This window comes from Pristiophorus japonicus, chromosome 4, assembly GCF_044704955.1.
Source record: "Pristiophorus japonicus isolate sPriJap1 chromosome 4, sPriJap1.hap1, whole genome shotgun sequence".
Lineage (NCBI taxonomy): Eukaryota > Metazoa > Chordata > Chondrichthyes > Pristiophoridae > Pristiophorus > Pristiophorus japonicus.
The window spans coordinates 282,204,994-282,277,082 of NC_091980.1; the positions used below are offsets into that span (position 1 = coordinate 282,204,994).

Sequence of the window (72,089 nt, forward strand, 5' to 3'; positions counted from 1 at the left end):
ATGGACCGATCTTCCTCTGCCACGTGGTGGTTAGCAGGTTTTGCAGAGCTTGCAGCTCATTTGCAAGCTCATTGGAGGTGCCCCATTGTTCCACAGCTCTTGCAAACATACCCTTTGAAACGGCATGAATAGGCTGAATTGAAGCCTCCACAACGCCAACAAGGTGTGAATTGTCTTGCATTCATCATTTGTTGGGGACTCTGAGTCATCTGGGTCACCTGAGGCCTGCTGGCAATTGCAGTCTCGTGGTTTCTGCCCTGTACATTTCTGCTCGCAAACACAGTTCCAGTTAATTTATTAACATTGCTCGCACTTGTGTGCTGAGATATTTGTTTGGTGTTATCACTGGTGGATATAAACACCTGTGCTATCGCAATAGCCTTACTGAGAGTCGGTGTCTCGACAGTCAAAAGTTTTCGTAGGATGGTCTCGTGGCCAATGCCCAGTACAAAAAAGTCCTTGAGCATTTTCTCCAGGTAGCCATCAAACTCACATTGTCCTGCAAGTCGCCTTAGCTCGGCGACATAGCTCGCCACTTCCTGACCTTCAGATCGCTGGCACGTATAGAACCGATACCTCGCCATCAGCGCGCTCTCCCTCGGGTTAAGATGCTGCCGAACGAGTGTACACAGCTCCTCATATGACTTATCTGTGGGTTTCACTGGAGCCAGAAGATTCTTCATGAGGCTGTAAGTTGGTGCCCCGCAGACTGTGAGGAGGGCCGCTCTCCTTTTTGCAGCGCTTCCTTCTCCGTCCAGCTCGCTGGCTACAAAGTAACGGTCTCGCCATTCGACATAGGCTCCCCAGTCCACCCCCTCCAAGAACGTCTCCAGGATGCCCACAGTTTGTTGCATCTTTGCGTTGGATTCATATACCCGTCACCAGTTATTGTGTTCCTAACACAAATGAGGCTGCACACATGGAGGTTAAAGTAACAGTGACCTCAGTCTTTAATAAGACACTCCAGAGTGAGGAACAGGCCTTCGGGCCCGGCTTATATACAGTGTTCCCAAGAGATGCTGGGATCCCTTGGGACTTCAGGGGATGCGCTCTCTGGTGGTGGAACATGGGAGTGCATGCTTTACAGATACACAACAGATAACTTTGCATTTCTCCATATTATATTCGATCTGCCATGCTCTTGTCCACTCTGTTGTGTTCATACTCTATTTGTTGTTACACAATCCCTCAGTCGACAGGCATTAGTACCCTGCAGGAGCTATTCACACACTGCTGTAAACATGCAGGTTCATGCTGGTTTTGGGAGTCCATTTTGGGAGTTGCTACAAAGGACACAGTTAATTTACATTTCTCCTGTTTCAGTTAGTCTGTTATTTACATACACAACACATTCACTCATGCTGTCTATATCCCTTTGCATCCTCTTTGTGTGCTCCTCGCAATATGCTTTAATGAGTGTTTATTTCATTTTCTGGCTGAGACATGTAGGGCCACCCTTCTCTGTTTGCGAAATCTTGCTTTTCTGCCATATTTTAAGTATGGAGGCAAGCTTCCAATTTGTTTGTTCAATCTATGTCATGTACCAAAGTTATTGTTGTTGAGCAATGTTCAGCAATTAAATTAGAATTGCTGCTGGATATTGAGTTACTTAGATGAGGTGCCATGACACGACTATATGTATTCTATAGACCACCAACGAGTGGGAAGGATCTAGAGGAGCAAATTTGCAGGGAAGTACAAAAATTATAGAGTAGTGATAATGGAAGACTTCAACTATCCTAATATAGAATGGGATAGTAATAGTGTAAAGGGCAAAAAAGGGGAAGAATTTCTGAAATGTGTTTCTGAGGACTTTCTTGATCAGTACATTTCTAGCCCAACTGAGAAGGAGGCATTGCTGGATCTGGTTCTGGGGAATGAGGTGGGTCAAGTGTCAGTAGGGGAACATTTAGGGAATGGTGATCATAGTATCATAAGCTTTAGATTAACCATGGAAAAGGACAGGGAGCAATCTGGAGTAAAAATACTTAATTGGTGGAAGCCCAATATTAATGGGTTGAGAATGGTTCTGGCCTGGGTAAATTTGAATCGAAGATTGGCAAGCAAAACTATAATCGAACAATAGACTGCCTTTAAAGAGGAGATGGTTCAGGTGCAGTCAAGGTACATTCCCACAAGGGGGCAAGGTAGGGCAACCAAAGTCAGAGCTCCCTGGATGATGAAAGAGATAGCAAGTAAGATGAAGCAGAAAAAGGGGGCGCAAGACAGATTGTCAGGTTGAGAATACAAGTGAGAACCAGGCTGAATATAGAAAGTTCAGAGGGGAAGTGAAAAAGAAAATAAGAGGGGCAAGGAGAGAATATGGGAATAGATTAGCAGCTGACATAAAAGGGAATCAAAAAGTCTTCTATAGGCATGTAAATAGTAAACGGGTATTCATAAGAGGGGTGCAACCGAATAGAGACAATAATGAAGACCTATGTTTTTAGGCAGAGTGCATGGCTGAGGTACTAAATGACTACCTTGCACCTGTCTTTACCAAGGAAGATGCTGCCAAAGTCATAGTGAAAGAGAAAGCACATAAGAATATAAAAAATAGGAGCAGGAGTAAGCCATATGGCCCTTCAAGACCGCTCCACAGTTGAGATACTGGATGGGATAAAAATTGATAAAGAGGAGGTACTAGAATGGCTGGCTGTACTTAAAGTAGATAAGTACCAGGAATGATTGCATGATGGTTATGTTACTGGACTAATAACCCAGAGGCCTGGACTAATAATCTGGAGATATAAATTCAAATCCCACAATCGCAGCTGTGAAATTTAAATTCAGTTAATTAAATACATCTGGAATAAAAAGCTAGTATCAGTAATGATGACTGCAAAACACAGAACTGCCCCCCAGTCATCAAGATCCATGGCGCGGCCTTGGACAACGTGGACCACTTTCCATACCTCGGGAGCCTATTATCAGCAAGGGAGACATCGACGACGAAGTTCAACACCGCCTCCGGTGCGACAGCGCAGCCTTCGGCCACCTGAGGAAGAGAGTGTTCGAAGATCAGGTCCTCAAATCTGATACCAAGCTTATGGTCTACGGAGCTGTAGTGATTGTCGCCATCCTGTATGACTCAGAGACGTGGACCATATACAGTAGACACTTCAAATCACTGGAGAAATATCATCAACGATGTCTCCCAAGATCCTTCAAATCCCCTGGGAAGACAGATGCACCAATGTTAATGTTCTCGATCAGGCAACATCCCCAGCATCAAAGCACTCACCACACTCCAACAGCTCCATTGGGTGGGCCACATTGTTCACATGCCTGACACAAGACTCTCAAGTCAAGCGCTTTACTCGGAACTCCTACCCAGCAAGTGAGCCCCAACTGGGCAGAGGAAATGTTTCAAGGGCACCCTCAAAGCCTCCTTGATAAAATGCAACATCCCCACTGGCACTTGGGAGTCCCTGGCCAAAGACCGGCCAAAGTGAAGGAAGAGTATCCGGGAGGGCGTTAAGCAACTCGAGTCTCATCGCCGAGAGCATTCAGAAAGCAAGCGCAGGCAGCGGAAGGAGTATGCGGCAAACCAGACTCCCCACCCACCCTTTCCTTCAACGACTGTCTGTCCCACCTATGACAGAGACTGTAATTCCCATATTGGACTGTTCAGTCATCTAAGAATTCGAGGGACTGCCTATGACGATGAAAACTACTGGATTGTCATTAAAGCCTATCTGGTTCACTAATGCCCTTTAGGGAAGGAAATCCCTACCCATCTTTAGCCGGTCTGGCCTATATCTGACTCTCAACCCACAGCCATATGGTTCACTCTTACCCACCCTCTTAAATGGCCTAGCAAGCCACTCAGTTGTAACAAACTGCTACAAGAAACACAATTAAGAATAAAGCCAACAGATTACCCGGCATTGACCTCAGCACCAGCATCGGACATGACAACAGCACACCCAGGCCAGTCGACGCTGCAAAGTCCTCGTCACCAACATCTGGGGACTTGTGCCAAAATTGGGAGAGCTGTCCCACAGACCAGTCGAGCAACAGCCTGACTTAGTCATACTCACAGAATCATAGCTTTCAGCCTATATCCAAGAATCCTCCATCACCATCCCTGGCTATGTCCTGTCCACTGGTAGGACAGGCTCAACAGGGGTGGTGGCACAGTGGTATACAGTCGGGAGCCCTGGGAGACCTCAACATTGACCCCGGACCCCATAAAGTCTCATGGCTTCAGGTCAAGCATGGGCAAGGAAACCTCTTGCTGATTACCACCTACTGCCCTCCTTCAGCTGATGAATCAGTACTTCTCCATGTTAGACACAACTTGGAAGAAGCACTGAAGGTAGCAAGGGCACAGAATATACTCTGGGTGGGGACTTCAATGTCCATCACCAAGAGTGGCTTGGAAGTGCAAAAGAGCTCTCTAGTGGACTAATCCACCTAGTGCACTACTGATGTAATAAAAATAAAAACCATGTGATATGCACAGTTGTTATTCAGCAGCCATGTTAGTGCAAGTGTGCGAATTAGCTATGTCTCAAGATACCACATGTAGCACCACTACTGACGGAGCTGGCCGAATCCTGAAGAACATAGCTGTCAGACTGAGTCTGCAGCAGGTGGAGAGAACCAACATGAGAAAGAAACCGACCTGACCTTGTCCTCACTAATCTATCTGTGGCAGCTGCATCGGTCCATGGCACCATTGGTAACAATGACCACCGCACAGTCCTTGTGGAGACGAAGTCATGTCTTTACACTGATGACACCCTCCATCGTGCTGTGTGGCACTACCATCATGCTAAATGGAACAGATTCAGAATAGATTTAGCATCTCAAGGCTAGGCATCCATGAGGCGCTGTAGGCTATCAGCAGCAGCAGAATTGTATTCCACCACAATCTGTAATCTCAAGGCCCGGCATTTCCCTCACTGTACCATTAACATCAAGCCAGGTGAGGAACCCTGGTTCAATGAGGACTGTAGAAGAGCAAGCCAGGAGTAGCACCAGGTGCAGTTAAAAATGAGGTGCCAACCTGGGGAAGCTGCACCAGTACTACATGCATGCTAAACAATGGAAGCAGCATGCTTTTTGTAATAGAACTCCCCCTAGTGGACTACTGCACCACATAGTGGACTACTTGTGCACTGCAACTACTGATGTAAATAATAAAGGATCATGTGGCAAAGTTACATGATGACAGGTTTCTGTGTTAAGAGCCATCTTGTAGTGTGTGTTTGTTAGTGATGTCATAAGAATATGTCACACTGCAGAACTAAGTGATCCCACAACCAACAGATCAGATCAAATCTCTGCATTCCTGCCACATCTAGTCAAGAATGGTAGTGGACCATTAAACAACTTACTCGAGATGGAGGCTCCATGAATATCCCTGTCCTCAATGATTGTGGAGCCCAGCACATAAGTGCAAAAGACAAGGCTGAAGCCTTTGCATCCATCTTCAGCCAGAAGTGCAAAGTGAATAAATGTCTCGACCTCCTCCTGAGGTTTCCACCATCACAGATGCAGTCTTCAGACAATTCGATTCACTCCATGTGACAAACAATGGCTGAGTGCACTGGATACAGCAAAGGCTATGGGACGTGACAACATCCAAGCTGTAGTGCTGAAGACTTGTTCTCCAGAACTAGCCGCACCTCTCGCCAAGCTATTCCAATACAGCTACAACACTGGCATCTACCCAACAATGAGGAAAAGTGCCCAGGTATGTCCTGTCCACAAAAAACAGGCAAATTACTGCCATATCAGTCTACTCCCAATCATCAGCAAAGTGATAGAAGGTGTTGTCAACAGTGCTATCAAGCGGCAGTTACTCATCAATAACTTGCTCACCAATGCTCAGTATGGGTTCCTGCAGGACCACTCAGCTCCAGACCTCATGTTAGCCTTGGTCAAAACATGGACAAAAGAGCTGAATTCTAGAGGTGAGAGTGAATGCCCTTGACATCAAGGCAGCATTTGACCAAGTGTGGATTCAATGACCTTCCCTTCATCATAAGGTCAGAAGTGGGGATGTTTGTTGTTGATTGCACAGTGGTCAGTTCCATTTACAACTCCTCAGATAATGGAGCAATCCATGCCCACTTGCGGCAAGACCTGGACGACATTCAGGCTTGAGCTTGTAGTGTATGGAGAAAGAGTCAGACTGAACACTGTGAGCTCAAAGTAATGTGCCACATTAGTCTTTTATTGCAGGTCTTCAGAGTGCCTCTCCAACATGTGAAGCCTTCTTAAATACCTGTGCTCCCAAGGGATTGTGAGATCCCTTGGGACTCTGGGGAATGAGTCCTCTGGTGGCTATACAGAGTATATATAAGTCCAGATACAAAACGACATTCCCCCCTAAAGTCAATAGTGTAACTATTTACAATTGAGTCGATCTGGGGCCCTTCTTGCCCTGGTTGATCATCTCGTTGTGAAGGCTGGTGTTATTGAGTCATTTGTTGGGCCCTTGCTGGGCTGCTGTGCAGCTGGCCTTGCTGGGCTGCCTGGTGTGTTGGGCCCTGCAGGGCTGCTGTGGATGATGAGTTCTGTTTCGTGGTCAACCGTGGTGTCGGTTGCCACAGGTGTGTGTGTTGGGGGATCAAAAAAGGTAGGGTCCAAGGTGGGTTGCTCAGGGTAGTCTGTAAATCTGAGTTTGATTTGGTCCAAGTGTTTCCGCTGAATGAATCCATTTGAAGTTTGACCCGAAACATCCTGCTCCCCTCTTTGGCCACGACAGTGCCGGGAAGCCACATGGTACCTTGCCCATAATTTAATACAAATACAGGATCATTGACTTCAATCTCGCGTGACACATTTGCGCTATTATGGTATGCAGTTTGTTGAAGCCGCCTGCTCTCTACCTGTTCATGTAAATCAGGGTCAACTAACGAGAGCTTTGTCTTAAGTGCTCTTTTCATGAGCAGTTCAGCAGGTGGGATCCTAGTGAGTGAGTGTGGTCTCGTGCGGTAGCTAAGCAAGACTCGGGATAGGCGAGTCTGCAGTGAGCCTTCAGTTACCCTCTTCAAGCCTTGCTTGATGGTTTGCACTGCTCTCTCTGTCTGACCATTGGACACTGGTTTGAATGGGGCAGATGTGACATGTTTGATCCCGTTACGGGTCATAAATTCTTTGAACTAAACACTGGTAAAACATGACCCGTTGTCGCTCACCAGGACATCGGGTAAGCCATGTGTGGCAAACATGGCCCGCAGGCTTTCAGTAGTGACAGCGGACGTGCTAGCCGACACTATCTCACATTCAATCCACTTGGCATACACGTCTACAACCACAAGAAACATTTTACCCAAGAATGGGCCTGCATAGTCAATGTGTACTCTGGACCACGGTTTGGAGGGCCAAGACCATAAACTTAGCGGCACCTCCCTGGGTACATTGCTTAACTGCGAGCATGTATTACATCTGTGAACGCAGGACTCTAAGTCCGCATCGATGCCGGGCCACCACACATGGGATCTGGCTATCGCTTTCATCATTACGATGCCTGGGTGGGTACTGTGGAGGTCATTGCCCTTCTTGGGGACCACTACTCGATTGCCTCACAGAAGGCAGTCTGCCTGTATGGACATTTCATCTTTGCGCCACTTGAACGGCTTTATCTCTTCCTGCATTTGCACTGGGACACTGGGCCAGCTCCCGTGAAGCACACAACTTTTGACTGGAGATAATAAGGCATCCTGGCTTGTCCAGGTTTTGATCTGCCGGGCAGTGACGGGTGATTGCTTACTCACAAATGCTTCCATAACCATGGCTAGATCTGCGGGCTGCGTCATTTCCACTCCCATGGTGGGCAATGGCAGCCTACTGAGAGCAACGGCGCAATTTTCTGTGCCTGGCCTGTGGCGGATAGCGTAATTGTAGGCGGACAACATGAGCACCCATCTCTGGATGCGGACCGATGCGTTGATATTTATCCCCTTGCTCTCAGAAAACAGGAATATAAGTGGTTTATGGTCAGTTTCCAATTCAAATTTTAGCCCAAACAGGTATTGATGCATTTTCTTTACCCCATAGACACATGTTAACGCTTCTTTTTCAATCATGCTGTAGGCTCTCTCAGCCTTAGACAGACTCCTGGATGCATAAGCAACTGGTTGCAGTGTCCCAAAATCATTGGCTTGTTGCAATACACACCTGACACCATATACAAACATAGAAACATAGAAAATAGGTGCAGGAGTAGGCCATTCGGCCCTTCGAGCCTGCACCGCCTTGCAATGAGTTCATGGCTGAACATGCAACTTCAGTACCCCATTCCTGCTTTCTCGCCATACCCCTTGACCCCGCTAGTAGTAAGGACTACATCTAACTCCTTTTTGAATATATTTAGTGAATTGGCCTCAACAACTTTCTGTGGTAGACAATTCCACAGGTTCACCACTCTCTGGGTGAAGAAGTTTCTCCTCATCTCGGTCCTAAATGGCTTACCCCTTATCCTTAGACTGTGACCCCTGGTTCTGGTCTTCCCCAACATTGAGAACATTCTTCCTGCATCTAACCCCGTCAGAATTTTAAACGTTTCTATGAGATCCCCTCTCATTCTTCTGAACTCCAGTGAATACAAGCCCAGTTGATCCAGTCTTTCTTGATAGCTCAGTCCCGCCATCCCGGGAATCAGTCTGGTGAACCTTCGCTGCACTCCCTCAATAGCAAGAATGTCCTTCCTCAAGTTAGGAGACCAAAACTGCACACAATACTCCAGTTGTGGCCTCACCAGGGCCCTGTACAACTGTAGTAACACCTCCCTGCACCTGTACTCAAATCCCCTCGCTATGAAGGCCAACATGCCATTTGCTTTCTTCACCACCTGCTGTACCTGCATGCCAACCTTCAATGACTGATGTACCATGACACCCAGGTCTCGTTGCACCTCCCCTTTTCCTAATCTGTCACCATTCAGATAATAGTCTGTCTCTCTGTTTTTACCACCAAAGTGGATAACCTCACATTTATCCCTATTATACTTCATCTGCCATGCATTTGTCCACTCACCTAACCTATCCAAGTCATCTGCAGCCTCATAGCATCCTCCTCGCAGCTCACACTGCCACCCAACTTAGTGTCATCCGCAAATTTGGAGATACTACATTTAATCCCCTTGTCTAAATCATTAATGTACAATGTAAACAGCTGGGGCCCCAGCAGAGAACCTTGCGGTACCCCAGTAGTCACTGCCTGCCATTCTGAAAAGTGCCCATTTACTCCTACTCTTTGCTTCCTATCTGTCAACCAGTTCTCAATCCACGTCAGCACACAACCCCCAATCCTATGTGCTGGTTTTGATGCAGGTGAGGGCCTTTGATGATTCCTCCAGTTCCTGCGTCATGTAGGCTGAGGTCAGATCCAGCTTCATGAACGTATTTCCTCCCGTCAGCTTTGCAATTAGGTCGTCGGCTTTTGGAAGTGGGTATTAGCCCTGCAGGGAGAAACGATTGATAGTTACTTTGTATTCGCCACAGATTCTGACGGTGCCGTCTCCCTTGAGGACTGGGACAATAGGACGGGCCCGCTGGCTGAACTCGATAGGTGAGATGATGCCCTCTCTTTTTAGCCGGTCGAGCTTGATTTCTACCCTTCCTCTCATCATGTACAGTACTGCTCTTACCTTGTGAAGGGATGGGTCGCGCCCCCGGAATTAGGTGGATCTGCACTTTTGCTCCTTGGAATTTCCCGATGCCTGGTTTGAACAGTGAAGGAAATTTGTTTAAGACCTGTGCACACGAAGTGTTGTCAGCGGGCGAGAGCGCCCAGATGTCATCCCAGTTCAAGCGTATCTTTCCCAGCCAGCTCCTGTCGAGCAGCGTGGGACCATCGCCCGGTACTACCCACAGTGGTAGCTTGTGCACCGCTCCAACGTAGGTGACCTTTACAGTAGCACTGCCAATTACAGGAATCAGTTCTTTTGTGTAAGTTCTTAGTTTCATGTGAATTGGAGTTAAGACTGGCCTTGAGGCCTTGTTGCACCATAACCTTTCGAAAGTATTTTTGCCCATGATGGACTGGCGCGCGCCCGTGTCCAGCTCCATTGACACCGGGAGTCCATTTAGTTTAACCTTCAGCATTATCGGGGGACAATTCGTGGTGAATGTGTGCACCCTATGTACCTCTGCCTCCTTTAACAAAGGTTCTGTTTCGTCGTGATCCTCCGTGGATCTGTCCTCCTCTGCAATGTGGTGGTTTTCAGGTTTAGCAGGCCTAGCAGCTCACCTGCACACTCGTTGGAGGTGTACCATTGTTCCACAGCCCTTGCAAATGTATCCTTTGAAATTGCATGAATGGAAACGATGATCACCCCCGCAGCGCCAACAAGGTGTTAATGGCCTTGCATTCATCACCCTTGATCGTGGACTCTGAGACATCTGCAGACGTGTAGCTGCAGGTATGTGTGACCTGCCCTGTCCGTTATGATTTAAAAACAACATCACTTTGTTCACAATACTTGTAGCAGCACTTGTGTGCTGAGAGATTTGCTTCGTATTGTCACTGGTGGCAATGAAAGCCTGGGCTATCGCTATGGCCTTACTCAAGGTTGGGGTCTCTATAGTCAAAAGTTTGCAAAATATGGTTTTGTGGCCAATGCCAAGTACGAAAATGTCTCTGAGCATGTGCTCCAAATGTCCTTCAAATTCGCAATGTCCTGCAAGGCATCTTAGCTCGGCGACATAATTCGCCACTTCCTGGCCTTCAGATCTTTTGTAAGTGTAGAAACGGTACCTCTCCATCAGAACCCTTTCCTTTGGGTTCAAATGATCTCGGACCAGTGTGCACAAATTGTCGTACGATTTCTCAGTGGGTTTCGCTGGAGTGAGCAGATTCTTCATGAGGTCATACGTTGGTGCCCCACAGACGGTGAGGAGGATCGCTCTATGTTTGGCATCGCTCTCTTTCCCATCTAGCTCGTTGGCCATGAAGTATTGGTCGAGTCGCTTCACAAAAGTTTCCCAATCATCTCCCTCCGAGAATTTCTCCAGGATGCCCACTGTTCTCTGCATCTTTGGGTTCACTATCTGTATCTCGTCACCAGTTGTAGTGTATGGAGAAAGAGTCAGACTGAACATTGTGAGCCCAAAGTAATGTGTGACCTTAGTCTTTTTGTTGTGTATCTATAAAGCATGCACACCCATGTTCCACCACCAGGGAGTGCATCCCCTGAAGTCCCAAAGGATCCCAGCATCCCTTGGGAGCACTGTATATAAGCCGGCCCCTAAGGCCTGTTACTTACTCTGGAGTGTTTTAATAAAGACTGAGGTCACTGTTACTTTAACCTCTCTGTGTGCAGCCTCATCTGTGTTCGGAACACAATAACTGGTGACGAGTGTACGAATCCAACGCAAAGATGCAGCAAACTGTGGGCATTCTGGAGAAGTTCTCAGAGGGTGAGGACTGGGAAGCCTATGTCGAACGGCTAGACCAGTATTTTGTAGCCAACGAGCTGGACGGAGAAGGAAGTGATGCAAAAAGGCGGTCCTCCTCACGGTCTGTGGGGCACCGACCTACAGCCTCATGAAGAATCTTCTGGCTCCAGTGAAACCCACAGATAAGTCATATGAGGAGCTGTGTACACTGGTTCGGGAGCATCTTAACCCGAGGGAGAGCATGCTGATGGCGAGGTATCGATTCTATACGTTATAGCGATCTGAAGGTCAGGAAGTGGTGAGCTATGTCGCTGAGCTAAGGCGACTTGCACGACAATGTGAATTTGATGGCTACCTGGAACAAATGCTCAGAAACATTTTTGTACTGGGCATTGACCACAAGACCATCCTATGAAAACTTTTGACTGTAGAGACACCGAGCTTCAGTAAGACCATTGCGATAGCACAGACGTTTATGTGCACCAGTGATAGCACCAAACAAATCTCTCAGCAGACAAGTGCGAGCAACATTCATAAATTAACTGGAACTGTGTTTGCGAGCAGAAATGTACAGGGCAGAAATCACGAGTCTGCAACTGCCAGCAGGCCTCAGGTGACCCACATGACTCAAAGTCCGCAACAGAGGATGAATGCAAGGCAATTCGCACCTTGTTGGCGTTGTGGAGGCTTCCATTCAGCTGATTCATGCCGCTTCAAAGGGTATGTTTGCAAGAGCTGTGGAACTACAGATCTGCAAAACCTGCCAACCACCATGTGGCAGAGGAAGATCGGTCCATGGTGGATCAAAGCAATTTCGAGCCTCAGAGAGAGGAGTCAGATGCTGAAGTACACGGGGTGCACACGTTTTCGACGAAATGTCCACCTATAATGCTAAACGTAAAATTGAATGGCTTACCCGTAGTCATGGAACTGGACACTGGCGCTAGCCAACCCATCATGAGTAAAAAGATGTTTGAGAGAGTGTGGTGCAACAAGGCACTCAGACCAGCCCTGAGTCCCATCCACATGAAACTGAGAAAGTACACCAAAGAGCTTATCACTGTCCTGGGCAGCACCATGGTCAAGGTCACCTACGAGGGCACGGTGCATGAACTGCCACTCTGGATTGTCCCGGGCGATGGCCCCATACTGCTTAGAAGGAGCTGGCTGGGCAAGATCCGCTGGAACTGGGATGACATCCGAGCGCGATCACATGTCGATGAGGCCTCATGTACCCAGGTTCTTAATAAATTTCCTTCCCTTTTTGAGCCAGGCATTGGAAACTTTTCCGGGGCGAAAGTGCAGATCCACTTGGTCCTAGAGGCACAACCCATTCACCACAAGGCGCGAGCTTTATCTCACATGATGAGGGAGAGAGTGGAAATCGAGCTGGACAGGCTGCAACGCGAGGATATCATCTCCCCAGTGGAATTCAGCGAGTGGGCCAGCCCGATTGTTCCAGTACTCAAAAGTGATGGCACGGTCAAGATTTGCGGTCATTATAAAGTAACTATTAATCGTTTCTCGCTACAGGACCAATACCTGCTACCTAAGGCAGACGACCTATTTGTGACGCTGACAGCAGGCAAGACATTCACCAAGCTCGACCTGACTCCGGCCTACATGACGCAGGAGCTGGAGGAGTCTTCGAAGGGCCTCACCTGCATCAACACACACAATGGACTGTTCATCTACAACAGATGCCCATTTGGAATTTGGTCGGCTGCAGCAATCTTCCAGAGAAACATGGAGCGCCTACTCAAATCGGTTCCAAGCACTGTGGTTTTTCAGGACGACATATTGGTCACAGGTTGGGACACCGTCGAGCACCTACAAAACCTGGAGGAGGTCCTCCAGTGACTGGATCGTGTAGGGCTGCGGATGAAGAGGTCGAAATGCGTCTTCATGGCAACAGAAGTGGAGTTTTTGGGGAGAAAGATCGCGGCGGACAGCATTCGGCCCACCGACTCCAAAACAGAGGCTATCAGGAACGCGCCCAGGCCACAGAACTTCACGGAGCTGCGGTCGTTCCTGGGACTCCTCAACTATTTTGGTAACTTCCTAACGGGGTTAAGCACCCTCTTAAAGCCCCTACGTGTTATTGCGCAAAGGTGAGAACTGGATATGGGGAAAAAAAACAAGTAATTGCTTTTGAGAAAGCCAGAAAATTTTATGCTCCAACAAGCTGCTTGTATTGTATAACCCGTGTAAAAGACTTGTGCTAGCATGTGATGCATTGTCGTAAGGAGTCGGTTGTGTATTACAACAAGCTAACGTTGCGGGGAAGTTGCAACCTGTCGCCTATGCTTCCAGGAGCTTGTCTAAAGCCGAGAGGGCCTACAGCATGATTGAGAAAGAGGCATTAGCGTGTGTGTTCGGGGTAAGAAAAATGCCCAAGTTCCCCTCCAAGGCACACACCATCCTGAATCGGAAATATATCATCGTTTCTTCATAGTCGCTGGGTCAAAATACTGGAACTCCCTCCCAAACAGCTCTATCGGTGTACCTTCACGACATGGACTGCAGCGGTTCAAGTAGATGGCTCACCATGATATTTTCAAGGGCAATTAGGAATGGGCAATAAAAGCTGGCCTTTTCAGTGACCTCAAATTTGAGTGACCTCAAATTTGAGCTGGAAACCGATCACAAGCCCCTCATATCCCTGTTCGCTGAAAACAAGGGAATAAATACAAATGCCTCAGCCCGCATACAAAGGTGGGCACTCGTGCTATCAGCGTATAACTATACCATCCGCCACAGGCCAGGCACCAAGAACTGTGCGGATGCTCTCAGTCGGCTACCATTGCCCACCACGGGGGTGGAAATGTCGCAGCCTGCAAACTTGTTGATGGTGGCGCAGCCCGCAGACTTGTTGATGGTCATGGAAGCGTTTGAAAATGATAAATCATCTGTCACGGCCCGCCAGATTAGGACTTGGGCCAGTCAAGATCCTCTGCTGTCCCTAGTAAAAAACTGTGTACTGCATGGGAGCTGGGCCAGCATCCCCGTTGAAATGCAAGAGCTAATCAAGCCGTTCCAGCAGCGAAAGGCGAGCTGTCCATTCAGGCAGACTGCCTGTTGTGGGGTAACTTTGTAGTGCTACCCAAAAAGGGCAGGGAGGCGTTCATCTTGGATCTCCACAGCACACACCCGGGTATAGTAATGACGAAAGCAATAGGCAGATCCCACGTGTGGTGGCCTGGTATCCACTCTGACTTAGAATCCTGTGTATGGCAATGCAGCATGTGCACTCAATTGAGCATTCCGCCTAGAGAGGCACCTCTCAGTTTGTGGTCCTGGCCCTCCAGACCATGGTCAAGGGTCCATGTCGACTACGCCGGCCCGATTCTCGGTAAAATGTTCCTGGTGATAGTGGATGTTTTTTCAAAACGGATTGAAAGAGAAATAATGTCGGGAAGCACCTCCACTGCCACCATTGAAAGTCTGAGGGCTATGTTTGCCACCCACGGCCTGCATCACATACTGGTCAGTGACAACGGACCATGTTTCACCAGTGCCGAATTGAAAGAATTCATGACCCGCAATGGGATCAAATATGACACCTCGGCCCCGTTTAAACCAGCCTCTGATGGGCAGGCAGAGTGAGCAGTATAAACAATCAAACAGAGCCTTAAACGAGTCACAGAAGGCTCACTCCAAACCCGCCTGTCCCAAGTACTGCTCAGCTACCGCATGAGACCCCACTCGCTCACAGGGGTGCCCCCGGCTGAGCTACTCATGAAAAGGACACTTAAAACCAGACTCTCGCTGGTTCACCCCAACCTGCATGATTAGGTAGAGAGCAGGCGGCAGCAACAAAATGTAAACGATGGTCGCGCCACTGTGTCACGGGAACTTCATCTGAATAACCCTGTGTATGTGCTAAACTATGGACATGGTCCCAAGTGGATCGCGGGCACGGTGATAGCTAAAGAAGGGAGTAGGGTGTTTGTAGTCAAACTAGACAATGGACCAAACGAGGCTGCGGTTCACAGACTGCCCTGAACACCAGACACCACCTTTTTCGAGCCCACAACACACACCCAAAGGATCAATGACACCATGACAGACCAGCAATCGAACCCATCACGCCCAACAGCCCAGCAAGGCCAGGCTCACGCAGCAGCCCTGCAGGGCCAACATCACGCCAGCCCAGCGAGGGCACAGCCAACACACCAGAACAGACATTTGTACCGAGGCGGTCCACCAGGGAAAGAAAGGCTCCCGACCGCCTCACCTTGTAAATGGTTTTCACTTTGACTTTGGTTGGGGGAGTGATGTTGTGTATCTGTAAAGCATGCACTCCCATTTTCCGCCACCAGCGAGCGCATCCCCTGAAGTCCCAAGGGATCCCAGTATCCCTTGGGAGCACTCTATATAAGCGGCCCCTAAGGCCTGTTACTCACTCTGGAGTGTCTTAATAAAGACTGAGGTCACTGTTACTTTAACCTCCCTGTGTGCAGTCTCATCTGTGTTAGGAACACAACACTTTTATTGCAGGTCTCCAGAGTGCCTCTCCAACTTGTGAACCAATCTTAAATACCTGTGCTCCCAAGGGATTATGAGATCCCTTGGGACTCCGGGGAATGAGCCCTCTGGTGGCTGTACAGAGTATATACAAGTCCAGTTACATAACAGGGCTGATAAGTGGCAAGTAACATTTGCGCCACACAAATGGCAGGCAATGACTATTTCCAACAAGAGAGCGTCTAAACACCGCCCCTTGACATTCAACGCCATTACCATCGCCGAATCCCCCAACATCAACATCCTGGGAGTCAACATTGATCAGAAACTTAAATGGAGCAGCCACATAAATACCACGTTAGAAATAGCAGGTCAGAGGCATGGAATTCTGCGGCGAGTGTCTCACCTCCTAACTCCCAAAGCATTTCCACCTACTACAGGCACAAGTCAGGAGTGTGATGGAATACCCTCCACTTGCCAGGATGAGTGCAGCTCCAACAACACTGAAGAAATTTGACACCATCCAGGACAGAGCAGCCCGCTTGCTTGGCACCCGATCAACCACCTTCAACATTCACTCCCTCCACCACCGATGTAGCGTGGTTGCAGTGTATACCATTTTCAAGATGCACTGCAGCAGCTCGCCAAGGCTTCTTGAACAGCACCTCCCAAACCCGTGACCTCTACCACCTAGAAGCACAAGAGCAGCAGGCGCACGGGAACACCATCACTTCCAAGTTCCCCTCCAAGTCACACACCATCCTGAATCGGAAATACATCATCGTTTCTTCATAGTCGCTGAGTCAAAATACTGGAACTCCCTCCCTAACAGCACTATCGGTGTACCTTCACGACATGGACTGCAGCGGTTCAAGTAGATGGCTCACCATGATATTTTCAAGGGCAATTAGGAATGGGCAATAAAAGCTGGCCTTTTCAGTGACACCCACATCCCAGGAAAGAATAAAAATAAAGTAATCAGGACCGGATGGGATGCATCCTAGAATGCTGAGGGAATTAAACTTGAAAATTGAGGATGTACTGGCCATATTCATCCAATCCTCTTTATATATGGGGATCGTGCCAGAGGATTGCAGAATTGCAAAAGTTACACCCTTGTTCAAAAAAGTGTGCAAGGGTAAACCCCGCAACTACAGGCCTGTCAGTTTAACCTTGGTACAAAAGCAAAATACTGCGGATGCTGGAATCTGGAATAAAAACAAAATGCTGGAAATCTCAACGGGTCAGGCAGCATCTGTGGAGAGAAAGCAGAGTTAACGTTTCAGGTCGATGACCCTTCGTCAGAACTGGAGAGTGTTCGGAAAGAACAGATTCTTAACAAACAAGGGAAGGGAAGAAAGAACAGAAAGTAAGGTCTGTGATAGGGCGGAAGACAGGAGAGATTCGAGAGACAAAAGGGATGATGGGCCAAATTGTTTTCTCCTTGTCTCTATTGGCAGCTGGTCATTATCCCACCATTCACACCCTATCTTAACTAATGTTTTCTAACTCATGGCATTACCATTTCAATTTGGCTCATCATCCCTTTTGTCTTTCTAATCTCTCCTGTCTTCCACCCTATCACAGACCTTCTGTTCTTTCTTCCCTTCCCTTGTTTGTTAAGAATCTGTTCTTTCCGAACGCTCTCCAGTTCTGACGAAGGGTCATCGACCTGAAATGTTAACTCTGCTTTCTCTCCACAGATGCTGCCTGACCCGTTGAGCTTTCCAGCATTTTCAGTTTAACCTTGGTAGTGAGGAAGCTTTTGGAAATGAGAATCCTGGACAAAATTAACAGTCACTTGGACAAGTGTGGATTAATTAAGGAAAGCCAGCATGGATTTGTTAAAGGCAAACCGTGTTTAACTAACTTGATTGAAATTTTTCTGAGCTAACAGAGAAAGTTGATGAGGCAATGCAGTTGATGTGGTGTACATGGACGTCCAAAAGGCATTTGATAAAGTGACATATATTGGCATGCCAGCAAAGTTGAAGCCCATGGAATGAAAGGGACTGTAGCAGCATGGATATGAAATTGACTAAGTGACAGGAAACAGAGGGGAAAGCTCCATCCCGGCCGTGAAATTGCAGTTACCTCCCCTCAGAGGAAGAGGAGCGCAATTGTGCATGCTCCATTTCCGCTTGGAGTGATCCCGGGGCGATGCTGGGGCGTGATCAGCAGCGCTATGCGGATGCATTACGTAGCATTGACACAGCTCAAAGCCCTACCACTTTCCTTAAAGGGGAGGGCCGTTACACACACTGCACAGTCTCTGATGGTCCCCACTGGGCCCCCAGGGCAACGTGGTGCTGAGCACACAACAAGCCACCCAAGATAGAGTGCTGGGATGCACGATAGTGGCCCGGACCACGCAAGGGGCAAAGAAGTAGGGCAGAGCAGTGAGTTGGCAAAACCGCCAAGGTGGCAGCATGGGGGGGGCGCTTGCGACCGCCCCTTTAACTTCTGCCCTGCGACTTCAGTTCGCAACTCGTGAGGCTGGTGCATTCACTGCTTTTGGCAGCCTTGTGGGGCGCAAGGCAATATCCGCCGCGGGGCAGAAAGGGTTTGGTGCTAAGAGGTAGCCATGCACAGCGATGGAACCTTCAGCAGTTTTGCGATGGTGCAGGGCGCTACTAACAGGGCACGCCGCTACCGTGGCAGCAACTCCACTAACTCTCGCGCAATTTCACGAGAGCCGGTAGTGTCCAGGCGACCCAATCCGTCCCACAATGTTTCAACTTGTGTGTTTTGTCTGAAGGTTTGAGCAGGAATGACCAGCTAGCGAACAGTAAGGAACCTATTGAATGGGCTATGAATACAGAAACTTGGTCAGTGATATATCCGAGAAGGCATTACATTCCTCTGGTGGTAGAGCTCACAATCAAACAGAAAAATACATTAGATATAACATTATAAAGCATAAGTAGTCCTATGATGTAAAACTACTCATGTTTGGCAAGAGATGAACTATACATCAGAACAAGTCACTTACTGCAAAGTTATAATGAAATTCGGCTCTGTAGCACCCATTTTTTGGGCAGTGTGGGTGCCGTTTTGTTTCCAAAATGGCGTCTGAGCTGCATTCGCACAAGTCTAGTGTGGGCCATGCCAGGCGCCATATAGGTAAAGGCCAAACAAGAGGCATCCTTTATCAATGTCTGTTATATATGTAAATCTGTAAATACCTTGTTTAACCACCAGAGGGCTCATCCCCTGGAGTCCCAAGGGATCCTACAATCCCTTGGGAGCACTGGTATACAAGGAGACCTCACAGGCTGGAGTGGCACTCTGGAGACCTGTAATAAAGGACTACGGTCACACATTACTTTGAGCTTACAGAATCTGGTCAAATTCTTTATTCAAGACATAACACAGTCAAAAGCAGGCATTAAGCCAATACCATATGCAAATAAGCAGTCTAACATTTGCTTCTGCTCCCTCTTGCACCTTTGCTTTGCATCTGAGACTGCCAGCACCAGTGCTGATTGCTTCCGGGAAAACCAATGCTATAACGCATGGAATTAATAAAAGGTAAGTGATTAGCATGCTCACCGGCGCTCCTGGTCCCGTGATCTCCGACCTCACTCCGACTCCGACCTTCCCAACAGCACTCCCAATCCCCCAACAATACTCCAGATCCTGGCCATCTTTTTCCCTGACCCCCGACAGCCCTACCATCTCACTCCGAGGTCTAACCATTCCTCCTCCAGACCCCTATTATCATCTTCCTCATTCACTTACCTGAAAATTGGAATACAAATTCCTGGGCGCTTCGGACCTCCCCATTCTAGCGCGAGCTGTTTGCACTCTGTGGGAAAGGCACCCAAAAATGGAGGCTGCCGAATTTCTACACCCAAACTCCTACATTCATACAACAACTTGTATTTATATAGCACCTTTAACATAGTAGGCGATAAAAATTTGACACCGAGCCGCATAAGTAGGAATTAGCTCAGCTGACCAAAAGCTTGGTCAAAGAGATATGTTTTAAGCAGCAGGAGGAAAGAGAGGTAGAGAGGTGGAGAGGTTTAGGCAGGGAGTTCCAGAGCTTAAGGCCGAGGCAACAGAAGGCACGGCCACCAATGGTTGAGCGATTATAATCAAGGATGCTCAGGAGAGCCGAATTAGAGGAGCGTAGACATCTCGGGGGTTGTCGAGCTGGAGGAGATTACAGAGATAGGGAGGGGCGAGACCATGGAGCGATTTGAAAATAAGGATGAGAATTTTGAAATCGAGGCGTTGCTTAACTAGGTCAGCGGGCACAGAGGTGATGGGTGAACGGGACTTGCTACGAGTTAGGACACGGGCAGCCGAGTTTTGAATCACTTCTAGTTTACATCGGGTAGAATGTGGGAGGCCAGCCAGGAGTGTGTTGGAATAGTCAAGTCTAGAGTTAATAAAGGCATGGATAAGAGCTTCAGCAGTGGATGAGCTGAGGCAAGGGCGGAGACGGGCAATGTTACGGAGGTGGAAATAGACGGTCTTAGTTATGCTGCGGATATGTGGCTGGAAGCTCATACAGTCCAAATTCAACTGATTGGAAAACTCGCCTGTAAGTTTATTCTGCAGTGTTAAAATTCTGGATTTATATTGCAAACTGGCTAGTTTGGGCCTGCTCATAACAGAGGGAAATGGCAGCAGATTTGATTTGATTTCATATTAATCCTCCTCAGCTATTCTACACGGTTTTGGAAAATAGATTTACAAAAATCTTGTTCCCACAGATTGCGGCATATAAATATCCTGAGGCTTCTTCTTTTCTGCAGATTCCTTGCTGCAGACATATAATAACAATTCTGATTTCTGACATTTGTTGAATAATAAAGGTTGAACACTGCAATCCTGGTGCAGAAGGTTGCTGGCAGCTGCTTCTGTTTAGGTTTGTATGAATAACATCAGTAGCCTGTGTGTTTGGTACACTGTAACATTACAAACCACATTATTGTAATGCCAGTGACCTCGTTCATATTGCTCATTTTGCAGAAATAATGAAAGAAAGCTGTCTCTTTCCTCGCCATTCACTTTCCATCTCTTGTTCCTGCCTCTTGGTAGGTCATGGGCAGCATTAATGCCGTCTCTATCTGACTGAACTGTGATGTCCTCGCTCACACAATACACAAGCAGAAAAAAACCATATTCCTTTTTTTTCAATTTGGGGATTGCGGCATAAGTCAAACAGATCCACTTCGTAAAAACGCTAAGTTTTGCAAACCAGCAAAAATAAACAGTACCGTGTCTCGTTTTTTAAAAAGGTAACTCTCATTTTGTGATTATACAGTACATGTAGGAGCTGTCCAAATCACAGGTTGGCTCAGCAAACACTAGAGCCGATTTTAACCTGGCGGGAAGGAGACTGGAATGGCCTTAAAATCAGAGTGCTTCACATACCAACACATTCCCACTCCAATCCTGCCCGCCGCCATTTTGCTTGGGTCCTGTACAAGGGAGGCCCAGCTGCCTGCCTGATGTGGCTGGAAGCTTCACTAACATATGGAAATTGGGGTCCTATAAGAAAAGGAAAGACTTGCATTTATATAGCGCCTTTCATCACCACTGGACATCTCAGTGCGCTTACAGCCAATTAAGTACTTTTGGAGTATAGTCGCTGTTGTAATGTTGGACATACATACATAGGATCCCAATTGTAATTTCAAGGTACAATAGGGCCCAGGAAGTTTTTTTGTGGGGCCAGGAGGAGCTAACTGGGCACTACATCCACCGCCCCCCAGCTTGCGCCCCCGCTCCTGAGATCGATCCGCCCTCAGATTCTACTGTAGGCCGCTCAATGTGTGAACCGGCTGATTTCCCACCCTCCCGGTCAGCTGCATGGGGCCCCCTTTGGTGCCCTCAGCTCGCCCGGGTAATGTAAATGAGGTCCAGGCCTCAACATGGTTCAGATCTTTCGCCAGCGAGAACAGGCGATCGTGCTCTATCTGCAGCCCACTCGTTCTCCCTCCCCGTAGATCGAATCAGCCCTATTGATTATATAATATACACAGGAGGTGCCTGTTCTAATTACTAAACAGATATTCAAAATCATGTATTCCTAAATTAATAATGCAAGAATAAATTATCCCCTGACAATTTAATAGATTACTTGCCCATTCTGTGAACTTCCCAGCCACTCAACTGCATGGTAACACCACATTGCAACGAGCTGTGAACTTGCAACACTCTGCATACTACTTGTGTATGCATGCCTGTTTACTGTGTGATGTCTGTTACACTGTTATGCAAAACTGAATGTACCCTTACACTGTACACACCTTGCCTGTACACCAGCGAGTGCTGCTGCTGGAGACCTAAGGGTTACCTGCACACTGCAGGTAACCCAGTATAAAAAGTAACACACAGCTTGTTGTCGCCACTCAGGAGCTGCAAATAAAGGACTACAGGTCTGCACAGTTTAAGTATCATACCCTGCCTCGTGGAGTCATTACTAAAGGTGCCTAAAAACATAGAAACATAGAAAATAGGTGTAGGAGTAGGCCATTGAGCCCTTCGAGCCTGCACCGCCATTCAATGAGTTAGAAACATAGAAACATAGAAAATAGTTGCAGGAGTAGGCCATTCGGCCCTTCGAGCCTACACCACCATTCAATAAGATCATGGATGATCGTTCACCTCAGTACCCTTTTCCTGCTTTCTCTCCATACCCCTTGATCCCTTTAGCCGTAAGAGCCATATCTAATTCCCTCTCGAATATATCCAATGAACTGGCATCAACAACTCTCTGCGGTACAGAATTCCACAGGTTAACAACTCTCTGAGTGAAGAAGTTTCTCCTCATCTCAGTCCTAAATAGTTACCCCTTATCCTTAGACTATGTCCCCTGGTTCTGGACTTCCCAATATCGGGAACATCTAACCTGTCCAGTCCCATCAGAATTTTATATGTTTCTATGAGATCCCCTCTCATCCTTCTAAACTCCAGTGAATACAGGCCCAGTCGATCCAGTCTCTCCTCATGTCAGTCCTGCCATCCTTGGAACCTTCGCTGCACTCCCTCAATAGCAAGAGCGTCCTTCCTCAGATTAGGAGACCAAACTCAATACAATATTCCAGGTGAGGCTTCACCACACGCTTCACTGCAGTAAGACCTTCCTGCTCCTATACTCAAATCCCCTAGTTATGAAGGCCATCATACCATTTGCCTTCTTCACCACCTGCTGTACCCTGCATGCTATACGATGGTTTGTACTGCCCACTCAAGGAGAACCCATAAAAATAATTATAATGCCTTCCTATAGCTTCAAAAGCAGTATTGCAATGAGGAATATCATATTTAATGATTTATGTTGAACGGAATAGACTTCCACAGAAGTGAGGTGGCGAATTTTATCTTACCCGTATAATTAGGCAACTTTCTTACATGGCTGAACATGTAGCTTTGGAACCAGGAGGTAAGTTCGTAGATGTTTTGCGGGTCAAAGGGGTACTCTGGAGGTATGCCTCCGTCCGCAAATTCAGGCCCTTATTTCCAAAAGAGATTACTCTTAAAGCTGGATTCTGTTTATTTATAATGGTTAGTCACTCAACAGTGAATAGAGTGATTCAATTAAAGGTTCATGGTAGAATATCTTAGGTAATAACTATGGACAAGGAAATGTATCATCAGGCATTTTGAACCATTGTTACTAATCTAGATGAACTCAGTTTGTCTTATGGCAAGAAACAATATCATCAGTAGTTCTCTACTGGTTTGGTGCAAATATTTACAATCTAAGCCCCTGCCTCTAGTTGCTGGAGAGTTTTATACAATTGGCTACATTCGAAGAACATCACATTTATCTCAGAAAGAGCTTATTGACTGTACATGTAGAATTCTATTTTTAGAATATATGGTGGTGCTTTTCAATGTAAACAGAAGAAACTTGAGATACTTTTCATAACGATACTGTGAGACACAAGATAATCTACCTGTAAGTTTAGAAAATCTAGTCTGATAGTGAGAAGGCACTGCTTTTGGTCCTGGTCCTTAAATAAAAATGGGTAAATCTTGTAGCCTACATACGCTACAACTGGCAACGGGAATACGAGGTCACGAACCACACGCTCAGCATGTCAAATCTCAGCAACTTTCAGCAATTTACCAATGGGGAAGATTGGGATGCTTTTGTAGAAAGATTGGAACACTTAAGGAGACTGGCTGCACCGTGCGACTTTGGCAACCACCTAAATGAAGCACTAAGGAACTCTAAACCGACGAGAGCAGTGCACCGCATTGATACTTCTAAGGGCAGAAACACTGCCCCGAGTCCCGCAACTCTGAGTCCGCCACATGGGGCAAATGGGCTAGCCCTGTGCTGGCGCTATGGGGGAAACCACAGGGCCCACCAGTGCCGCTACAAAGACTATGCATGCAAAGAGAAAAGGCACCTTCAAAGGATGTGCAGAAAAAGCTTTACTCACCGCATCTCTGATGAGTTGGCTGATCACCGGGGCTCCGACACAGAGGAAGGTGAAGTTGCTCAACCCCTGGAAGGAGAGTATGGAACTCATACCTGCTCCACCGAAAGTTCTCCGTGGGCGATGAAAGTAGATGTCGATGGGGTCCCAGTTTCTATGGAGAGCGACACAGGGGCGAGCCAGTCTGTGATGATTCAAGCGACCTTTGAAGAACTTTGGATGAATCCCGCCAATCGACCACAATGGCAGCCTGTCCAAGTAAAGCTGTTCCCAGGCCTCTGGGCTCTGGCAATCGACCTCGAACATGGATCCATCGCAGCATCCAGAGATTCCACTGTCCAGCTCGACTGCCCACAGCACCCCGGCAAAATCTCCGAGACCAAGGATCCAAACTCCACTTTCCGGGCTGGGGCAGCACTCTAAGAGGTGAACATCGATGAAAGAAATGGATTTCCAACATCCAGAATCGAACCTGTGGAAGAAAAGAGCACCACAGCCTACCTGCAGCAAGACCAGAAAATGGTTGCAGCACCACAAGCAGCAGTACTTGTAATCAAAATGGCCTCCGCCATGCCACGAGTGAACATGGAGGAGCATCACATGACTCCGAGCGACCAATCGGATTTGAAGGCTCCCTTAAAGGAGACCGGTAACCAAAAAAAATTAAAGGGGAAGTTTCAAATATTTGAGTATACACGGACTTTAAAGCTAAAGATGCAATTAAAGGGTGCAAGTATGAAAATGTGTGCAATGTAACCATGAATTGTGATGCTGGTTTAACTAATGTGACTAATGAAATGAATACAGGTGTCAGTAAGGTTAAGAACAAATTTATATGCTTAACAATAATGATAAAGAATGTGAAATGCCTAATGTAACCATGTCTGTTGAAACCAGGACACCCAAAAGTGATGCAAATGCTAGAATTTATAATGCAGGCTCGACTATGTGTGATCAGAGACAAGGTGTCATGTATACTGGTAGGACACTGCCAAAGGACATTGGATCCAACAGGGACCATGCTGATGCCAATGGAATCCCCCTGTGGGACACCCCCAGGTCCAGCAGGCTACCTGACCATGTAGCCTGGACCTTTGGAACGAATGTGATGCCCCTTGCAGGACACACACAGCCAGTGGGAGCAGAATCACTAAAGGGACAGTGGTCAATGGGCAGCCCAACCACCGCCAATGGCAACCTGCACCAGATCAGCCCTACAACCCCTGGCCACCAGGGCCAACACCAGGAGCATGAGGCCAATACCCTCCAGCTTCCCTGGCAAACCCTGGGATGACCTGACCCTCATCCCAATTGGTGGACAAGGAGCCCACCCAGTCTTGTGGCCCTGCCCACCACCCCATAACAACAGTGGACATGGAGCCCACCCAGTCTTGTGGCCCTGCCCACAATGACTCACATCACAGTGTATACACATTACCCACTGCTTCCGTGGCTACCCTCCCGAGGGATCCCACAACAGTAACACCCACATGGTGTGTGTGTGAGGGAGGGGAAGCGTATGAGGCCAGCCTCAAGCACAGGGGTCACACCTGGCAACCACACAACCCTCACCACAACCTCCCATAGCCCACCACTGATCACCTCCCCTGGGCAAGACAATAAGGATATGAAAAATGTTTAGTGGGGGGAAGTGTTGTTGTGTATGCATGCCTGTTTACTGTGTGATGTCTGTAACACTGTTATGCAACACTGAATGTACCCTTACACTGTACACACCTTGCCTGTACACCAGAGGGTGCTGCTGCTGGAGACCTAAGGGTTACCTGCACTGTGCAGGTAACCCAGTATAAAAAGGAACACACAGCTTGTTGTCGGCACTCAGGAGCTGCAAATAAAGGACCACAGGTCTGCACAGTTTAAGTATCATACCCTGTCTCGTGGAGTCATTACTAAAGGTGCCTACATACACTACACTACTTGAGTAAAAAAAGTTAGCATACTATTTACAATGCTGTACAAAGGATTTGGAAGACAGTCAGGTTTCTGCAGAGCTTTCAGGTGAGCATTCAATAATGAGAAGCTACGAAACCTTTCCATCTCTGACTCAAAACAGGATAAGGTGACAGAAGAAAATCTCCTGGAGCCTGGCGACATGCAAAACAACTCATTTTATTCTTCCTCTCTGTCATTTCGTATTAATGTGGGCATGCTGTATTATTTGTCAGATTGATCAATTTTATGGCTTTCCTATTGTCTTTTAAAATACACACTAGATAATCCTTCATATTCCTTCTTATCTTTTGTATATATTGGACATATACTATTCCTTTGCTGTCCCTTACTGATCAATATACAACAGAGATTTAGGCCCCGATATTTCTGGGGAGGGTGCAGGGTGGAGGGCGTGTGTGGAGGGGGGAGGGGAGGCAGTGGTTATAGCAGAGATGTGGGTAATGCGGAGGTCCTGCCTCCCCAGGACTTCATTTAGCTTTTTGGATCCGTTTCCCGGCTGGCAGCCAGCCAGACTGGGAGTGGAGCTGGCTGTCGGACGGGAAGGCCTGTAATGCAAGGCCACAGCCAGGGAGTGGAGCGGAGAGGAGGAAGAGAGAGAGGGAAAGAACATGGGAGGGGGTGATCACGGAGAGCGGGGAGATCACGACAGGGTGGGAAGATCATGGTCAGGCTCTTTAGAAGCAGTTTGGGTGGGGGGGAGGGAATCATGGAGGTCGAGGGGAAACCATGGAGGTCAGGGTGAGTGAGAACGTGGAGGTCGGTGGTGGGGGGAGACCGTGAAGGTCCGGCAGTGGGAAAAGCGTGCAGCTCGAGAGGAAGGGGATACTGTGGAGGTCAGGGTCGGGAAGCCAGGTGGGGGGCTGATTCTGGAAGTCTAGGGGGAGGTTGGCAATGAGGATGTGGGGCAAAAAGATCTGCAGGTTTGGTGGAGATCGGGGAGGCGGGGTAATTGTAGCAGTCTAGGGGAAGGTTGGCAGGGGGAGGTGGGGCAAAGACATCTGTAGATTAGGTGGAGGTCGGGGAGGGGAGACCATGGAGGTGCAGTGGTGGGAAAAGCATGGAGGTCAGGATTGGGAGATCGTGGAGGTCGTGGGGGGAGGGGGGGGGTGATTGTGGAAAACTAGGTGGAGGTTGGTGGCGGCGGGGGTGGGGGGAGTGGTGGTGGTGGCAAAGAGATCTGTAGGTCAGGTGGAGGTCAAAGGGCAGACTGTGTAGGTTGAGGCGAGGGACCGTGAAGGTCAGGGGGAGATCGGAGTGCAGGGATCAGGGTCACCTCGCGGGAAGGGAGGCCGATTACGGCAGGTTAGCTTGGTGCGATGGGAAGGAAAGCACCCTATGGTGCACACGCAGTGCTGGAACAGTATTTACCTGCTGGATCCAGCCATTCTGTCTTCCTTCAGCTGCCGGACTTCTTGAACCCTGGGACACCCGGCCCGCAGGGGTCTAAAGTCAAATTTGAGGCACTCAGTCTCAATAAGGTATTTAAATCAATGACCCGCCTCTTCAGAGTAGGTTAGTCACTCGTCCATCAACCCGCCTTCAGTAAGACCAGAGGCTGATAAGCATTGGCTTTAGGATTTTTGAAATATTAACATCCACCCATCTCTCACCCCTCCCTTCCATCCTGGGTAGTTAAAGTTATCCCCTTGGTTTTAGGCTCTCAGCAGTTATATTTATATGAATGTTTTTGAAGTTATTGTGACAAAAAAGCTTTGAAGAAAGTTAGGGAGCGAGATTGGCCTGCGTCCCGGTTGGAGGCAGTAACATTCCGGGGCTGGGACGTTTAACGCCCGGCGGGGAAGTCCCGCCCAGACACGGAATTGCCCTCACTGCCTCAGAAAGGAAGTGAGCTCACTCTCCCGTGCTCCACTTCCTTTTGGGGCAGTAACTGGGGTGGGGAGCCAAGCGCTACACGGATGCTCCACGTAGCACTGGCATGCTTCAATGCCCCTCCCTTTCTGATGACAGCGTAGTGCGGCCGACGCGACCGAAGGCACCCATCCAGAACACCGCCGCACTTCCAAGAGCTGAATTCCCCCGACTTCAAAGGTCGGTAAATGCGCCCCGTTTGGGGTGGGGCTCAATTTCGGCCCTGTAAGATCTAAAGATAAATACAGGGGTAAGAGGACATTCAGCTCCCCTTACCTCATTTATTCCAAATAAAAACAGCACTGTTCCACTTCTTCAACAAGCCATCTAACTTGAATGAATCTCAGGCTTTTGTCTCAATTGCCTCACCTGGGACTTCATACCAAATATGGATCACTTTTCGGTAATTAAGTTCTTCCTGATACTTATCCTAACTTGTCCTTCCACGAGATGGCGGTAAAACGCTGTTCAGCACTCTACTGCCAGCTGATGGTGGTACCAGCGGTGCACACCATAACCATGTTGCCGGTAATGCTGCCGCTAAACTCGATCATAAGAACATAACAAATTGGAGCAGGAGTAGGCCATATGGCTCCTCGAGCCTGCTCCGCCATTCAATACGATCATGGCTGATCCGATTATGGACTCAGGAGACATAGCTAACATCTCACAGTTCGCTGTCCATCACTGCATCCAGGAGGTCACAGAGGCACTCTACAGCAGGAGAAGGAACCAGATTAGCTTCCCCATCACCAGAGTGAAGCAGGACGAGTGTGCATGTGGCTTTGCCAGGATAGCGAGATTCCCCATGGTGCAGGACGCCATCGACTGCATCCACGTGGCTTTGCCGCCAGTACATAAAAATCCTGAGATCTTCCACAACCGCAAAGGCTACCACTCACTTAATGTGCAGTTGGTGGGTAACCACACACAGCGAATCCTTAATGTCAATGCCCGCTATCCTTGCAGCAGCCATGATGCCTTCATCCTGTGCCAGACTGGTGTGCCAGCACTCTTCCAGCCACCACTCTTCCAGCCACTACATCAAGCTCGAAGGTGGCAGCTCAGAGACAAGGGCTATCCGCTCTCCACCTGGCTCAAGACTCCCCTCCGCAACCCCAACACTCATATTCAGCACTCATACAGCGAGAGCCATGGTCCCGCCAGGAACATCATCGAGCAGATCATCAGCCTACTGAAGCAATGGTTCCGCTGCCTTGACCACTCAGGAGGAGCCCTCTAGTACTCGGCTGAACGGGTATCCCACGTCATGTGGTCTGCTGGATGCTCCACAACTTTGCCATCGTGAGGTCGCAGCCCTTGCCACCAGGGTTGCAGGAACACCTCAGTGGAGGACGAGAAGGAAGAGGAACAAGACGCGGGGGGAGGCAGTGAGACAATTGGCCTTCTGGACAGGCTCATCATACTCCGATTCGTATGAATGAAACCCCAGATCCCTGTAGCTCACCAAATCCCCATCATGTCATTCCTGTCTCACGACATATCATGGCATCCTACTGGGCGTCAAGCTGAATTGAGAGACGCCACAAAAGATTCCAAACACAATTAATAAATTTATCTCTAAACACATATTACATGAATATTTTTAACTAATCACCCTTGTGCAATCCCTTAGTGCCTGTCGTCATGTGCCTTTTACTGCTCTAGTGCTCCTATGCAGTGCACCCTCAGTGGTTGCAGCATGACTGGTGGAAGGCAGCTGAGTTTGCTTATGGGAGACTTCAGATTGCCTTGCAGGACGACCTTGACCACCGAGAAGGTCCGACTGTAGACTACACCACCTTGGCATGGACAGCAGCAGTCTGGGCTGGCTGGCTGATGGGCAGCTGCAAGAGCACTGGTGGAGTGGCAGTGGTGGGAGTAGGAATGCTGGCAGGAAGCAAAGAGTAGGAGTAAATGGGTACTTTTCAGAATGGCAGGCAGTGACTAGTGGGGTACCGCAAGGTTCTGTGCTGGGGCCCCAGCTGTTTACATTGTACATTAATGATTTAGACGAGGGGATTAAATGTAGTATCTCCAAATTTGTGGATAACACTAAATTGGGTGGCAGTGTGAGCTGCGAGGAGGATGCTATGAGGCTGCAGAGTGACTTGGCAAGGTTAGGTGAGTGGGCAAATGCATGGCAGATGAAGTATAATGGGGATAAATGTGAGGTTATCCACTTTGGTGGTAAAAACAGAGAGACAGACTATTATCTGAATGGTGACAGATTAGGAAAAGGGGAGGTGCAACGAGACCTGGGTGTCATGGTACATCAGTCATTGAAGGTTGGCATGCAGGTACAGCAGGCAGTTAAGAAAGCAAATGGCATGTTGGCCTTCATAGCGAGGGGATTTGAGTACAGGGGAGGGAGGTGTTGCTGCAGTTGTACAGGGCCTTGGTGAGGCCACACCTGGAGTATTGTGTACAGTTTTGGTCTCCTAACTTGAGGAAGAACATTCTTGCTATTGAGGGAGTGCAGCGAAGGTTCACCAGACTGATTCCCGGGATGGTGGGACTGACCTATCAAGAAAGACTGGATCAACTGGGTTTATATTCACTGGAGTTCAGAAGAATGAGAGGGGACCTCATAGAAACGTTTAAAATTCTGACGGGTTTAGACAGGTTAGATGGAGGAAGAATGTTTCCAATTTTGGGGAAGTCCAGAACCAGGGATCACAGTCTAAGCATAAGGGGTAGGACCGAGATGAGGAGAAACGTCTTCACCCAGAGAGTGGTGAACCTGTGGAATTCTCTACCACAGAAAGTTGTTGAGACCAATTCACTAAATATATTCAAAAGGGAGTTAGATGTAGTCCTTACTACTCGGGGGATCAAGGGGTATGGCGAGAAAGCAGGAACGGGGTACTGAAGTTGCATGTTCAGCCATGAACTCATTGAATGGCCGTGCAGGCTAGAAGGGCCGAATGGCCTGCTCCTGCACCTATTTTCTATGTTTCTATGTTATGTTTCTATGTTTCTATCCTGAGAGAGGACAGCAGGTTTGAGCTCCGTTCCTCCAGGTTGGCACCTCAGCCTTTCTTGCCATCTGTTGGAGCACAGATTGCTGCCCTGCTGCGACACCGTGTAAGTCCTGGTCGGCGGTGCTAGATCCAGGCATGATGGCAGCAGTCAGAGAGCTTGGGTGACATCAAGCTGAGACAGCATGCGAGCAGTTTGAGCTACCACTGTTGCACTACGACATTAGGTCTCTTCCGCCTGTGCTGCAATGGAAGCTGCGACATCGCTCCTCATGCACGCCATCATGTCTGGGTTGCCACGGTCTCTCTGGGAGTGTACCGTCACTGTTAGACTGGAAATCCTGGGCCCCCCACATTGTTGGCCTTACGACCCACTGCCGCCTGCTGTCGCCGACTGCTGATGAGTTTTCTAGCCGTGTTCCTCTCGCTCTCAGTTTCCACTTGGGCTGGCGTGGGCGGGAGGGGAGCACCGCCGGGAACTGCCCGCTGACGTCCTCTGGTGCCCATGTCGCGTAAGTGGCCTCCTGCCCACCGAGCTTCCAGATTGGTGCGGGCGGGAGTTGGCGGGAATCGGTGCCAGCAGGGGGAAGGACCACTGCGTGGAGGCTGTTCTTACCCCAACGGCAGGTATGAAGACCTGGAAACAAAGGTTAGTGAACATCTTTTAAGTTTTTTTCTTACCGCGATGTATCTGGTTGGGACCCCGAGGGTGTTCCGGTGATTTTTTTTTTAGATGTTTTTATTTTTCAGCTCTTGCACCCTCCCTTTGCCGCCAGGATTGAGAGCTCGCGCCCGCTGCCGCCCAGATTGACGGCGTAAGCTGTTATTTTGCCGCTGGGAATCCTTCAGGCAGAGTACCTCCTGGTCTCTCGGCAACCATCAGCGATCCTTTGGGCTGCAAATGGGCGGGCCTTGCAGCTGATGGCAACTGGGACCCGGGGTGTCTTTGCTCTGCACAGAGCCCCGTGCAATGTTGGAGGAGGACTCCTCCATGCTCCTTGCCATTGCTGAGTGGCTCTCTGGCAGCCTTGCCATTGTACCCATCATTTCTGTATGCATGTCAATCACTCTTCTTCTGATGATTTCCCCATTGAGGTCCTCATCTGAGCCCTGTGCAGCAGAGCTCACATGCAAACTCGTCCTCCAGGGAGCTGGCCCCCGAGCTCACCTTTCCCCGTGGCCATGCAGCAACCTGCTTGTCCCCGATGTCTCACTCTGTGCAGATCCCGCGACTACACTGGACACTGAAGAACATGTAGTGCCAGTGTCTAAGCTGGTGGCTGCGAGTGACAGATGCAGTGACGCGGTGTCTTCTTCTCCTGCCTCAGTCTCTGAGGTGGGTGCCCTCGGGGAGAGGCTGCTCGGGGGGCTTACAGATTATCTGAAAGCAGAAAGGCACAAGAGTGGGGTTATGGTGAGGGGAGTGGACGGGAAGGCAGAAATGCATGCAAACAGCAGCAGCAGCTTGAAAGTGAGAAAAGATTGTGGGCTGAGGGGGAAGTGAGATGTGAGAAGAAAGATTTGGAATTAACATACCATTGTTCCCAAGGGGGTCAAAGTCACCAGTGGCCTTGGTGCCAATGATCTGGTGCCCAATAATCACCAGCACTCGTCTCTCCAGCTGGCTCAGCTCTTCAAACTGGGCTTGCACCCCCAGGCCACTCTCCCCCACCCCCCAACCCTCCAACCACGTGCGCTCCTGCTCCCGGCGACTGTACCCCACATTGACCTGCAAGAGGAAGGGAAGTTGGTAAGTAAGTGCATTCACTGTGTTTGGGTGATGTGCCTGTCATAGTTGAATAGCTGTCATTGTGTGCAAAGTGTGAGATGTGTATGTGAGTGTTGCTCGGTAGAAATTGTTGGTGGGTGGGTGCTGGGGGTGTGGTGCATTGAGCAGTGTGTGAAGCTTGTGGTATAGATGGTGATATGTAGCATTTGTTGAAGCCTTCACTCACCTGGCCACCCGTGTGAGGTCGTTAAACTTCTTCCTGCGCTGTGTGTGGGTCCTGGGGCGCACAGTGCTGCCGGTGACATGGTGTGCCACCTCCTTCCATATTGTGCGACAGACTTGTGGCGAGGACCTCCTGTCAGTTGGCAGGCACAGGACCACCCGCCTTCTCTCCACCGCGAAAACCATCGCCTCCAGAGCTTCATCGGAGCACCTGCGGGCTCTCTCCTTGGGCGATGATCTGCCATCAGGATTTGTAAAGAACTGTTTGTTCTCCTTGACCTTCTTCTTATGGTTGTTGAGGCAGCTGCACACTCAACAATGCTGACAATGAGATGCTGCAGCATCAATGAACCTCCCCTTCAAGTAGTGAAAAAAGCCTGTGGCAGTCATTACTTACAATTCGACTGCCGCCAATATTGGTACAGCTTTTCAGTGTAACACTAAAGCAGTTAAGGGGACGAAATTGCCCTGCGCTCCGATCGGGGGTGGTAACCTTCTGGGGCCAGGACTTTTATCACCTGGCCCAGAAGTCCCGCCCCGACATGGAATTGCGCCTTACACCCCTCAAAGGAAGCTGTCCCTGGCTTTGAGGGGCAATCCCGGGGCGGTAGCACGGTGCTGAGACCAGTGCTACACGGATGCTTCTTCATTAAAGGGGAGGGCCACTGCACACTCTGCATGGCCCTTTGGTGGCTGCCACTGGGCCACCAGGGACACGTGAGACCGGGTCAACAGCCCAGCACCTAAGATGGAGTGCAGGTTGCACGATGACAGCCCGGTTGGTCCACGCTAGAGCTGCCATGGTTGGGCCCACCCAGGAGTCGGCCAACTATGGAGGCCGGGGGGGGGCGGAGGGGCGCTGCAGGCCTCCCATTTAAGCAGCACCCCGAAAGCAGATGTCTACCAGCTTTGCGGCCCGTGGGGCAGTTTCCCGTGGGGCGTTAAGGGGTCGGCGCAGGACGGCGAGGGGTCGCCGCGCACGCTGATGATGTCACCGCTGGTTGTGCGCTAGCGCGGGGCACTTACTGCGGGGGACGGCATTGCTGGGACAGCACCTCCTAAACCTCGGGGGCAATTTCCTGGGAGGCAGCAGCGCCCCTCCCACCCCCAGGCAAAAACAGCCTTGCCCAGAGGCACTAATGATGCTATAAAAAGGGGCAAATTCGTCCCCTGTGTTTTTAGACTCGAATCATGACAGCAATCATTTTAATGAGGAGTGAGCACGAATTTTGCGTGCATCCTCGATGATTTTCTGGTGGTGCGGCTAAACCTTTTTTAGTCGAAACACTGCCCATTTCTTTCTATAAGAATTTCTAGCCTGACTTGCCCTCAAGTACATGTTGCAGAGCTACCTTATCTCTGCCTTTTCGCGTTTTATTAGAAACGTCAACAAGTTGGTCAAAGCTGCAGCAAACCAGAAAGCTTATGCATTCTGTTGAACACTTCCATCTCATTGTAACTAGAATTGCAACTAAACTTTATTAATTCCTTTTGGGCCTTCATTTTTTTTTTTAATAAGTGGTCTCCTGTGCTACTGAAGAGCCATTCGGCATCATTCACGTTGCATTTGTTCATTCCACCAAGTTTCTCGATAGTGCCATTAACCCAGCTGCACAGAATGGTGCAGGTGGTAACTAGGATACGCAAATGGAAAAGGCGCCATGAGTGATTGCTGAAGGAGGTTTATTTTCAGCTAATGACACTGTTTTGCACTATCTCCTTTTTACCTTGTTGCCTGTGAATTCTAAGTGGCAAATTTGTGTTATCGCAATGCGCACCAGGAACTGGAATGAGGCTGATCGATGCCACTGTGTTTAGAGCTTTTAACTGTTATCAAAGAGGAGACGTTCAAACCATCTGCCGGGGCTGCATTCAAACTCGTGTCTCATTGATGAAAGGTCAGTGTTCTGATACAATACACAGAATGACATTGAATTTGCAGCATTGAAACAAGCCATTCGGACCAACTGGTCTATGCTGGTGTTTATTCTCCATACACGCCTCCTTCCAGTCTATGTCATCTAACTCTATCTGCATATCCTTTCTCCCTCATCTAGCCTCTCTTTAAAGGCATCTATGCTATTCGCCTCATCTACTCCGTGTGGTAGGAAGTTCCACATTCTCACTACTACAACCTGTATGCCTATACAGTACTGTAACACGAGGGTAGCTTTCATAAATGGTGTTTTACAATACAGGACTGTACATCATGAGTTTGGGTAGGTAGTCATCAGATCCCACTGTGTAGCTCGTCCATTATTATTTTTGAAAAATCCAGCAGAGATGTGCCAACCTCTGTGCCTAAATTTGCAATCTGCACTCCCGACACATAAAGCTGTGCACCAGGGCTAATTTTTGTTACATAGAATTCTTGCCAATGTTTTGAGGCTCATGTTCTGCAATTCCATCCATTTATGATCAGGCCCATTAGTTCCTAAGGATCGAAGAAGTGAAATTACATTTTATTTTTATTGTGCAGTGTTAGGAGAGCTTCTAGAATTTTTACTGGTGTTTAACTGGGAGTCCATCCATTTCTTTTCAATGAAAAATGCACATCAGTGGCCTCAAATATCTTCGACAATTAAAAAAAGGAAATGCCTTAAATACACAGTGGGTCACCCAAAGGAGAAGGAGAGCTTCACGTTTGGGTTGGGACCCATCATGGTAGACTTCATAATGAAATATTGCACCCGAAATGTTAACTTATCTTTCCCTTTCAGCTCCTGACAGATCTGCGGTGTATTGTCAGCATTTTCTGTTTTTATCTCCGATTTCGAGCAGGTGCTATTTATTTTCTTAACTCCTGGATGTCTGTTATCTTCAAAAACCTTGTTAAATTTGTGTCAACTGTAAAAGGAAATGTTTGCAGAATACGTATCTGATATAAAGAGGGAGCTATTTAAAAGCTCACCCACCCATTGTGTCACAGACATTTCAAAATAAGGTATTAATCAATGCCAGAGCTTCAGGGAAGATAGCACTGATGTTGTAAGTAATTCATTAAAATTTGAAAACATAATTAATTCCCAAGAAAGCAGTGACAAATTCCCCTTTGTCAAGATGTCAACCACTTCCACACAGTACAGTACTTAATGATTTGCTTGATGAACCTGGAGTATTGAGGATGTCACATTATTATCTCACATGCACGCGGGAAAACTTGGAACGTTTCACTCCTGAACAAAGACATAATGAACAAGTCCTTCTATTGTAGTGGTAACTTGTTGAAATCTACTTTGGTTGGAATGATATTGGGCTCAGAATGTTTTCCTGCAAACTAATATTTTATTGTTCAACTCTCATTGCAAAAATAACAACTGGCCCTTGTGATGCCCACCGAGATCAGTTTGGCCCTTGAGTTTACACTATTATCCTGTTGGACCTGTCAGTAAGATGCCTGACTGAATCTGCCATACTGCTATAATCCAACACCCCTCTTATGTCGAGTCAGGATTAGTGCCTGCCGATGAGCAGGATGATAAGAAACCTTCCGTTCTCCCTGCACCCTCCCCCATGCTTCAACTACAGCTATTGATGTTTCTTATTGAAATGGCGGTTCTGAATAAGGGCGTTTGTGCCACTGATTCGGAGAAGCGCACAGCATTCAATAATGGCTGGCGGTGGATATATTTTCAAGATCTTGCAGAAAATACTGATATGGCTGTAGGTGCAGCTCTGTGCAGAACATACTGATAACTGCAGGAGGGAGGAAAAACGGCCAAGAACGATTCGATCAGTCATAGTCCCTGTGGCCTCCGTACTTGCTGTAACTGCTGCCGTCCCCGGCGCTCTGGCTCTTGTACCCACCCGAGTAGCTGTTGCGTTCTCCCAAGTTATGTCGGCCGTCTCCTCTGCCACTGTAGCCTCCTCTGCCGCCGTAGCCTCCTCTCCTGCCGTTGCCGTAGCCCCCACCACCGCCGCCGCCGTCCCGGCCTCCACCGTAGCCGCGACCGCCGCCCGACTTTCTCTCCGCGTAGGCCCCACGATTTGTCGCCCACGGTGGATTTCCCGATCAACGCCTGCTCTTCCAGGGTCTGCTCATCTGTGTGGGGATTTGGACTGCCAATGAACGACTTCTTTCTCCTCCAGCTCGGTCGGCGCTGCGCTTTGCGGACCCGGGGGACAGCGGTCTGTGGAGGGATGAAGTCTTCCCAGCTCCCGCGTATCTTCCCCATCCATCTCCTGCCTAGTAGCATCGGCCCATCACCTGCAATGACCCACAAAGGTAACCCGTGCGTCTCGGCCCCGTGAGATACCTGCACATCCGTTCTGCCAAGGACAGGTATCAGTTCCCTGGTGTAGGTACGCAGCTTTGCCGTGACCGGGACCAGCTTGGGTCGTGCAGCTGGGTTGACCCACAGTTTATCAAAAGTTCTCTGACTCATCAACGACGGACCTGATCCAGTGTCTACTTCCATACTCACAGGGACTCCGTTGATCTTGACTTCCATACTGGGGCCGAATCGTCGGTACACGTATACAGTCCCAGCACCTCATCTTCTTCTGCCTGCTCCTCGCTGGATGGTGGATCCTCTACCATCTCCTCAGCCAGACGGTGAGTCAGGTTTCTTTTGCACATACGCTGAAGGTGGCCTTTCGTGTGGCCGGTATTGCACGTATACTCCGCAAACCTGCACCGGTGAGCCCCATGGTTTCCTCTGCAGCACCCGCATGATGCTACTCGATTAGCCTCCCTCGGTGGACTCTGAGTTCCCAGATCCCGAGGTCCGTGCTCTCTGCCCTGGGCAAAGCCACGTTCTGCAGTTTTGCCCATGGTGGGCGCTATCCTGTGGACAGTGTTTGCCGGGTTCGAGACTGTGTGTATCATTTGCTTGGTGCTGCAAGTCGAGGTCATAAATGCCCTGATGATGGTGATGGCTTGCTTCAGGGTGACTGTAGGTTCCGTGGATAGCAGCCTGTGAAGGAGACCCTCATGACCAATCCCCATAACAAAAACGTCCCGCAACGCCTCGTCAAGGTGTGTGCCAAAATCACACGGCGCCGCGAGTCTCCTGAGGTCCGCAGCATATTTGGTGACATCCTGGCCCTCAGGTCTGCAGTGGCGATAGAATTTGTGCCGGGCCGTGAGGATGCTCTCCTTCGGTTTCAGTTGGTCACGAATGAGTTCAATCAGCTCCTCATATGACTTGCCCCTGGCGCTCTCGGGTGCCAGCAAATCCCTGACGAGACAGTAAACCTCATCGCCACAACTGGAAAGCAATATTGCTTTACGCTTCTCTCTCAGTGTGTCCGTGTTCCCCGTCAGGTCGTTTGCTGTGAAGTAGTACTCGAGCCTTTCCGTGAAGGCCTCCCAATCATTGCCCACTGTAAAATCCTTTAACGAGCCCAGAGTAGCCATGGTTGCGTGAAGTTCGTCCGTGTCCTTGTCGCCAATGGAATGTATTAGTACTCAATTCACTGACTCCACACGGTCTCGTGCTGTAGTAACTGCTGTGACCTTAGTCTTTTATTAGGTAACTCCAGAGTGCCTACTTAGGTGTGGTGGGCAGCCTTTTATACTTTGTCTTGCAGGTACTTTCAGGTCTCCCACCACAGCGCCCTCTGTGGCGCACCATTGTACTATTACATTTAATGTACCTGGACAATACATAACATCTTGGAAATCAGTAACCTGGGTTAAGGTAGATGCTGAAATATCATGAACAAACTTCTGAAAAAAAAAACTAACTTTGAATTAATTTTAAAATCTAATAATTTTTAATTTAGTGGAGAAATATCAAAATAAAGTGATCTCACTGCCAGCGAGCTCAAGATGGTGGCGAGCCTCGGGCTGCAAAGAACAAAGACAAGCAGTACAAGTAAAATGGTGACGCCTAAGGGAAGCCTCATGGGAATCTCAAGATGGCATCTTAAAAGGCAAATGCATCCGGGAGCCTTAAAAGGGCCTTACACCGTTGGCGGTCCCCACAAAAAGACTTTTGTAAGGCAAAAGCGAGTCTAAATGTATAATATGATTTGTATGATGTAGTGATTTAGGATAAGAGTTGATATTTTGATGCTGAATGGTTACTCTGTTTAAAATGTGATGATTTACGAAACGAGTCAATACCACGAGGTACAATTAAAAGTGTTAATGGGTCCGTGACTAACATGCCTAAGGGGCCAATGCGATTTCCGATATTATGTGATTCATGCAATGGTTCAGCGGCTGCAGATGAGCCACTGAGGCGACTACTGAGAACAGAGGCAACGCACTAGTTGCGATACCCTGTCTCAGCACATCCCATCACCTTGGGCAAAAAAGGGGCAGTACACTGCCACCGTACCTCACCCAGTGGAGCTGGGATTAAATAACTGTTCAGTGCACCTGCAACCTTTTGACATAACATCTGTACCACATATCATATGTACCATACAAATATACTGTCTATGTATACCTGCTTTCTGTTGGAGGTTATACTCATGTACTTCATCACCCATGTAAGGACTGCAAATATCACATGCTTGCACCGGGACGCAAGCATAATCTCTACATGGGGGAGGAAGAGGGAAGTGGATGGTCATGGATTCACACTCACAAACCAACCAGGATGGACAAGGCCGAGGTTACCGGCATTGGCTTTTGGGAACTGGGGGGAGGGGGGGCGGGGAATGAGATATTATGTATTGTCAAGGTACATTAAATGTAATAGTACAATGGTGCGTCACAGAGGGCGCTGTGGTGGGAGACCTGAAAGTACCTGCAAGACAGAGTATAAAAGGCTGTCCACCACACCTGAGAAGGCACTCTGGAGTTACCTAATAAAGGACTAAGGTCACAGCAGTTACTACAACACAAGGCCGTGTGGAGTCAGTGAACTGAGTGCAACATACATCACAACCCTCACAATGCAAGCTCCACACTCGAAACAGCATGAAAATCGGCTCATCAATGGTATGAGCTCTGAGGTGAAGTAGTGTAGACACATCCTGAATGTTAAACCAATGTATTATCCTCAGTGACTTCTGTGCTGATTTTAACATGAATCTACATATCTATAATGAATTTCCTTAATTGTTATTTCAAACATGTCATTATAATCCTTATCCTGCTGCTTGGGATTTTTTGTGTGCAACGAGTTGTTATCGTGAATGTGCTGCCTGAAAGAATGGTTGAAACAGATTCAATAGTAACTTTCAAAAGTGAATTGAATATATACTTAAAAAGCCAAAAAAAATCTTTAACCCCATAATCTAGGATTGCTATCGGTTCATGTAAACAGAGATCAATTGCCATCTATAAGCCTCGAGAGCAGTAGGTCTAAAGAAAAAATTCACAGTTTAAAAAAAATGTATTCCTTTATGTATACACAGCGGAGCTTCAAATATGGTCATAGGCTTGGATACAAAAGATTAAGAACCAATATAGTTTCCAAACTGGTTTGCATTAGCATGGTCCTGAAATGAGAATATGAATTATTTAATGCTGTACATATTTAATTACAGTATTAAAAAAAATACATTAGCATGTACACTTAGCTCAAATGTATTCAGGGTAATGTGTTAAGTGCAGATTTTTCCAGTGACTTTTATTTCTTACAAGGGTGATGTTGCTGTTTCCGTTGATCAGTAATGCAATTATAATAGCAATGTTATGCTGCAATTTATTTTAACTCATTAATATAAGCCTTAAAGTGCATTGATTTGCTTATTTTGTCCACTATCAAGAGGCACCACTCTGTGACTCTTTGTAAACAGTCATCATTCCACTGAAACATTTGTTGAGGGAAAGAATTATACAGACAATTTTCCACTGACATGTTCCCAGAGGGGAGCTACACCTATCAGAAGCACATATTGGATATTTGGCCATGTGCTGTTCACGTATTTCTGGCCATTAATGGCTGAAAGAATCATGTAGAGCGTACGACCAAAATTTCCATTATGGGCACCCAGTGCGCAAGGTCTTCCATTTCATGATAGTAACTATATTCTACTACAATGCAAACTTAAAGATATCAGCCTCTCTTCCAACAGGGGGTGGTTTTCCCAATCTCCCACACTTGACTTAAGCAGAAGATCGGCGGGAACCCTGGAGAAACAACAAAAATAGCCACAGTCAGAGGGCTACCATATAGGGGTAGAATTTCTGCATGGGTTCCATGATCTCCCATTGTAAATGTGACTTAAATCCTGGAGAAACCATGTAAATAACCTTCTGCTCATGTTATGGCAGGAGATCATGAAAACCCTTTGTGGAAGTTACAAGCTGAGATCTGTAGGTTTGCATTGCTGTGGAATACATTTACTGCCATGAAATGGAACACAAACACTACAGCTCCGATCTCCTGATAAAAATGTTCCTGTAGATGATGCTTTCCCCTTTGTATTTGTGCTTGTGAAGGAATTCTACCTTATAACTTCTTTAAAAATAAGACAAGTTGAATTTGGAAATCCTAGCTATGAAAGAATTCGAGCCTTCAAGGGCTGACCCTGGATAAGTAACTTTATTAACGTCTCAAAACAGAACAATTGTTGAAATAAGCAGTCAATTGCTAACCTAATCTGGATTGTCCACCATAAACAAATGGCATTTGCCCTCTTGACCATAGTTGGTAAACAATGGATATAGGTGGACATAGCAGTTGGTCCAGTTGAATTCATCATCATCATCATCATCATCATAGGCAATCCATTGAATCAAGGATGACTTGCTTCCACGTCAAAAAGTTTACAGGTGGTTCAATGAAGGACCTAAAATTCCTGGGGCTAGAACCTCCACTTTCGTGCTTATGGGTGATATTTCCGGCATGGGTGGTAAAAAAGGGTTTTCAGATCGCCAGCTTCTCACCCATTCTCAAAGCACGTAGTCTCCATTTTTGAAAATGGGCGTTACCATGAATCATATGAAATGGGCGTTAGCGTTAAAGTTTTTTGACCTTCTGCCATAAAGTGTCGCCGTCTTTAGCAACGGCATAGCAACGCTCGATTCCCGCAATTCAGGAGGTCTCCTCATCATGACATGCACAGAAGAGAAGACAGAGTGAGAGGGAGCTCAGAGGTACTGAAAGCATATGTGGCTGTGGTGTGTGCTTGTCTGGCTGGTGTGGGAGGCACAAGGGAGATTCACCAGCAGGAAAAAGCCTACTAAGCACTAAGAACATAGTTGGCACCAAGTTTTCGTCCAACAAATAAGATATAACATGGAAGGGATGGAGGAGGCCCTGGAGCTGATAGCCAGGAACACTGGTGGCAGAGGGCTCCCAGTGGTCCTGGAGCACGGCACTGCACCCCAAGGTGCCGCACCCCCATTGCCAACCACACGAGAGCCAGGAGCAACATCTTGCTTCTGGCTCAGAGCACATTCCCACCTCGGGACCATCCTCTCCCATATCCATCCAAGCAGCGTTTCGGCCATCACACCCTTCCCCCCAATGAAGCATCACCTGAGGAGCTCCTCGGCCAGGCGGCTTGGAGTCAGGAGGGGAAGGAGAAGGGGTAGAGGTGGGGAGAAGAAGCAGGGTGGGAGGGGAGGGGAAAGGTTTGGTTGTACAGAAATACTGATGATTTCAGACTAATGTTCAGTTTAAATGTTTTTTATTTAACAAAACCTTGTTGCGCATTGGCTCACATAGCTGCACTGTTACACGCTGGTGATTCCTTAACATCAAAGGGTATAATTGCACTTAACTTCAATCAACTTAAAATTTAACTGTCACCAAGGTGATGCCCACCATTGATATATGAACTGCACACCCAGCAGTGTGTCAGCCTTGTAAATAACACCAATGTTCTTTCAGGCAAAGAGCTCATTGATGAGCTCCTGATGTAAGGCTCTTGCAGCTATCATGCCACCACGGGCCTTTTCATTTAATCTACAGGGGGCCGGGGGCATGGCTTCAGCATCAGCCTGATTGTCTGGGCCAATGTCAGCGTCCGTCTCCTCGTCCTCCTCTTCCTCTCTCTGGTTTGGTGGACTGTCAGACTCATCATGCAATTCCTGTCCCCTCCTGATAGCAAAGATGTGAAACATGGAGCACACAACCATGAATTGAGCTACCTGCTTAGTGTGGTATTAGAGCTCGCCTCCTGAGTGGTCCAGGCATCTAAAGTGCTGCTTCAGCACTCCAATGGTTTTCTCCACAATATTGTGAGTTGCTCTATGGCTCTCATTGTATCGCCTCTCAGCTTCGGTGTGGGTGTCACGCAGGGGGGTCATTAGCCAGGTGGCGAGGCAATATCCTTTGTCACCAAGCATCCAGCATTGACCTTGTGGCTGATTGTTAAACAAGTCAGATACAGTGCTCTGATGCAGGATGTGAGCATCATGGATGCTGTCTGGACATTTAGCATTCACTGCCATAATAAATTGCTGGTGGTCGACAATCAGTTGGACATTCAGGGAGTGGAATCCCTTGCGGTTCCTGAAAACCTCTGCATCCTGGAAAGCTGTCCACATCACGATGTGCGTACAGTCTATTGCTCCCTGCACCTTGGGGAAGTTTGCAATTCTGGAAACTACTAGAGCCCTCTCACTCTGTGCCTCCCTGGTCATAGGGAAACTGATTGAGTCCCTTCTGCATGCGTAGAGGGCTTCAATGACCTGTCTAATGCAGCGATGTGTGGCATGCTGAGAAAGTCCGCAAATGTCTCCAGCTGTGGTCTGAAAAGATGTAGAATGACAGTGCCGTGGTGTTTGATCTCGATGGACAGTGCAGTACTGATGGTGCTGGCAGCATGCAGATTTGCCCTCATCAGCTGGCATACCTCAGTGATGACCTCTTTGTGGAAGGGCAGTCTCCAAAGGCAGATGGTGTCGGGCAAGTTGAGGTAAGAATGCTTCTCCTTGTACTTACAGGGGGTGTAACGTCAGTTCCTCCTCATCTGTCTGTCACTTTGTACATTGGGCACATAATGCAGTGGAGCATACCTTCGGCGATCTCGAGTCTACTGCATATAATTTGTTTGTACGATGGGCATTTGAGTGTTTGTTACATGATGTGTCATTTTTCAGAAGTGATACATACTCCCAAGAATTTGGTATTGTTTATGCGATAGGTACTTGACATTTAGCTAATTCAACTGGCCCATGTGGTGGCTGGTGTGCAACGGCCACCACATGTTAAAAAAATTCACGCACAGGCATCTTCTACCCCTCAAGATTAAGTTCGGGACCTGCTCAAGATTTAGTTCTGCTCCAACGATCTGCAGATTACATCTAAACTCTGCCGAGGTTGAAGCACAACAGCCTTTTAAAGGATATCACATGTGATCTAGAACATGGCGTCCATAATGCTGTGATTAGTTCCGGTTTGTTCCACTTTTTCTGGGCGTTTTTTTGGGCGAGCGATATTGTGGGCGATATGTGTGCGAGGTGGTGAAATTGATGTTGGGCGATCTCCTGGCTGCTAGTTTTGGTAAATATGCTCTTTTTGACAAAAAAAAGTGGGCGGGCGGTATTATTGAATCTCGGCATTAAGCACACAGGGAAAGTAACGCTCGCCGATAAGTTTCCTAAAAATGCCCGTCAGCTTCCATTTTGTGCCACAATGGGTGATATCTGGGCGATATACGTCATTTCAGCGGTAAAATGGGCGTTAAGTGGCCATTAAGCATGCAAAAAAAATTGGAGGATCTAGCCCCAGGTCCCGAACTAAATCTTGAGGGATGGAACATGCCTGTGCGTGAATTTTTTTAACATGTGGTGGCCGTTGCACCAGTTGAATTAGCTAAATGTCAAGTACCTATCGCATAAACAATACCAAATTCTTGGGAGTATGTATCACTTCTGAAAAATGACACATCATGTAACAAACACTCAAATGCCCATCGTACAAACAAATGACATCTGCTCTTTGTACATAGATGGTAAACTCACAATAGCCATGTATTGATACAGCAGTTAGTAATGCAAGTGTCAGCTAAAAAATAACTAGTCATAATTAATTTGATCAACAAAAGACGCTTGCGGAAAAACAACCGAAAAGGGTATAAATGTTGAAAGCTTGCATGAGAAATTTAGAGTTGCTTTAATGGACATAAGTATCTCTCGGCTATCAGAGCCAGGCAGAAGGCATCATGTCTGCTCTGTGGTTGTCCACTTCTTGGGGGTTGAAGGTAACTGCTAGATAATTGATGGATATCCTGCTTAAATAATTTTAAGAACTGTAATATTGTAGCGAAGTTTAGATTTAAAAGTAAGATTCTCTACCAGAAATGAGATTGTATTTTTCACCTTTTTTATAACTGTTAACGTTGCGATTGACTGACTCACCAATTGTAAATTGCAGATGGGTTCTTTAAATAAACCTCTATATATTTTGGAATTGTTTCTCATAGTCTTCTGTATCAATAATTGGCGAACCACGTCTCCATACACTCGTTTGGTGAAGAGGTTCATTACTGCGGAGAAACATCTCCCTGGACCCTTACAATATCCGGGGCAATTACAATCTGGCTAAAACTTGCTAAAAAGTGCTTTCTGGAGGATGGTGACTTTCCTTTAGGGACAGATAGACCAGACCTTTAGACCCAGTTAGCGTCTTTAGGATTCGGCTACCTCAACCTTACGTTGAGAATGAACAGTTGAGGAGTAAGCCTGATCCGGGATAGTCCCAAAGGGGCTAGGATTGTAACTATCCTCACATGCTCAGTTTTCCTGAATATTTTCCTTTAAATACACAAATGCAACAATGAAATAAGAATTATGCATCCAATCTATTGGTCTGATCTGTCTGTCCAATCCAGCCTGATTTGTCGCTCTGTCCCTCCCCTATCCAACCTTCCGATCTGTCTCACTCCAGCCTCACTGTCTCTCTGCCCCTTTCCAGCCATCCTTCCCATCTGTCCCACTCCACCCTCACTGTCTCTCTGTCCATTAGTTATCCATCCTTCCTATCTGTCCCACAGCAGCCTGATCTGTGTATCTGTCCCTTTCTCATCCAACCTTCCATCTGTCTCTCTTCCATCAAACCTGCAATCATAAATCTCTGCTGGGCCCTGCTTTCATTCTCAATGGCTAGCTCAAATCAAACCAAGGAACTTTCCTAGCGTCAAATCACTAATTTGAAAAGTTAACAGCACATTCCGTCACTCTGGTTGCTTGTGAGTTCTTTCTGTCTTCACACTTATTCATTGAACCTGGCAATGGACTACCACATGTGTAATATTGTATCAGATTAGTATCAGATATTTAGACTGAGCAAGAATGGAACATTTTTTGTCAGAGGTTTGATTGGTCTTGTTCATGTGTTTAATATGGCTATTTTTATTTCCAGCAGCAGCCTTCCTTACAAATCTACCAAATGTGGCTGATCTCACTCTCTCTTTTAATATCTACAGTTCTATGCCTGCTTAATATTTGTTGGCTCCTGTTCCCCTCATCTGCTCATTGGGTACACTGAACAGACTACAGGTCTCAGTTAGTGGTTTTATTAAAAAAACATCCAGAAGGTTTGATATCTTTGAAAAGGTTGTTCAAAATGTCAAACTTTTCCAAACAATCTTTCGCATATGACATGTGGACGCAATTTAAATATAGACACAATATAAATACTGACTTCTTCAATAAAGATAAATATTTTGACTGTTCCATCTGTAATCTTGTCAGAAAATGCTAAATAGTTGAAAATATCCTATTACTGAGCCTACTGACCAGGTCCTTGTTTAACAAGTATCTCATGATGAAAAAAATAATCCTTTCTACTCACTTCAGCTTTGGGTGTCTGCTGCCAATCCCACATTTTTCATCAACACTTGACTACAAGCCCGATTTGATTAAAGCATTAGTACCATTTCAATTTAATCTTTCAACCCCAGTAAACTGCACTGAATAATATATGCAAGGCATGCTCTTTTCCTATCTTGCCAAAGTACACTCAATGGTATCTATATAGACAGTGTAGCAGTGGCTATCCCCTCCATCTGATTCCTGTTATTTTATTTGCCAGCTGCTGCAGGTTGCTCGTGGTGATCTTAAAAGGTAAAGCAAAAGCCCTTGCTCCTGCATCAACACCTATCAGTAGGATATCAACCCTTACCCATATTGTTGAGATATGGGTCTGCACGTTCTTCTTCCTCTCCTGGTACAGCCACTTGATCCTTTTCAATCATGTTTTGTGATTCACCCATTGTTCACTCCTGACATCTTCTGGGGTGTTGGTCTTTAAGGGCAGATATAAAATATCAAAATGATCATCTGATGATGCAGTTTGGTGCACATATATGCATCTGTGACAGGAGTTGCTTATTATATTGGTAATCATATCACATAAGGGGCGAAAATGGTCTTGTGCGGTTGCACAAATCAGGCATTAGTGAGTCGACAGCCCGCTTTATAATTTTTCAATTGAAATGGTAATGCATTTGGCGAGGGCTAATAAGGCAAGAGAATGCACAATAAATGGTAGGACACTGAGAAATGTAGAGGAACAGAGGGACCTAGGAATGCAGGTCCACAGAACCCTGAAAGTAGCAGGACAGGTAGATAAGGTGGTTAAGAAGTATTCAGGATACGTTCCTTCATTTGCAGAGGCATAGCATATAATAGCAGAGAAGTTAAGCTTGACTGTAATAAAACACTAGTTGGGCCACAGGTAGAATAATGCACACAGTTCTTGTCACCAAATTACAGGAAATATGGGATTGCACTGGAGAGGGTACAAAGGAGGTTTATGAGGATGTTGCCAGGACTAGAGAATTTTAGCTATGAGGAAAGATTGGATAGGCTGGGATTGTTTTCTTTGGAACAGAGGAGTCTGAGGGAAGACTGAATTGAGATGTATAAAATTATAAGGGGCCTAGATAGAGTGGATAGGAAGGGCTTATTTCTTTTAGCAGAAGGGTCAGTAATCAGAGGGCATAGATTTTAAGCAAGTGGGAGAAGGATTAGAGGGGAGTTGAAGAGAACTTTTTTTACCCAGAGGGTGGTGGGAGCCTGGAACTTATTGCCTGAAAGGGTGGTAGAGGCAGAATCCCTCATAGCATTTCAATCGTACTTGAATATTCCCTTGAAGTGCAATAAACTGTAAGGCCAGGGACCAATAGCTGGAAAGTAGGATTCGACTCGATAGCTCTTCTTCAATCAGCGTGGATAAGATGGGCAGGGTGGCCTCCTTCTGTGCTGTAGATTTCTAAGATTCTATGAACAGAATGTGAAATAGGCCACCAATTCGCAATCGCCCATTTTGCATTACCGTCCAAGAACAATTTGACCCCCATATTGTTTATTAATCCTTCCCTAAACACTAATCAAGTCAGCAGTCAAGTGAGAATAAAACAGCATGGGCCAGATTTTGCTGGAGTGGGGCATTTTGCGGCGTACCCCATTAGAACATAAGAACATAAAAAATAAGAACAGGAGTAGGCCATTCGGCCCCTCGAGTCTGCTCCGCCATTCAGTAAGATCATGGCTGATCTTCTACCTCAACTCCCCTTTCCTGCACTTTCCCCCTATCCCTTGATTCTCCTAGAGTCTAAAAATCTATCGACCTCTGTCTTGAATATACTCAATGACTGAGCACCCACAGCCCTCTGAAGTAGAGAATTCCAAAGACTCACCACCACCAGTTAGTTAGACATGTTCATGCATGTTGTCTTAAAACACACTTCTCTTTGTTCACTTGAGTAGTAACAAATTCAGTCTTCTGGATATATTCATTTTATTCTTCAACTTCAGCATAAAAAACAATTTATAAGCCAAGTATAGTCACAGATATAGCATGCACACTTTGGCACGGGCCTCTTTGTGCTGCTTGAACAAAGGAAAAAGCTTATATTTATACACTGCTTTCTTATCAAACTGGAACTGGCATTGCCTAATATGGTAGTCTCTGGCTACTGCATAGCCCAGAGACACAAGTCTGCATTTTCTTCAAAATATATCAACAATGTTAGATGCACATAAAAATACCATGGCCTTGCTGTGGTAAGCATGCCCTTCTAGTCTCTCGACATGCTTATCATAACATAACATTTCTCATCTAAATATTCTATTATGAAAATATCCAAATGTGCTAAGTGAAATTTGTATCTCTCTCTCTCTCTGGCTAATGATACCAACCACATTTTTCCCATATTGAATGAACTAAACATGAACATCTTTCAGAAGCTGAACTAACAGAGTTCCATATGCCAACATTGCATGTTTAGGTATTAAAATAATTTTCCCACAAAGTTGCTGGATGTGTGAGCTGATAACGATGTGGCGAGGGCAACAGGACATCTGGGACCTTGGTGAACAATGGGACAAACAGTGTATCTCTTTAACCAATGACATTAAAGGAAATTAAACAGAGGAACGTCCAAGAAGGAAGTTGAATTAGGGTGGGTGAATTAAATGTCAAATTGAAAAATACAGAAAAATAAAGAGAGAAAAACAAAGATTGAATTAAGAGAGAGAAAAAAAGAGACGGAAAGGAAAAGTAAGAAAGAAAAAAATGAAATAATTTAAAATTTGGCATTTTAAAAATCTCCTAAAACTATTCACACCCTGAAGGAATAAGAATGCATTCAGAATTGTTTAATTTTGGGGCCAGAGAAGTTGACTGGCAGTTATTAACAATGACCACGTCACTAAAAGGATGCTTACAATGTTAATTACTAGACTTAACTTTCTGTTGCGAATTTAATGAGAAATGAAAGTGCAAATGCAGCAACTTCATGAAACTCACTGGGAGGTTAGGGCAAAATGAAACTACCAGCGAAGTAGTGTAAATCAACCAGCAACTTGTGGCGATTCACAATTCACAATCTTTTCCTTGCTACAAGTTGCTGGCTAATTTGCGCATTAATAACAGCATGCATCATGCATCGCCATTATTTTTTTCAGCACTATCTGTCCCTATATTGTTTATAATTTTGAATTTCAAAGTAGTATTGCCAATAAATATTTAATCCCAAATGAAAATATACTATTTGCTAAAGATGGCCAAAATTTGGTTCCAGAGCAGTCTGTTGATATTCGAATGAATAAGACCATGCAGTATGCAGGAAATTGTATATTTTTTATATATTTCACACAAAACTAATTTAAGAAGTTGTTTTTTGATAAGGCGTTTGATTGTTTGGCCCCTGCTCCAGGCATCTGCAACAGTCTGCAGTCAATTGGACTCCTGCAAAGTCTTAAGATTTGGCACACAGCGGACACACAAAATTTTGATTACTGTGGTGTAGAATGAAGAAAGATATTTATTTCCTTTGTTTGAGAAGTGAATGAAAGTTTTAATCTGAGTATGGCATCTCTGTTTATTATAAAGGATCCACCATAGCCAATGGGGCCATCACAGCCAAGTCTGATCCAACTCTTGCCCAATATCCACACATGAGCTTTCCAGCAGGGTTTACTGGAAAGCAGTCAAGAGTAAGAATTCTGCCTTATATTGTTCTCTAGTTTGCCTTCTATATTAATTCAGTTTAATGCTGACTCTCTCGTTCTTGTTAATTCTGTCTGGGTCCATCACTTCCTGGCAGAGAGGGTAGATGGTTGCTTGCTCTCATATCTGTGCCAATGCTATTCTTGAGTTGGTTAGCTCACGGTAACAGATTTGCTGCTTTTTTTTCTCTTCCCAATGGAGATACATCTGGCTCCTGCTTTACCAATGACAGATCTAAGAACAGGAGCTCACAATGTTGAGATGTTCATTTATATTTTAATGGATTTTCTTTTTTTGTACCATTTATGCACAAAGAAAGAAAGAATGTACATTTATATAGAGTCTTCAACAACCTCAGAATGTCTCACAGTGCTTTACAGCCAATGAAGCACTTTTGAAATGTAGTCACTGTTGTAATATAGGGAAACATGGCAGCCAATGTGCGCCCAAATGTCCCACAAACAGCAATGTGATAATAAACAGATCTTCTATTTTTCATGATGTTAGTTGAAGGATGAATATTGGCCATTACACCAGGAAAACTCCCCTGCTCTTCTTTAAAAAGGGTCATGGGATCTTTTACAGTCACTTGAGAGGTCAGATGCGGACTTGGGTCTAACATCCCATGTGAAAGATGGCACCCCTGTCAGTGCAGCATTCCCTCAGTACTACACTGAAGTGTCAGCCTGGATTATGTTCTCAAGTCTCTGGAGGTGGGGGTGGAACCCACGACCTTCTGACTCAGAGTGTTACTACTGAGCCAAGGCTGAAACTGTTATTGTAGCAATGGCACAAGATGGAAGGTCACTCGTCTGCAAGCCTTTGGAAAAGATCAAAACCAGCTGATTTTGCTTCATAGTGCCTTTGGCTTGAAATGAATATGAGAGTAGAAGTAAGTCAATAGATACACTTTAAAATAGTGTATATACCACAATCTACCCCCCCCCCCCCTCCCAACCTCCCTCCCCAAAACGAGCTCATTGTATTAAATAAATCCTTTTGTTTCAGGATCTGAATATTTTAAGATAACTGGCCTTGTCAAGCTTGCCAATCAAACAGAGTTTAGCCTCCGGTCGCTCACAAGTAAGCCAACAAATGAGAAATTGCAGTCAACCCTCATTATAATAACCTTGTGAAGATTAAGAAAGACCTATTTATCAGGGCTTCATTTTACTGATGTCAGAACTAATGAAACAGACCTATTAGGACCAGATATAGATTGTAACACAAAGTTCCATTGTGTCTGTGTCTTCCACAGACCTGGAAAGATCTGTTTATTTGTGATTTTGGCACTCATATAACACTTAGAAATTGCTTAAGCTTTGCATGACATCATCTGAATTCGTCAATTGGATTACACCCTTGTAATCATCCCCAGACGGCAGTTATTCTATAAATATATCAATTCAATGAATAGCAGGATGCTTGGGAATTTTCCTTTTTATAGCATTAATTGATTTATTCGCTGGTTGGATAGGTTTTTGCTAGTGCTATTGACATGGTGAGGTATATTATAAGGATATGTCATCTAAAATGCCATTTCAGTTTACTGGGGTCAGGGTGCACTTTGTTGAAACATATATGGTTTGTGTGTCAATGAGAAAGGTAGAGTGAGAATGTTTGTATAAGTTTGACCTTCTCTGCTATTTTTTTACATTCTAATTAGTATTTTATGTCATTCACCTTGTCAATTTGTGACTTTGCAGTTGACTTCAACCTTTAATGAGTTTCCAATGAGTATAATTAATAGGTCGGAATAAATATAAATCGTCAGTTCTGTTGTATTGCAAGGTGAAAAGTTCATAATTTTGCTGAGCATCATTTAGCTGCAAAAATAACAATTCAAAAGCCAAGATGAAATTTTCAGATCAAGGTATTGATATAGAACACCACAAATTATGCCGAGGTAAAAGATCAGTGAGAGTTCAGTAGCATTTAAAAAGGTGATCACAATTTAGAAGAAGATCTTACTTTGGGGTAAATTGTCGACTTCACTGCTGTACTCTGGCAGAGTGGTTGTCCACCTGCTATAGATCCTGTCCATTAAATTTATTGGAATTTAAATTGTCCTGGTTCTATAATAGGAAGACAATCCACTCTGCCAGATTAACGCCTGCATGGCGAAGATGAAAATTGACCCATTGAGACCTATCTGCTCCTGATTGGTGTGTCATCTATATGCACTTTAACATTTGAATGCTTAAGTTTTTCAATAAAAAAAGAATTCCTGCAAACAAATCTGCTAATTAGTTGCAAACAATGGAGGAATCTGACGACCTTTGTTTTAAAAACTAATCAACGTATCAGTAAGCACATGGTAGTAACGAGACACTTGCAGTATCCATGTTTGTTAACTAATGCAACTCTAGTCATTAAATTGAGTGTCTAGAATACCTTCATATTCTCCATTCACAATTCCTCAGATATTGAAACAGTCCATGCCTGCATGCGCAAGAGCTGGACAGCAACCAGGCTTGGGCTGATAAGTGACAAGTAGCATTCATGCCACTCAAGAGCCAGGCAATGACTATCTTCACTAGGAGAGAGTCGAGCCACCTCCACTTTCAACCATCAACCATCAACATCCTGGGGGTTGCATTGACCAGATACTCAACTGGACCAGCCACATAAATCCCATGGCAACTAGATCAGGTCAGAGGGATGAATATTCTGCAGCATGTGGCTCATCAATTGACTCCCCAAAGCCTCTCCACCACCTACAAGGCACAATTCAGGAGTATGATGGAATACTCTCCACTTGCCTGGATGGGTGCAGCTGCAACAAATCTCAGGAAGTTCAACATCATCCAGGACAAAACAGTCTGCCTGATTGGCAGCCAACACACCACATTACACACCCACTCTGTCCATCACCGGTGTATCGTGGCTGCAGTGTGTACTATCTACAGAATACATTGCAGCAACTTGCTAAGGCTTCTGTGATAAAATCTGGCAAACCCGTGACCTCCACTGCCTAGAAGGATAAGGGCAGCAGGTGCACCATCACTTTAAAGCTCTCCTTCAAGTCACATATCATCCTGACTTGGATATATATTCCCATTCCTTCACCGTCACTGAGTCAAAATCCTGGAACTCCATACCGAACAGTGCTGTCGGAGTACCTTCACTACATGGACTGCAGCTGTTATGTATGTATGTAGAACATACCCAAATATAAGACTTGCCACTAGAGGGCACAGCTGTGGGAGACCTAAGGGTTACCTGTGCACCCTGGGGAAAGCAGGTATAAAAGGTGATTCACCATGCTGCTCCCTCACTCTAGAGTCTGAATAAAGAGCCCAGGGTCACAACAGTTTGAGCTTGCCATACAGTCCTGTGAATTTATTCTGAATGTAACAAATTGGCACGAGTAACAGATCAAGAACTTTCACATGGTAATGGCTGCCATTGGTGTTCTTCAGAGATTTGTTGAGGGTGATGATTGGGAAGCCTTCATGGAGCGCCTCGACCAGTACTTTGTGGCCAACCTTCACTACACGGACTGCAGCTGTTATGTACTTATGTAGACCATACCCAAATAAAAAAACTTGCCACTAGGGGGCACACCTGTGGGAGACCTAAGGGTTACCTGTGCATCCTGGGGAAAGCAGGTATAAAAGGTGATTCACCATGCTGCTTCCTCACTCTAGAGTCTGAATAAAAAGACCAGGGTCACAACAGTCCGTGTGGAATATGACAAGGCTGAAGCCACGACCAAGCACAGGGCGATTCTCCTCACCGTATGTTGGTCATCAGTATATGGCCTCCTTAAAAATTTGCTGCCACTGGTCAAAATAATGGACAAATGTTACGCAGAGCTGTGTACGCTGGCTAAGGAACATCTCAAGCCAAAGGAGAGCATCCTGATTGCCAGGTACCGCTTTTACACGCACCGTCGCTCCGAGACCCAGAACGTGGCGAGTTTTGTCGCCGACCTAAGACGCCTTGCGGGGCAGTGTGACTTTGCAGGATCCTTGAGGGAAATGTTGCAGGACTTTTTCGTGCTTGGAATTGGCCACGAGGTCATCCTTCGCAAACTGCTGTCTGCCGAATCTCTAAATCTGAGCAAGGCCACCAAGATAGCCGAAGCCTTCATATCCAAGAGACAATAGACCCATCCCAACGTTGCAAAGCAAGGAAGGGCGGCTAGTATGGGGGCAGGGCTTGCCAGGCCTCAGGGTCAGCGCCCAAATCACTAAACCTAGCACCACACGTGCTCCAGTAGACTCCCTACAGACCCAGCTATCCTGGGCGTTATGCAATCACCAGACAGAATCACTCAGAACCGAGCCTTCCACATGCCATCAGCAGAGAATGTCCATAATTGCAAGGCCCCTCCATGCGTCATCAGAATAAGTGATGTAGACCATGTTCAGGGCTCCTGTTGGGTCGCTAGCACTGCATTAGCAAAGGGGGGGAATGGAGTGTATGTGATGAAAACGGAGCACTTGATTGTGAAACCATGTACTGGGCTAACAAGTAAAGCAGTTGGACAAGACCAAACTGCAAACGACAGATAACCAGGAACCACTGTGAAAGGAACTGGCCCCCAGCGATCCACTAACACAATCAGCTTCGCCATCAACCACAAGGATGAACCCACCATGTCAGGACTTCAACCCAGGCGATCGACCCGGGGGCGGGGGCGCCAGATCGCCTCAACTTGCAAATAATTTGCACAATAAGACTTTGGGGGGGAGTGATATTATGTATGTATGTAGACCTTACCCAAATGTAAGACTTGCCACCATGGGGCACACCTGTGGGAGACCTAAGGGTCACCTGTGCACCCTGGACAAGCAGGTATAAAAGGGAATTCACCATGCTGCTTCCTCACTCTAGAGTCTGAATAAAAAGACCAAGGTCACAACAGTTTGAGCTTGTGATACAGTCCTGTGAACTTATTCTGAACATAAAAGCAGCGGATCAAGAAGGCCCACTACGATCTTCTCAATGGCAACTAAGGATGGGCAATAAATGATGGCCTTGTGAGTGACATCCATATATTGAACATGATATTTAAAAATACAGATCTCCACGAAGAGCTGCTCAGTCATCTCATAAGAAAAAAGTTATCTCTGCATTATATTTGGTCCATGGTTAAAGTTATGTATACCATGACTTTGCATGTGTATTATATGTAACCCATAGATAAATCCCTCTCCCCATTATAAAGTTACGACTACAACTGGCATTTTGAGTTGATTAAGTAGATTAGAGAACAAACAGAAGACTGATTCAACATGAGCCAGCAACTAAGACGCTCAAGTCCTTGAGCAATTTCTTACATGCTGTCCAGACCTTGGAATGTAATCCCCACAGCTGTGGACTAGATGCGTGGTCAAAGGATTTGCAGGGAAAGCCACACAAACTGTCTTTTGATCCAGAGAAATCTCTTCCAACAGGTGCCAGAGAGACCGGGCCTACTTGGCCGTGTCTCAATCGCCTCATGACTAGTGTCGGCTGCTGCAGAACCCTCATACAGAAGTGGAGATGCTGCCAAATTGATACTACCGACTGTGACTGCAGAGAGGCATCTCAAACAATGGAGCATCTCTTAGAATGCCCTCCACTAACCGAGCCATGCAGACCTAAAGATCTGAGGGACTTCAACTCTCAAGCTAAAGCCCCTGGCTGGAATAGTGGTGAGGAAAGGTATAACAACACAATGACGACTGATTACTTTTCTTTTGATTAAATTATCAGGCATTTGACAAACACAATGCTATCATGAGGTGATTTCCCTGTTAAATTATGAGAAACTGGATAAAGGCTCCATTGCTTATTTTTTAAAAATTCATTCATGGGATGTAGGCGTCTCTGGCAAGGCCAGCATTTATTGCCTATCCCGAATTGCCCTTGAGAAGGTGCTGGTGACCTGCCTTGCAAGGCTTGCTCGGCCATTTCCATTTCAGAGAGCAGTCAAGAGTCAACCACATTGCAATAGGCCTGGAGTCACATATAGGTCAGACTGGGTAAGGACGGCAGACTTCCTTCCCTGAAGGATATTAGTGAGCCAGATTGGTTTTTACAACAATCCAGCAGTTTCATGGTCATCATTAGTGATACCAGCTTTTTATTCCAGATTTTTTTAATTAACTGAATTAAAATTCCCCAGCTGCTGTGGTGGGATTTGAACTCATGTCTCCAGATCAATTGTCCAGGCATCTGGATTACTCGTCCAGTAGGATTAAAAGAACATAAGAGCATAAGAAATAGGAACAGGAGTAGACCATACGATCCCTCGAGCCTGCTCCGCCATTCAATAAGATCATGGCTGATCTGATCATGGACTCAGCTCCATTTCCCCGCCTGCTCCCCATAACCCCTTATCCCCTTTCGTTTAAGAAACTGTCTACTTCTGTCTTAAATTTATTCAATGTCCCAGCTTCTACAGCTCTCTGAGGCAGTGAATTCCACAGATTTACAACCCTCTGAGAGAAGAAATTTCTCCTCATCTCTGTTTTAAATGGGTTGCCCCGTATTCTAAGATCGTGCTCTCGACTTCTAGTCTCCCCATCAGTGGACACCTCCTCTCTGCATCCACCTTGTCAAGCCTCCTCATAATCTTATACGTTTCAATAAGATCACCTCTCATTCTTCTGAATTCCAATGAGTAGAGGCCCAACCTACTCAACATTTTCTCATAAGTCAACCTCCTCATCCCTGGAATCAACCTAGTGAACCTTCTCTGAACTGCCTCTAAAGCAAGTATATCCTTTCATAAATATGGAAAACAAAACTGCACGCAGTATTCCAGGTGTGGCCTCACCAATGCCTTACATAGCTGTAGTAAGACTTCCTTGCTTTTATACTCCATCCCCTTTGCAATGAATGCCAAGATGCCATTGGCCTTCCTGATCAGTTGCTGTACCTGCATATTATCCTTTTGTGTTTCATGCACAAGTACCCCCAGGGCCCGCTATAGTGCGGCACTTTGCAATCTTTCTCCATTTAAATAATAACTTGCTGTTTGATTTTTTCTGCCAAAGTGCATAACCTCACACTTTCCAACATTATACTCCAGCTGCCAAATTCCTGCCCACTCACTTAGACTGTCTATGTCCTTTTGCAGATTTTTTGTGTCCTCCTCACACATTGCTTTTCCTCCCATCTTTGTATCATCAGAAAACTTGGCTACGTTACACTCAGTCCCTTCTTCCAAGTCGTTAATATAGATTGTAAATAGCTGGGGTCCCAGCACTGATCCCTGTGGCACCCCACTAGTTACTGGTTGCCAACCAGAGAATGAACCATTTATCCCGACTCTCTGTTCTGTGTTAGTTAGCCAATTCTCTATCCATGCTAGTCTATTACCCCCAAATCCATGAACTTTTATCTTGTGCAGTTACCTTTTATGTGGCACCTTGTCAAATGCCTTCCGGAAGTCCAAATACACCACATCCACTGGTTCCCCTTTATCCACCCTGTTCGTTACATTCTCAAAGAACTCCAGCAAATTTGTCAAACATGATTTCCCCTTCATAAATCCATGCTGACTCGGCCTGACTGAATTTTGCTACTGCTTCTTTAATAATGGACTCCAAAATTTTCCCAACCACAGATGTTAGGCTAATTGGTCTATAGTTTCCTTCTTTTTGTCTGCCTCCTTTTTCAAATAGGGGTGTTACATTTGCAGTTTTCCAAAATATAGTCATGTATGTACATGCTGTTTGTAGCCACCAGATGGTGTCATTGTTGGAGGCCACTGAGCAGCACGCACATGGTGTTGCTCTGATATAAAAGGCCAGCCATTTGGTGAGTCAGACACTTTGGGACTAAATAAAGCACAGCCAAGGTCGTACCTTGCTCAGTTAAACAGTATTCAGTTTGAACATTTATTGCATACATAATATTGCATACGAGAATACAAGAACCTTTGTTTGAAAAATTAGCACGATTGGATTTTTAGAGCGATTTATGGAGGGAGAAGATTGGGTAGACTTTGTGAGCCATTTGAACCAGTACTTTGTGGCCAACGAAATGAAGGGGGCCGACGATGCAGATCGGTGCCGGGCCGTGTTCCTCACTGTGTGCGGTTCAAAGATCTACGGTCTGATAAAGAATCTACTCATGCCTAGTGATCCAACAGAGAAACGTACGAGGAGTTGTGTACATTGAGCACCTCAAGCCAGACAACGGCATCATCATCTCGAGATACAGGTTTTGTACACATGTTCGATTGAAGGGTCAGGGCGTGGCGGAATTCATTGCCGATCTGAGACGTCTAGTGGGACCGTGCAAGTTCGGGACGGTGTTGGCAGACATGCTGCGGGACTTCTTTGTTATCAGTATCAACCACGAGGTGATCCTGCGCAAACTTCTGGCAGTGGAGGAGTTGGATTTAAAAAAGACCATCCAGATCACTCAATCATGTATGACAACGGACAGGAGTCTAAAGCAAATAGCGGTGAAGAACCAAACCTCGGCAAGTTCTATAAATGCGATTGATTCGGTGTTCGGCAGAGCGGCTCATGGCAGGGCCTAACCGGCTGCGTTCGCGAAACCTGTGGCTGCCCAAAGTCTGCCAGCAGGAATGTATCCAACTTCTCCGTGTTGGCGTTGTGGGGGATATCATCGGCACCAGCAGTGCCGATTTAAGCAAAATAGTTGCAAAGGCTGTCTGAGAGTGGGGTATCTCCAGTGCAAGTTTCCACAGATGAGCAAGCGAGCTGTGACACACCATGTGGAGGATGAGAGTCAGACTAGCGTGGACTTGGATACGCAATCTGAAATGCCAGAGGAGGAAGTGTATGGACTGTACTCTTGCATAACCAAGAGTAAACCAATTTTGATTAACGTGAAGTTTAACGGGATACCAGTATTAATGGAACTGGATACAGGGGCGAGTCAATCGATCATGAACAAGTGGGCATTTAATAAGCTGTGGGATACTAAGACTGCGAGGCCCAGGCTGAGCCCTGTTAACACCAAACTGTGCACGTACACTAAAGAACCGATAAAGATGAGTGGCAGTACACAAATTAACGTGTCGTATAACGGTGCAGTTCACGAGTTACCGTTGTGGATTGTTCCAGGCAATGGCCCAACGGTGCTCGGCAGGAGCTGGTTGGAGAAAATCAGATGCAACTGGAATGACATAAAGGAGTTGTCGTCGGAGGAAGATACATGTGCCCGAGTATTGAGCAAGTTCCCCTTGCTGTTCGAACCGGGTATCGGCAACGTCATGGGAGCGAAGGTACAGATCTACATGGACTCAGATGAAAGATCGACCCATCATAAAGCTCGAGCAGTGCCGTATATAATGAGGAAGAAGGTCGAAATTGAACTGGACAGACTCCAGCGTCAAGGGATCATATCACCGGTCGAATTTAATGACTAGGCCAGCCCCATTGTTCATGTGCTGAAAAGTGATGGCACAGTCAGAATCTGTGGAGACTACAAGGCTACGATCAACATGGTTTCGAAACAAGATCAGTACCCATTACTGAAGGCTGATCACTTGTTTGCGACGCTAGCCGGAGGGAAGTCGTTCACAAAACTGGACTTGACGTCGGCCTATATGATGCAGGAGTTGATCGAGACATCGAAGAGTCTTACGTGTATTAACACGCACAAAGGATTGTTTATTTACCACAAGTGCCCATTTGGAATTCGCTCGGCTGCAGCAATATTCCAGAGGAATATGGAAAGTCTACTGAAGTCCGTTCCCAGAACCGTCGTGTTCCAAGATGACATCCTGATCATCGGTCGTGACTCCAAGGAACATCTGAACAACCTGGAAGAGGTTCGACTGCATTTGGACAGAGTGCGACTCAGATTTAAACGCTCCGGAGGTCGAATTCCTTGGGAGGAAAATCGCCGCTGATGGCATCAGACCTACTGATGTGAAAACCAAAGCCATCAAGAATGCACCCAAGCTGCAGAACGTGACGGAGCTGCATTCTTTCCCGGGTCTACTCAACTATTTTGGTAACTTTCTATCTAAATTGAGCACCTTACTTGAACCACTGAACATGCTATTGAGAAAAGGCAACAACTGGGTGTGGGGCACATTGCAAGACAGAGCTTTCTAGAAAGCCACCAATCTGCTTTGCTCAAACAAGCTGCTGGTACATTATGACCCATGTAAACGTTTAGTTTTGGCCTGTGGCGCATCGTCATATGGAATTGGTTGCGTGTTACAACAAACCAATGAGTCGGGGAAACTTCAACCTGTAGCGTATGCATCCAAAAGTTTGTCTAAAGCAGGTAGAAAAAGAAGCTTTATCATGTGTGTACAGTGTTAAAAGGATGCATCAATACCTGTTCAGTCTGAGGTTTGAATTAGAGACCAATCACAAGCTGCTCATTTCGCTGTTTTCCGAGAGCAAAGATATCAATACCAAAGCTTCATCCCATATCCAAAGGTGGGCGCTGACATTATCTGCCTATGATTATGTCATTCACCACAGATCTGGCACAGAGAATTGTGCCAATGCTTTGAGCCGGTTGCCGTTGCCCACATCGGAAGTGGAAACGCCACAACTGGAAGATTTAATGTTAATCATGGATGCGTTTGAGAGTGAAGGCACCCCTGTCACGGCTCAACAAGTCAAGACCTGAACCAGCCAGGACCCGATATTATCGGTGGTAAAGGGTTGCATCCTCAAAGGGGATTGGTCTGCCTTACCTAAGCAAATGTGCGAGGAGACCAAACCGTACATTCGTCACAAGGACAAACTATCTATTCAAGCAGATTGCATATTGTGGGGCAATCATGTTCTAATGCCTAAGAAAGAGAGAAAGAAGTCCATGTGTGAGTTACACAGCACACATCCTGGTATAGTGATGAGGAAGGCCATCACCAGATCCCACGTATGATGGTCAGGTATTGATTCTGAGCTGGAAGCTTGCATGCATCAGTGCAATACCACATGCAGCTCAGCAAAGCACCAGCGGAAACACCACTGAGTCTGTGGTCATGGCCATCCAAACCTTCCAGGATCCATGTAGATTTTGCAGGTCCCTTCCTGGGCAAGATGTTTTTAGTGGTGGTGGATGCTTATTCGAAGTGGAGAGAATGCATAATCATGTCATCCATTACGTCCACAGCAACCATAGAGAATCTCAATGTCATGTTCGCGACACATGGTCTGCCTGACATAGTGGTGAGCGACAATGGAGCGACTGCTTCACCAGTCAGGAGTTTCAGGAGTTTGTGAAACTTAACGGCCTAAAACATGTAAGGTCAGTACTATTCAAGCCTGCGTCCAACGGGCAAGCAGAATGTGAAGTACAAATTATCAAGCAAAGCATGAGGAGAGTAACCCAAGGTTCACTGCAAACCTGCTGAGTTACAGGACAAGAATCCCCACAAGGGTCTCGCCTGCTGAACTCATGATGAAAAGAGGTCTTAAGACCAAGTTATCGCTTGTACAACCAGATTTAAGTAATCATGTTGAATACAGAAGACAGAGTCAACAAGGGTACCACGATCGTGCAACTGTGTCATGAGAGATTTCTGTGAATGATCCTGTATATGTATTGAATTATGGTCAGGGTCCCAAATGGATCGCTGGTACAGTCATGGCCAAGGAGGGCAACAGAGTATTTGTTATTAAACTCAAGAATGGGCAAACTTGCAGGAAACACATGGATCAAACAAAGCTGAGGCACACATTTGAGCCAGAGCAGTCGGACGAAGAAACCGTCGACGACCAACCAACCTACCAGCAGCCATCAATGGACTCAAGAGTTATCAGTGAACCCGGAATTTCCATCACGGACTTGTTCAATAAAAATGGACTTGCAATTCCTGACATGGCCACTGCCATCCCCAACAAGTCAGCCATCCAGCCACAACAGACTCCGCACACTCACCCAAGGCCGGAATTGAACTGAGACGGTCAACCCGGGAGCGTAAAGTACCGGACCGTCTCAACCTGTGAAAGACTGTGATAAGATCTCAGAGGAGGGTGTTGTCATGTATGTACATGCTGTTTGCAGCCACCAGATGGTGTCATTATTGGAGACCACTGAGCAGCACGCACATGGTGCTGCTCTGGTATAAAAGGCCAGCCATTTTGTGAGTCAGACACTTTGGGACTAAATAAAGCACAGCCAAGGTCGTACCTTGCTCAGTTAAACAGTATTCAGTTTGAATCTTTATTGCATACATAACACATACGCCAACATATTATATGCCAACATACTTCACACCAGACTATACCAAAATTGCCTTCTCTTTGTAGCCATATAAAAGCAGTTATTCACTTACCATTTACCACTGTGGCATGGCAGTCGAAGGCAAAATGCTCAAAATGGCTGCATGTCTGTGGTACTTGTGTAGCATCACCATTTAAGAAACCATTTACTCAATTCTTTACAGCACTTGTATGAGTTACCTCATAATAACCTTCTGATCTGCTGTCTAGTATTACTCCACTGCCCTGAAAAAAGGCTGCTTCTTATTCAAAACACTGTTAGTATAGGACATTTAATGGGTAGAATCTAGAAATACTCATCAGAAAGTGCGTGTAAGATAGAGGTTAAAGATATTTTATATCTGAGGTTAGATACTATCTTTTCAAACTCTGTCTGAAATATAACAAACAGCCCTGGCCTTATCCCGATGTTTTATTGACACACTGAAATTGACTGGATTAAGTGTTCCATGTACAGCAATGAAGGAGCCTCTCAAGTTCTCACTACTTTGTGAGAGTCCATAGACTAATGCAATGTGGGTACTGGCAGTGATTCAGTTGACTGAAGTGGTTTTGTTGATTGACAGAACCTCGGATTGACTGTGTCGTTCATTGAACATGATGCGAAAAACAGTTATTTGATGTTAATTAAGTAGATGATATACCTGAAAAGTAGATTTTGCAAAATCAAGGGCAGGACAGTATTAAGTTCAAGGCGTCTCAGCTGAGATCAGTCATAGAAGCCAATGGCTGGAAAACATCCATCATATTTTTAGATATCTGTCAGATATAGCTCTGCATCATTCAATGTCGACTAATGGCAAAAAATTATGTGGCTAAATATCCATGCTTATGAAATAAATATATGGAGGAAAAGGGCCATTTGATCAAGCATTCATGATTTCTCCATTGATGTACAATCTGTCTCAATATTGATCCTACCGCATTCATTTAATCAGCTGAGGGAGAGACTTATCACTAGCTGGGCAGAAAATGTACTCAGTGCACTGGGTATAGTAAAGTCATAAAACCAGTCTTTATAAACAGCTGCAGCACACAGAGGAAATCTTCTCCCCACATGGTAAACTGAAATAATACTGATCTCCATTCATATGTACACTGACGACACCCAGTTCTACCTCACTACCGCTTCTCTCGCCCCTTCCATGGTCTCTAAATTGTTAGACTGCTTGTCCGACATCCAATTCTGGATGAGCAGAAATTTTCTCCAATTGAATATTGGGAAGACCGAAGCCATTGTTTTCGGTTCCCGCTACAAACCCCGTTCCCTAGACACTGAATCCATCCCTCTCCCTAACTCCTGTCTGAGGCTTAACCAGACTGTTTGCAACCTTGATGCCATAGTTGACCCTGAAATGAGCTTTCGACCACATATCTGCGGCATAACTAAGACTGCCTATTTGCAACTCCATAATATTGCCCGTCTCCACCCTTGTCTCAGCTCATCCACTGCTGAAGCCCTCATCCATTGTGTTACCTCCAGACTTGATTATTCCAATGCATTACTGGCTGGCCTCTCACATTCTACCCTATGTAAACTAGAGGTGAGCCAAAACTCGGCTGCCCATGTCCTAACTCGCACCAAGTCCCAATCACCCATCACCCCTGTGCTCGGTGACCTATATTGGCGTTCAGTTAAGCAACGGCTTGATTTCAATATTCTCATCCTTATTTTTAAATCCCTCCATAGCTCACCCCTTCCTATCTCTGTAATCTCCTCCAGCCCAAAACCCCCCGAGATGTCTGTGCTCCTCTAATTCTGCTCTTATGAGCATCCCTGATTATAATTGCTCAACCATTCTGTTGCCTAGGTTCCAAGCTTTGGAACACTCTGCCTTAACCTTTCCGCCTCTCTATCTCTCTTTCCTCCTTCAAGACACTCCTTAAAACATACCGCTTTAACCAAGCTTTTGGTTAAGCTTGTGCTAATTTCTATTTTTGCGGCTCGGTGTCAAATTTTTATCCAAAATACTCCTGTGAAGCAGCTTGGGATGTTTCACTACTTTAAAGGCGCTATATAAATACAAGTTGTTGTTGTTGTTGCTATATGGCTGCCAACCAGGACTGTCTGAAAGCAGTAATTGTGACAGTATGGCCTTCAGTCTCCTGCTTACCCCCACACTTTCTAAGATGTGGTACTCATTTTATCCGTTCGGAAAGATGAAAAGCTGAGTGAAATCTGGCAGCATTTTAAATAAATGCAGCTTTCAACCAACCAAAGTATCTGGGACTTGCTTGGGAGAACATTCTCCATGAAATTATTCCTGGCTCTCAAAGACAGAATCATAGAATGATAACTAAAGAAGGGGGCCATTCAGCCTGCTACGGCTCTTTGATAGAGGTGTCCAATTAGTCCCACTTTCCTTCTATTTCCCCATAACCCTGCAAATTTTTTTCTTGCTTTATAAGTATATATTGAATTCCCTTTTGAAAGTTACTATTGGCCCAGATTTTAGCGGGCCAATAACGGTGTACTGTCGTAAGCAGCGCATTTGGAAAGCAGTGACAGGATCGGACCAAGTCAGCATGGATTTATGAAAGGGAAATCCTGCTCGACGAATCTTCTGGAATTTTTTGAGGATGTAACTAGCAGAGTGGACAAGGGAGAACCAGTGGATGTGGTATATTTGGACTTTCAAAAGGCTTTTAACAAGGTCCCGCACAAGAGATTGGTGTGCAAAATCAAAGCGCATGGTATCGGGGGTAATGTACTGGCGTGGATAGAGAACTGGTTGGCAGACAGGAAGCAGAGGGTCGGGATAAACGGGTCCTTTTCAGAATGGCAGGTAGTGACTAGTGGAGTGCCGCAGGGATCAGTGCTGGGACCCCAGCTCTTTACAATATACATTAACGATTTAGATTAAGGAATAGAGTGTAATACCTCCAAGTTTGCAGATGACACTAAACTGGGTGGTGCTGTGAGTTGTGAGGAGGACGCTAAGAGGCTGCAGGGTGACTTGGACAGGTTAGGTGAGTGGGCAAATGCATGGTAGATGCAGTATAATGTGGATAAATGTGAGGTTCTCCATTTTAGGGGCAAAAACACGAAGACAGAATATTATCTGAATGGCAGCAGATTAGGAAAAGGGGAGGTGCAACGAGACCTGGGTGTCATGGTTCATCAGTCAATGAAAGTGGGCACGCACGTACAGCAGGCGGTAAAGAAGGCAAATAGTATGTTGGCCTTCATAGCTAGTGGATTTGAGTATAGGAGCAGGGAGGTCTTAATGCAGTTGTACAGGGCCTTAGTGAGGCCTCACCTGGAATATTGTGTTCAATTTTGGTCTCCTAGTCTGAGGAAGGATGTTCTTGCTATTGAGGGAGTGCAGTGAAGGTTCACCAGACTGATTCCAGGGATGGCTGGGCTGTCATATGAGGAGAGACTGGATCAATTGGGCCTTTAGTTACTGGAGTTTAGAAGGATGAGAGGGGATCTCATAGAAACGCATAAGATTCTGACGGGACTGGACAGGTTAGATGTGGGAAGAATGTTCCCGATGTTGGGGAAGTCTAGAACCAGGTGGCATAGTCTTAGGATAAGTGGTAGGCCATTTAGGACTGAGATGAGGAGAAACTTCTTCACTCAGAGAGTTGTTAACCTTTGGAATTCCCTACGCAGAGAGTTGTTGAGGCCAGTGCATTGGATGTATTCAAGAGGGAGTTAGATATGGCCCTTACGGCTAAAGGGATCAAGGGGTATGGAGAGAAAACAGGAAAGGAGTACTGAAGGAATGATCAGCCATGATCTTATTGAATGATGGTGCAGGCTCAAAGGGCTGAATGGCCTACTGCTGCACCTATTTTCTATGTTTCTATGTTTCTATGAAAGCCTTGTAAAATGTCCTGCAAGTTCCGTCATTCCGCATGCGCTGTGAATGTGAGAAAACCCGGAACTTGCGATCTGTCATGGTTCGCCACATAATTTATTTTCCCCATAGTTTTACAAAAGTGCGCAAAATCCCTCTCTAATTCACATCTGCATCATATAAACATGGCCAATCCTTTCTACAGATGATATCACCATGGTCCTATTGAAACAGGAAAGGTTGAGGTAGATGGTGACTTTGAGTGATGGCATAAAATAGGTGATACCGAGTTGGCAGTCCATTTTACATCCATCCCATTGAAGTTAATGAAACTAAAAATCGGGAGAGATGTAAAATGTACTGCCAGCATGCTATCACCCGTTTTATACTATCAGACAGGAAGCAGATAGTCGGGATAAACGGGTCCTTTTCAGAATAGCAGGCAGTGACTAGTGGAGTGCTGCAGGGCTCAATGCTGGGACCCCAGCTCTTTACAATATGCATTAACGATTTAGATGAAGGAATTGAGTGTAATATCTCCAGGTTTGCAGATGACACTAAACTGGGTGGCGGTGTGAGCTGTGAGGAGGATGCTAAGAGGCTGCAGGGTGACTTGGACAGGTTAGGTGAGTGGTCAAATGCATGGCAGATGCAGTATAATGTGGATAAATGTGAGGTTATCCATTTTGGGGGCAAAAACACGAAGGCAGAATATTATCTGAATGGCGGCAGATTAGGAATAGGGGAGGTGCAACGAGACCTGGGTGTCATGGTTCATCAGTCAATGAGAGTGGCATGCTGGTACAACAGGTGGTGAAGAAGGCAAATGGTATATTGGCCTTCATAGCTAGGGGATTTGAGTATAGGAGCAGGGAGGTCTTACTGCAGTTGTACAGGGCCTTAGTGAGGCCTCACCTGGAATATTGTGTTCAGTTTTGGTCTCCTAATCTGAGGAAGGACGTTCTTGCTATTGAGGGAGTGCAGCAAAGGTTCACCAGACTGATTCCAGGGATGGCTGGACTGTCATATGAGGAGAGACTGGACCAACTGGGCCTTTATTCACTGGAGTTTAGAAGGATGAGAGGGGGTCACATAGAGACGTATAAGATTCTGACAGGACTGGACAAGTTAGATGTGGGAAGAATGTTCCCGATGTTGGGGAAGTCCAGAACCTGGGGACATAGTCGTAGGGTAAGGGGTAGGCCATTTAGGACTGAGATGAGGAGAAACTTCTTCACTCAGAGAGTTGTTAACCTGTGGAATTCCCTACCACAGAGAGTTATTGATGCCAGTTCACTGGATATATTTAAGAGGGAGTTAGATATGGCCCTTACGGCTAAGGGAATCAAGGGGTATGGAGAGAAAGCAGGAAAGCGGTACTGAAGGAATGATCAGCCATGATCTTGTTGAATGGCAGTGCAGGCTCGAAGGGCCAAATGGCCTACTCCTGCACCTATTTTCTATGTTTCTATGTTTCTATCACACAAAGTCAAGATCTACTCCATTGTGTTCGGTGAACTGTTTGATTATCTCTGGCTATACTAATCCCTCTAACTTTCAGTTCCTTTCCTCACTGTGACATGTGATCTTGGGAATGGGTTCCAGCTATCCACTTTTCTGAGAGGACAAAATCCTCTAATCTTTGGTTCTTCATTCTTCTTCAATTTTGTTCATCACTCTAGACATTTCAAAAAAATTAAACCCTTTTTAAAGCATGTTTATAATCACCTCGCTATAACACAGTGCCACAGTTTATTCAATCTTTCCTTTTCTATTCCAAACCAACAAAATTTGTTTGGAATGTTAATGAAAGGAATTAACTGGACAGTGTTTGGTTCAAATTATGTTCCTCTCTATAAATGTGAAGGGTGATCAATGGACTTTTGGAGATAGAGATTTACTATCTGTGAAGCATTCCTTTTATTGGCATTTACACAAGTATAAATTGTGCCTTATTCCAAATGGTATCTTTGAGGTCACATTTTAAGCAGGTATTGTTATAAAAGTGTCATATGTGTCAAATAAACAGAATCACAGATTATATATGGGATTACAGCAATGATCACAAGAAAACTCTCTGGAAGTATGTGATTTATAAGAGTGCATAGGTAGCCTTCTATTGATTTGTTAGAGCATCCCAGTGTAGATTCATTTGTTGGAGAATCCCTTTGTAGTTAGAATTAATGATTTGAGAATCCAATCAAATATTTCATGCAGATTCAGCAGAATGATACCGGGCCTTAAAGTATTAAGATATGAGGACAGGTTGCAAAAATTGGTTTGTATTCCCTTGAGTTTTGAAGGTTGAGGGGTGACCAAATCAAGGTGTTTAAAGTGGAAAAAAAGGGATTCATTAGGATAGAACAGAGCATCTATATCCTCTGGTGGGGGAACTCCAGAACAAGTGGCATAATCTTAAAATTAGAGCTAGGCCATTTAGAATTGAAATCAGGAAGCACTTTTTCCACACAAATGGAAGTGAAATCTGGAACTCTCTCCCAAAAGGCTGTGGATGCTGGGCTAATTGAAATTTTCAAGACTGAGATTAATAGGTTTTTCTTAATTAAGGATATCAAGGGATATGGGGAAAAGGCAGGTAAATGGAGTTAAGTTACAGATCAGCCATGGTCTAATTGGATGGTCTTGATTGGCTGAAAGGTTGCCTCCTGTTCTTATGTTCCAAACCCAAAATGTAACTGTCTAATAGCTTGGGGTGGAGTTGTGCATCCAAAGCAGCGCAAAGTATCATGGACTTTCATGTGCAAATTACATCCAGCGCAAATTCAGTTTCCGCGATTTTTTACATAAGGAACATAATAACATAACAGATAGGAGCAGGAGTAGGCCATTTGGCTGCTCGAGCCTGTTCCGTCATTCAATAAGATCATGGCAGATCTGATTCTGGCCTCAATTCCACTTCCCCGCCTGGTCCCCATAACCCTTGACTCCCTTATCATTCAAAAATCTGTCTATCTCCATCTTAAATATTTTCAACAGCTCTCTGAGGTAGAGAATTCCAAAGATTCATGATCCACTGAGAGAAGAAATTCCTCCTCATTTCTGTTTTAAATGGGCGACCCCTTATTCTGAAACAATGCCCCCTAATTCTAGATTCCCCCATGAGCGGAAATATCCTCTCGACATCTACCGTGTCAAGCCCCCTCAGAATCTTATATGTTTCAATAAGATCACCTCTCATTCTGTTAAACTCCAATGAGTATAGGCCCAAACTGCTCAACATTTCTTCTTATGACAACCCCTTTATCACAGGAATCAACTTTGCGAACCTTCTCTGAACTGCCTCCAATGCAAGTATATCCTTCTTTAAATAAAGAGAACAAAACTGTACGCAGTACTCCAGGTATGATCTTACCAATGCCCTGTACTGTTGGAGCAGGACTTCCCTACTTTTATATTCCATCCCCCTTGCAATAAAAGGCAACATTCCATTTGCCTTCCTGATTAATTGCTGTACCTGCATGCTAACTTTTTGCATTCCATGTACAAGAACCCCCAGATCCCTCTGTACTACAGCATTTTGTAATCGCTCCCCATTTAAATAATAATTTGCTTTTTTATTTTTCCTACCAAAGTGGATAATCTCACATTTTCCCACATTATAGTCCATCTGTCAAATTTTAGCCCACTCACTGAGCCTATCTATATCCCTTTGTAGATTATCTGCATCCTCCTCACAACTTGCTTTCCCAACTATCTTTGTATCATCAGCAAATTTGGTTACGTTACACTCGATCCCTTCATCCAAGTCATTAATATAAATTGTAAATAGTTGACGCCCCAGCACTGATCCCTGCGGCACCCCACTAGTTACTGTTTGCCAACCTGAAAATGACCCATTCATCCCGACTCTCTGTTTTCTGTTAGTTAGCCAATCCTCTTTCCATGCTAATATATTACCCTCAACCCCGTGAGCTCTAATTTTGTGCAGTAACCTTTTGTGTGGCACCTTATCGAATCTGGAAATCCAAATGCACAACATCAACTGGTTCCCATTTATCCATTCTGCTTGTTACATCCTCAAAGAATTCCAGCAAATTTGTCAAACATGATTTCCCTTTCATAAAATCATGCTGACTCTGCTTGACTGCATTATTATTTTCTAAATGTCCTGCTACTACTTCTTTAATGATGGACTCCAGCATTTTCCCAATGACAGATGTTAGGCTAACTGGTCTATAGTTTCCTGCTTTCTGTCTTCCTTCTTTCTTAAATAGGGATGATACATTTGTAGTTTTCCAGTCCGCAGGACCTCTCCAGAATTCAGGGACTTTTGATAGATTACAACCAATGCATCCACTATCTCTGCAGCCAGTTCTTTTAAGACCCTAGGATGCAAGCTATCAAAGGACTTGTCCACCATTAGTCCCATTAGTTTGCCTAGTATTTTATCTCTAATGGTAGTGATTGTTTTTAGTTCCCCCCCGACACACCCCGCCCCGCTCCCCCCTCCCCTCCCCCTGCCCCAGTAGCTCCTTGATTATCAATTATTGGGATGTTTTTAGTGTCCTCTGCCATGAAGACCGATACAAAATATTTGTGCAAAGTCTCTGCCATTTCCCTGTTTCCCATTATTAATTCTCCAGTCTCATCCTCCAAGGGACCAATATTTACTTTAGCTATTTGTTTCCTTTTTGTATACCTGTAGAAACTCTTACTGTCTGTTTTAATATTTCTTGCAAATTTACTCTCATATGCTATCTTCTCAGTCTTTATCATTTTTTTAGTCATCATTTTCTGGTTTCTAAAGATTTTCCAATCTTCTGGCCTTCCACTGTCTTTTGCAACATTGTATGCGTTTGCTTTCAATTTGATATCATCCTTTACTTCTTTAGTTAGACAGAGATGGTTCATCCTTCTCCTAGCATCTTTTTTTCTGACTGGAATAAATCTTTGCTATGCATAATGAAATATCTCCTTAAACATTTGCCATTGCTTTTCTACAGTCTTACCCTTTAATATATTTTCCCAGTCCACTTTAACCAACTCTGCCTTCATACCTTTGTAATTACCTTTATTTAAGTTCAGGACATAGTTTGAGACCTAGCTTTCTCCACCCTCAAACTGAATTTGAAATTCTATCATGCTTTGATCCCTTTTCCCAAGAGGATCCTTCACTACAAGATCATTAATTAATCCAGGCTCGTTGCACTTTACCAGATCTAAAATAGTTTGATCCCTGGTTGGTTCCACAATGTATTGTTCCAAGAAACCATCCCGCATACACTCTATGAACTCTTCCTCAAGGCTACCTTTGCCAATTTGATTTGTCCAATCAATATGAAGATTAAAATCGCTCATGATTATTGCTATACCTTCCGGACAAGCCTTGATTATTTCTTGATTTATACACAGAGTGGCTACTTTTTAGAGACCTGCAGACCACTCCCATCAGTGACTTCTTTCCCTCATTATTTCTTATCTCCACCAAAACTAATTCTACATCGATCTTCTGAACCAATATCATTTCTGACTACTGCACTGATCTCATCCTTTATCAACAAAGCTACTGTTACACACATAATAAATGGTTAGACTGAGTACTGTGTGTAATGAGCAAGTGTGACCTTAGCTCCTTTATTAGCTTCCAGAGTGCAGATACCTTGTGGGTGACCTGCTTATATACTGTGCTCCCAAGGGATGCTGGGGTCAGGTGTGATGCAGGTTACAAGGTGTTAAATACATAACATCACTCACCCGTGAAGTCAACAGTACACTTATTTACAAGGTGAGACGATCTGGGGCTTTGCACTCCCTTGTCGATCGTCTCGGTACAAAT

General features: G+C 45.9%; 1 long non-coding RNA gene across 1 annotated transcript; it reads right to left on the reverse strand.

Moving 5' to 3' along the window:
* Window positions 1–995: 995 nt before the first annotated feature.
* On the reverse strand, window positions 996–48,597 carry LOC139262371 (uncharacterized). Its single transcript, XR_011592958.1, has 3 exons — window positions 48,506–48,597; window positions 46,987–47,109; window positions 996–3,176 (listed from the first exon to the last, which is right to left on the reverse strand). It is a non-coding gene; the product is annotated as an uncharacterized lncRNA (long non-coding RNA).
* Window positions 48,598–72,089: the final 23,492 nt, after the last annotated feature.